The 72089-nt window shown below is 45.9% G+C and overlaps 1 protein-coding gene and 4 non-coding genes across 5 annotated transcripts; 3 read left to right on the top strand and 2 right to left on the bottom strand.

Annotated features, from left to right (window-relative positions):
- The first annotated feature begins 3964 nt into the window (after positions 1–3964).
- trnah-gug (transfer RNA histidin (anticodon GUG)) lies at positions 3965–4036 on the top strand. Its single transcript has one exon. It is a non-coding gene; the product is annotated as a tRNA-His (tRNA).
- Positions 4037–12346: 8310 nt separating this feature from the next.
- On the bottom strand, positions 12347–12419 carry trnav-cac (transfer RNA valine (anticodon CAC)). Its single transcript has one exon. It is a non-coding gene; the product is annotated as a tRNA-Val (tRNA).
- Positions 12420–29791: 17372 nt separating this feature from the next.
- On the bottom strand, positions 29792–36041 carry LOC134337674 (tigger transposable element-derived protein 1-like). Its single transcript, XM_063032869.1, has 2 exons — positions 35888–36041; positions 29792–33309 (listed from the first exon to the last, which is right to left on the bottom strand). The coding sequence occupies exon 2, from the start codon at positions 33169–33171 to the stop codon at positions 31477–31479; it is 1695 nt and encodes a 564-aa protein (XP_062888939.1). The 5' UTR covers positions 33172–33309; positions 35888–36041; the 3' UTR covers positions 29792–31476.
- A 16810-nt stretch (positions 36042–52851) lies between these two features.
- Positions 52852–52924, top strand: trnav-cac (transfer RNA valine (anticodon CAC)). The gene has a single exon. It is a non-coding gene; the product is annotated as a tRNA-Val (tRNA).
- Positions 52925–65813: 12889 nt separating this feature from the next.
- Positions 65814–65904, top strand: trnar-ucu (transfer RNA arginine (anticodon UCU)). Its single transcript is given in 2 exon segments — positions 65814–65850; positions 65869–65904. It is a non-coding gene; the product is annotated as a tRNA-Arg (tRNA).
- The last annotated feature ends 6185 nt before the right edge of the window (positions 65905–72089 follow it).

Raw genomic sequence — 72089 nt, 5'->3', positions numbered from 1 at the left:
AGAAACTAGTGTAGGGAACACGGGTTCAGATTTATGGGTCATTGCGATCCCTTCTGAGGAGGGTACGATCTGTATTATATTTCAATGCGCGCAGTATATGGAATAAGGTAGATGAACTTGTAGCACAGTTACAGATTGGCATGTATGATCTTGTAGGCATCACTGAATCATGACTGAAAGAAGATTATAGCTGGGAGCTTAACGTCCATGCATACACATTGTATCGATGGGACAGGCAGGGGCGATGTTGGAAAAAAAAATCAAACCATTAAAAAGAGCGAAGAAATTCAATGGTAAAATGTCTCTGATTAAAGACCCCAACCAGCAGCAGGGAGGTGATCTACAAATTACAATAGGAGCTAAAAAATGCATGCCAAAAAAATCAATGTTACGATAGTCATGGGGGAATTTAAATATGCCGGTAAATTGAGAAAATTAAGCTGGTGCTGGAATCCAAGTGGGGTTATTTCTATAAGGGTTACATGGGGTTTAGAGAAGTTCGTGGTTGAGTCCACTAGGGGATCGGCTATTCTGAATTGGGTGCTGTGCAATAAAGCAGAATTGATTAGAAAGCTTAAGGTAAAAGAGCCCTTAGGTGCACGTGATCATAACATGATTGAATATTCCCTGAAATTTGAGGAGTAAGGTCTGATTATTAGTATTACAGTAGGGTAACGGAAATTACAGAGGTATGAGAGAGGAGTTAACCAAAATTAACTGAAAAGAACACTGGCAGGACGAAGGCAGAGCAGCAATGGCTGAAATTTCTGGAAGTAATTCGGAAGGCACAAAATATATACACCTCTAAAAGGAAGAAGTATCTAAAGGCAAATTGGCACAACCGTGGCTAACACGAGAAGTTAAAGCCACAGAGAGAGCACATAATACAGCAAAATTTGTGGGAAGTTAGTGGATTGGGAAGCTTTTAAAAATCAAAAGGAAAATTTTAAAAGTTAATAAGAAGGGAAAGATGGAATGCGAAAGTAAGCTAGCTAATCATATTGAAGAGGATACTAAGAGGATATTTGTTACGTTATGATTGCACTGCTCCTGGGAAACGCTGTCTCATTCTGCCCTGCAGAGCTGATGTACGGTTAGAATGACAATAAAGTTTTTTTGAATTGAATTGAAGCAGTTCACCAGATGCATAAAGCGTAGAAGAGTCGAGAGTGGATATCGGATCGCTGGAAAACGATTCTGGAGAAATAGCAATGCGAGACCAGGAAATGGCGGACGAACTGAAGAAGTATTTAGCAACAGTCGTCACTGTGGAAGACACTAGCAGTATGGTGGAAGTTGCAGATGTCAGACATCATGAAATGTTTGACGTTAGCATTACTAGTGGGAAGCTTCTTGGGCAACTGGAAGGTCTGAAAGTAGATACGTCATCTAGACAAGTTGGTATTCGCTCGACAGTTCTGAAAGAGGTGACTTACGGGATTATAGAGGCATTAGAGATAATCGTTCAAGAATCACTCAGTTTCCGGAATGCTTCCGGAAAATTGCAAATAGCACTCCGCTCTTCAAGAATGGAGAGAATCAGAAGGAAGAAAATTATAGGCTGATTAATCTGACCTCAGTTGTTGGGAAAATATGATTGTTGAGGATGTGGTTTCCGGATACTTGGAAGTACATGATAAAATAGGCTGCATTCAGTATGGTTTCCTCAAAGGAAAATCTTCCCTGCAAAGCTGTTGGAATTCTTTAAAGAAATGCCAAGCGGAATAGACAAAGCAGAATCGGTTGATGTTGTGTACTTGGATTTTCAGAATGCCTTTGACCAGTTGTCAGAAATGAAGCTGCTAAAACAGTTACAAGTGCAAAGTATTACAGGAAAAATTCTAGTATGGATAAAGCAGTGGCTGATTGACAGGAGGGAAAAAATGGGAAGAAAGGGAGCCTTTTCTTCTTAGCTGCTAGTAACTATATATATCAGTGACTTGGATGACGGAATTGATGGTTTTGCAAAATTTGCAAACGTGTACGAATATAGGTGGAGAGGCAGGCACGCTTGAGGAAGTAGAGAGGCTACAGAAGGACTTAGACTGTTTGGGACAATGGGCAAACGTGTGGCAAATGGAATACAATGTCAGGAAGTATGTGACCATGCGCTTTGGTAGAAGAAATAGAAGGGTAGTCTGTTTCCTAAATGGAGAGAAAATTCAAAATCTGACGGACAAAGCGACTTGGGAGTCTTTGTACAGGACTTCCAGAAGGATCATTTGCGGGCCGAGTCTGTAGCCAGGAAGAAAAATGCGATGTTTGCATTCAGTTCGGGAGGGCTAAAATATAAAAGTAATCTTGAGGCCTTATAGAGCTTTGGTGAGCCCTCACATAACATCGTGCGCAGTTTTGGGCCCTTTAGCTTGGAAAGGATATACTGAAACTGGAGAATGTTCAAAGTATGTTGATCAAAATGATTCCAGGATTGAACGACTCGTCATAAGAAGAGCGGTCGCTGGCTCAGGGCCTGTATTCACCAGAATTCAGAAGAACGCGGGGTGGTCTAATTGAATCCTATCAAATAGTGAAAAGACTTGATAGAGTGGATTGGATGTTTCCTATGGTGGGAGAGTCAGGACCAGATAACACATCCTCAGAATAAAGAAGAGTCCTTTAAGAACGGAGATGAGGAGGAATTTATTTAGCCAGGGAGTGGAGAATCTCGGGAGCTCGATGGCACTGGCGACTGCGGAGGCCAAGTCTTTATGTATGTTTAAGACATAGATGATAGATTATAGGCTGGTGAGGTCATAAAGGGAGCTGGGGAGAAGGCGGGCGTTTGGGGCTGAGAGGAAAGATAGATCTGGCATGATGAAATGGCGGAGCAGAATCGATGGGCCAAATGGCCTAATTCTGCTTCCAAAACTTATGGTCTTGTGATCTTATAATCTCCTGGTTCATCCACGGCTTTTGTTGCGGCTATGTACAGTATTTTTTGTCATTGGCACGCACTCACGCACACAAGGTTAATGAAGTCATTCAGAACCGAAGATGAACCTCTGAATACATTCCATTCCACCGGCTCAAAGCAGATCTGTAAACGCTCTTGCACTGCCCTTGTCCATAGCTTCTTGGTTCTCGCTGCTGGTGCTGCGGTCTTCAGCCTCTGCCTATACTCAGGGAGTAGAAGTGCAGCTAGGTGCTCAGACTTTCCAAAGTGTGGTCACGGGAAGGCACGGTAAGCTCTCCTGATGGTAGTCTAACAGTGGTCCAATGTGTTGGTTCTGCTAGTAATGTGCTCGTAATAATCATTTAGAGATTTTTTTCAAGATGGCCTTGCTAAAGCCCCCCAGAATGATTTGGAAGGCTGCTTAGTGCATGTTGATTACGTCGTCCAGTTTGTCTAGAGCCTGCTTGACACGGACCTGAGGTGGGATGTACAGTACACCGCTAAAAAGAAGTTGGCGGAAAAAGTTCCGCGGCATATAAAATGGATGACACTTGATCGTGAAATGTTCCAGGTCGGGTGAGCAGAAATGGGACAGCACCGCACGTTTGTACACCACAAAGAGTTGATCCCAAAGCATATTCTACCCGCCTTGAAAATCCTAGCAGCCCTATCTTGGCGGTGAATTGTGAAGCCAGGGAGCTGTATCGCTGCGTCGGCAATGTCGTAGGAGAACAAAGACTCCGTAAAACAAAAAAACACACGACAGGTAGTAATGTTCATCTGATGCAGGAATCTTGCTCTTAGTTCATTGATTTAATTTACCAGAGGCTGCACATTTTCCAGCTGGAGAGTCGGTAGTGCTACCGGAGACCGCCGTCTCTTTAAGCGAACTTTTATAAACCAGCGCGGTATCCATTCTTCCGCTGTCTTAAAGGGGAACCGCACCAGAGACCGCGCGAGTTGTATAGAAGCGTCGCTGGGCAACGCAGACCACGGATGTGCTATTGGTCACCTGAGAGTCAGAGGACAAGGCACAGAGACAACGCGGGCCCCGCATAGCTGAAGTGTTTGGCCGTGATCGTACAGTGGTTAGTACACTGCGTTGTGGCCGCAGTAACCTCGGTTCGAATCCGAGTCACGGCAGGAGACTTTTTATATTCAGTTTTTGACTTTCAGCAGCTCCTGTGGATACAACGCTGTCCTTTTGCTGAACTTTCCGCTTCTCCCGGGAGTGGGGTGGTATGGGCGAGATTCCTCTACCACCGCCAGCGTTATCTTGGAGACCCACAGGCACTACTGTACATGGAACCGGAAGGGTAATTTCCAGCTGATCGTTATTGACAGATCAGAAAATACTAGCATGTTAAGCGGCTCTCTGGATAAATACCATCACTAAAAGAACACGCATCGCCAACCTGTCCCACGGCAGAGCTATCCCGGTGGCCTTTTTAAACTAGAGCGGTCTTCTCTATTCTGCTGTCTTAAAGGGGAACCGCAGCAGAGACCAGAGATGGCGTGAGTTGTATAGAAGCGTCGCCGGGCTTCTATACAAAAGAAGTGCAAAATCCTGCTTCCCGATCCAGCTTCTGCCGTGGGTCAGTGCCGATGCGGCTCTTACATGTTTTTTCAGTTAAACTTTGTTAATGGCTGGTGACAAATTATTTCTGATTATCTTCCCATTATACCTCTTTCTTGTTCCGTTGTCACTTTGAAATTAAACGCTCAATCGTCCTTTAACATCTGCCGGATGATGCTGAGGATGTTCTACGAGTCTGTGGTGGCCAGTGCTATCATGTTTGCTGTTGTGTGCTGGGGCAGCAGGCTGAGGGTAGCAGACACCAACAGAATCAACGAACTCATTTGTAAGGCCAGTGATGTTGTGGGGATGGAACTGGACTCTCTCACGGTGGTGTCTGAAAAGACGATGCTGTGTAAGTTGCATGCCATCTTGGTCAATGTCTGCCATCCACTACATAATGTACTGGGTGGGCACAGGAGTACATTCAGCCAGAGACTCATTCCACCGAGATGCAACACAGAGCGTCATAGGAAGTCATTCCTGCCTGTGGCCATCAAACTTTACAACTCCTCCCTTGGAGGGTCAGACACCCTGAGCCAATAGGCTGGTCCTGGACTTATTTCATAATTTACATATTACTATTTAACTATTTATGGTTCTATTACTATTTATTATTTATGGTGCAACTGTAACGAAAACCAATTTCCCCCGGGATCAATAAAGTATGACTATGAAACTATGAACTATGAAACAATCCTGGGAACTATAAACCAATTCTAAATGGCCTGACAATAATATTTCCCAGCTTGATTTCATTGACGGTGTGCTCAATCAAAGCACGTGGAAGAATCAGAAGTTGTTTTCGATGTGAATAGTGGGTCAATATTAAAGGAAAACAGTCCTCATTTGATTAATGATACAACAAGATTCGCGATATATATCAATGCCTCCCGATGGTCCGAACTACACTCCGTGTTTGGTTCACAATAACGACACGTGAAGGGACGGACTATCTTCTATTCATAAAGTATAAGTACGGACCAGACGTGCCGAATTCCTGGGTTACCGCCATGATACTCTGTACTGGGCCGTCACTATGCCTCGGGCTATGTGCACATCACCAATCTCCATCTTTTGGACGCAGTGCTGGTCAGTGCATTCTCGGAATCTCTATGTTGTTCACTAACAGATAAATGGAGGTATTTCTAATTCCTTTTCCGCCAAAGCCTACATATTCAGCGGCTCCTCCTCTGCACTGCTTTCCAAGTGATTCGAACATTTAGTTAACAATCACGGATGAGGAAGACAATGGCGCGGCAGTTTGCCGTCTTGTTAATGCGGCTTGAGGGAGGGGAGATCTCTGTCGGTGACTATGAGGTGTCTCAGTGAATCACATGATACCGGAACACCCTTGAACTGGCGTTTCTTTTATAAAACACCGAAATCCGCAATCTTATACCCTCTAGGTGCACGCTGGGCGGATCGAGGTTTTTCTCCCTATCGGCGAATTTATTCTCACCGAGTGGTGGCACTGTAGTTCACTTTACCACAGCTGCTGCAAGTTGTGCTGAAACAATCCTGGTGCCATTTGCAGTGTTGTGATGACGGTTACAGGCCGATAAGGAGACAGAACAAAGAGCTACGCCCCCACGACCCGCTGTACTCCTGAAATGCAAACATTATTGTCGTATATTTGAAGCAACTGCAGAGCCTGGGCAAATGCAATGGATTCGAATGACAAGTAAATCAAGATGAAGAACAGCATCCTGAACGAAAAGGCTGAACGGCCTTCTTCCAAGTTAACTGTCTCAGTTTCTCAACCTCAATGTTTCTATCCAACAAAGACATTCCCTCTCCATCTCTTCACTTCAAATTCACACATTTCTCCGATACCCACTATTACTGCCCTTCTCCCCCTTCTCTCTCTCTTTATTCTCACAATCTGTGATGACAAAACAGAATCGTTGGAAACGCAATCCTTCCAGACGGAAGAACCTTCAGGATCGGGTTAATGATCTCTGAATAATGTGAAATTTGTTGTTTTGCGACATAATAGCTATAAATACAACAAGAAATACTTTAAAATTTGAACAAATTCAACTAAGTTTGTTCGCTTACTCACAAATATCCTTATAAATATACACACAGTAAACATACTTATATGGTTATCCTTATAAGGTTATTACTTATCCTTATATGGTTGCTTCTTCATGCTGTTGAATTCAATACTTTCAGTACCATCGTGTGAACCTGAACAGAATGTTGAGACTGCTGAGAGGTGATATTACCTGCAGGATCAGGGGGAGCGTAGGGTGGGGGGGGGGAGAATGTAGTACCTTTTCTGTCCCTCGTCTCCGACACGCGTTAAAGTCTGGAGCGCATAAAATCTCACTATGCCCCTCCACGCTTCAATGTCGGCACATGAATCCCTGCGTGATTAGATACTGTTTTCTACATAACACAGGTGAATCAACACGAACTTCTCACAAGCACGGTTTGTCAAACGTGTAATGGAGCGTGAGCAGTTCGCGCGCAACTGCACTCTTCGAAAGACTTATTGCACGAGCACATTGCAGCAAAATAGGTGCAAACGTATGAGACTTCAACGACAAGGAAATTCCGCCCACATCATTGTACTGTCTTATATCCGAGCTTGATTACGGTGTTGTTTGCAGGGTCAACATATAAATAAGGAATGGGGTTTGAACAGGCAAAATGAATGGGGCTCCGCTCGCAAGTTTCCGCAGCTAATTGAGTCAATACAAGCTCGTCTCTCTTAATCATTAAACAGGAGTCAATCAGCTGAATTGAACCACAAAAACCGCATTAAATTTGGGGCTGCAGTACATCGCAAAACATAATGACAAACTACCTATAGATTACAGTAAGAAATATGCATGAAAAATAAATTTATTAAGTTGTGCAAAAAGAAAGCAAAAGCTAAAAAAACAATGAGGTATTGTTCATGGGTTCATTGCCCATCAGAAATCTATGGCGGAAAAGAAGAAGTCGCCGTTCCCAATACTTTGGGTGTGTATCATCGGGCGTTATTATCAAGGTCTTGTACATCCTTCTTGATGGTAGCAATCCTGGGTGATGGGGTCATTAATAATGTCCGCCTCCTTTTTAAGGCATCACCTTTCGAAAATGTGAAGGCTAGTGCCCACAATAGAGCTTTAGACAATAGACAATAGATAATAGGTGCAGGAGTAGGCCATTCGGCCCTTCGAGCCAGCACCACCATTCACTGTAATCATGGCTGATCATCCACAATCAGTCAGCACCTCTTCCTAGAGATGCTGCCTGGTCTGCTGCGTTCACCAGCAACTTTTATGTGTGTTGCTTGAATTTCCAGCATCTGCAGAATTCCTGTTGTTTATCCACAATCAGTACCCCTTTCCTGCCTTCTCCCCATATCCCTTGACTCCGCTATCATTAAGAGCTCTATCTAACTCTTTCTTGAAAGCATCCAGAGAATTTGCCTCCACTGCCTTCTGAGGCAGAGCATTCCACAGATCCACAACCCTCTGGGTGAAAAAGTTTTTCCTCAACTCCGTTCTAAATGGCCTACCCCTTATTCTCAATTTGTGGCCTCTGGTTCTGGACTCCCCCAACAACTGGAACATGTTTCCTGCCTCTAGCGTGTCCAATCCTTTAATAATCTTATATGTTTCAATCAGATCCCCTCTCATCCTTCTAAATTCCAGTGTATACAAGCCCAGTCGCTCCAATCTTTCAACATATGACAGTCCCGCCATCCCGGGAATTAACGTCGTGAACCTACGCTGCACTCCCTCAATAGCAAGAATGTCCTTCCTCGAATTTGGAGAGCAAAACTGTACAAAATACTCCAGGTGTGGTCTCACCAGGGCCTTGTACAACTGCAGAATGACCTCTTTGCTCCTATACTCAACTCGCCTTGTTATGAAGGCCAAGCTTCCATTAGCTTTCTGCACTGCCTGCTGTACCTGCATGCTTACTTTCAGTGACTGATGAACAAGGACACAAAGATCTCGTCGTACTTCCCCTTTTCCTAACTTGACACCATTCAAATAGTAATCTGCCTTCCTGTTCTTGCCACCAAAGTGGATAACCTCACATTTATCCACATTAAACTGCATCTGCCATGCATCTGCCCACTCACCCAACCTGTCCAAGTCATCCTGCATTATCTCAACATCCTCCGCACATTTCACACTGCCACCCAGCTTTGTGTCATCTGCACATTTACTAATGTTACTTTTAATCCCTTCATCTAAATCATTAAAGTATATTGTAAATAGCTGCGGTCCCAGCGCCAAGCCTTGCGGCACCCCCACTAGTCACCGCCTGCCATTCTGAAAGGGACCCGTTAATCCCTACTCTTTGTTTCCTGTCTGCCAACCAATTTTCGATCCATGTTAGTACGCTACCCCTAATACCAATTTTACAACTTTCTGCAGCCTTTTCCGATTCCTTGGAGAGACCCCTCTATACCCGACGGTAATGCAACCAGTTAGATGCAAGACACGCAAGGTGAACCGAATCCGGTCCATTGCGAGGACATGGCAAAAGTGCATGCGGCCGATCCACCGCGCAGTAAATCAATAGTGACTCCCACACGTCGGAACTCTCTCTTCTGAGCGCGGGCCTTGGACTGCGCATGTGCTTTTTCGTCTTAGCAGGGTCTGTTTGCCGAGCGTGTACTGTGACTATCATGGCTCAGTAAAACAAAAAGTTTAATTCTTGTTCGTTGAGTTTTTGCTCGATAAACGTATACGTAACAAGATACTAGAGATTGTGGAATCTGGAGCAAAAGCCCTCAGTGGATCAGACAGAATTTGTGGAAGGCAATGAACCTGAAGTTTCGGATCCAGACCCTGCATGAGCGTTGAGAACGCAGACACATGGATGCTGTTAGACAGGGGAGAGGCAAGTGCTGACGTAGAGGTGATTGCGAACCAAGACGGATTCAGGGATGGGTAGAAGGAAGCAGAAGAGGAAGGGTGATGGGCGGATTTGGGAGAAAAGACCTAGGGAAAATACGGTGGAAAGCGGCAATGAAGAGTAATAAAAGGGAACAGGAGCAGTATAGAAGTGCGAACAGACAGGGCGGCGACGCTGATGTCACTGGAGAGTCAGTGGGTTAGTCACAGTGCCATCAGAGGCTTTGACAGGCAGGAAGCGCAGTGCAGAAGTGTGTGGCTGTGATGACATAGTGCCGGGGTTCCTAACCTTTTTATGCTTTCCTGCCTCACCCCTACCATCAACCAAGGTCTCCGTGGACCCAAGGCTGGGAACTCCTAATGTCGTGGTTAGTACCTTGCGTTGGTGGGGACAGCAACTTCGGTTGAATCCGAGTCACGGCAGGCGACTTTTATATATTTGAACTTCAACGGGTTCTGTAGTACGAAATTCACTTTTTGCTGAATTTCCCGCTTCTCCCGGAAGGGTGAGATTCCACAGTCACCAATAGCTTTCCCCTGGAAGCACGACCATCTCACTGATGGAAGCGCCGTGGGGAGGGGTGCATTTCCAGCTGAAAGTTATCGACAGATCAGAAAACTCGAGCATGTAAAGGGATCCCTGGGAATTTATCATCAGCAATATAACACGGATCGCTACCCGGTCCCGCAGAGTACAAGAGGCAGAACCGGCCAGCAAGAGTGTAGAATCCTGCTCTCAGGAAGGTGGCGTCCGTCATTAAGGATGCCACAACCCAGATCACGTCCTCTTCACACTGTTACCGCTGGGAGGAGGTACAAAAGCCTGAAGGCACACACTCAGCGATTCAGAAACAGCTTCTTCCCCTCTGACATCCGATTCCTAAATGGCCATTGAACCCATGAACGTTATCTCACTACTTTTCTTAAAATGTCTGTTACTTTTCAATACTTATTTTAACTTAACTATTGAATAGACATGCACATCGATACATTTCTCTTTAATTTATCACGTATTTCATTGCACTGCTGCCGTAAAGTTAGCAACTTTCGCGACATAAGCCCCTGATATTAAACCTGATTCTGATTCTGAGCCTTTGTTCACACAGATGTTACTCCTTGGGAAGATCCCACCCTTCTCTATAAATTAGAAATCGATGTAAAGGCATCAACACCTGGTGCCGTCCAATAACTGAAAAAGCGCAAAATTGAAAACAGTAATAAGTTTATTAATTTGTGTCTCTGCATCGTTACGTTATTTATGCTGCTGCAGTTTAACTTTGCAGGTGGACGAGCATCGGCATCATCTGTATCTCTGCCGCAAGTCAGCCAATGCTTCGTCTGTTTACCGAAAGATCGGAGGTTCGAAACCAACCTGAGCCACGAGTTAAGGTTTTCTATTCGATTTTCCATATCTGCGGATCGTAAAGAAACATTGAAAATCACTATTTCCTTCGAGGTACAGACTTTGTCAACTACACAAATGCTGCATAATTTTTTAAAGTTCAATTTCGATGGTTTTACATAATCCAAAGAATGAAAGGAAATCGGGTAACAAGCTGTTGTTTCTTTACACGAAATAAATCAATGAATGCGACGATGTCTATGTTTCTATGTTTCTATGTTTCTATGTCAAAGAAAGGGATTTCTCACATGACCATGACCTCTGGTAATACTGTAACGCTAATTATCTACCCCTCTGCTGATCGCATTCCCTTTCATTTTTGTAATCAACTTCACATTTCATCAGGAGTATATCGCCGAAGCGTATCGTCCACCTACCGCACCCCCCACCACCCACCCTCAATCCCACTCTTATGCTGTAACCACGAAATTGAACGTCCAACAACCAAACACGAGGTCGATCACCCGATGCTCTGTCAGCAAGGGAACGTACAGTGATATGGAAGTAAAAGGAGAAAATACAAATATCTCCGCCACATTTGATCCCCTCAATTTCTTACGGACGAACAAGCGAAAAACTGTAGATGCTGGAAATCCAAGGCTGAGACCCTCCATCAGTCTTGAAACGTCGACTGTACTCTTTTCCATTGATGCCGCCTGGCTTTCTCCGCCATTGTGTGAGTTTCTTGAGGATGTCCCCCCACAGCTCCCTGCTGATGCGGAGATCAACTTCCACAGATCACCGTGTCGACTGTTTCCAACATTCTCCTATTTTCTGTTCCTTCCGGTAATGACGACAGTGGGAGAGCAGTCAGGAACAACGAACAATGAATATAGAGACGTTGACTACGTGATATACAGAAGTTTAGAAACGTCCGCAGAGGGCAATCAGAAAGTGAGTGGGGACAGAACCCTGCTCTGTAGAGACGGCCCCGAGGCCGTTACATGAAAGAAGACGCTATGGTGAAAGGAGGACGTCCCGATCGGCAACTTGTTGCAATCTCAGAGCGACAGCAGCATCTCTGCAGAGATCCTTCCTTCGATAATGACCTACGAAAAGCAAGGCAGACAGGCGAAGGACGGCGAACTCGTGAAAGCTACTCACTCCGACACTGAGATCGGAACTGGAGCAGTTTCTAACACGGGTCCAAACCATGCTGAATGATCGCGGATCATTTGCGTTCACAGGGATTAATAAGGGCAGCAGAACGAACGCAAAGGCGTCCCACTCAGAAGCAGAAGAGCTCGGCGAGTCAGACAGCATCTATAAACTGTTGGCATTTCGGGTGGTAGATTAACAGTCTCAATCCGAAACGTAAACTGTTTGCTCCCTACCATAGATACTGCTTCACTTCCATAGTTCCTCCGGCATTTTTATTATGTGTTGTTCAAAATTTCTAGCATTAGTGGAATCTCTCGTGTTTACGCAAGGGTATTATCATATTCACAAGAATATGAGATTCGGTAATGTTTAACGAGTGTTTAATGAAACGATGGGAGGGAGATAAGGAAATGCAGTACGTTATGGAAGGATCAGCAGATGCATTAAATTGAACAAACATCTCGATGTGCCTCTTTGCCGTTAACTGATTTTAAAAAAAACAAATTTGTTTCTGCCTGGTTTCGAACCAGGGACCTTTCGCGTGTGAGGCGAACGTGATAACCACTACACTACAGAAACATCACATAGTAGATGGACTATACCACAGGGATAGAACAGAATAGTTCTATGTACAATGCACATTGTTGGATTATTATTCAGCTGTTCCACACGAGACTGATGGTTCAAACATCTCTAAAAATCATTCTCGGTACAGTATCAATAAAAAAAATCTATCCAGCAGGCTATTACCGCTGACAACAACTTTAACGGCAAACTCGCCGCAATTCAAAGCGGCTTCTGCTGAGTCAAGGCCGGGCGTTTGAACTGCAGCCCACGTTTTACAATCCGCGTGCGGTCCTGGTACTTCGTTTCTGTGTGTTCGAGACGGAGTTTTCAATCCGCCTCAAATAATAAAAAAAGAACGAAAACAGAAATCAACAATGGCGGCTTGTACTTAGTAAACGGGGAGAAAGAAGTGTCTGGGGGGAAGAGAAAGAGAAAGAGGGAGAGAGAGTTGGTGGGGGGAAGAAGGCAGCTTGTTCAAAGTAGGTGGGACTAGAGATCAGCCACTGCGAGAACACGTTTGGGGTAATTGTCTTCATGCCAGATGAGCGGCAATGAACTGGTCCTGTCCTTCGTCCATTTTGAGGTGGGCATAGAAGATTAATCTGGCATACTCCCATGTTTCTGCAGCAAGATCTTCGGGGAGTTGTTGTCAAGATGAATGGGAACAGCCAGTACAGGCACTTCCATGGAAATTTGGAGAGCCAGTCAAATATTATTCTTGGCCAGAATCGAATTAGGGTCCTTACGAGTGTGTTGGAAATGCTACAAAGACAACTCTACAAAACCGGATAGGAGAAAAATACAGACCGGTCTATGTGGATGATGTTGAAGAGCGAATGGAAAGACGTCATTTCAGTTAGATGGAGGAAACGGAAGCTGTTGAAAGGTTTCAACGCGTTTCTCACGATTTCAGTGAGATTCTGTCTGACGTGTCCACATCTCTGCACCACTTGGTGCTGACGACGCCAACGGTTTGAGAAATAATACACTCAAGGCGCAATTCTCAGTGCGGATTAGGAGTCTTTTTAAACACAGTAGATCGGCAACCGAATTTTGCAAGCCGAGTCGGAGAAATATAAACAGCCTCCTCCTATTTCACCCGATCCGGAGGAACTTCAAAGTTCGTTGTACGATGTAAAGCCTGCTGCCTGACTTCGTGGCGCAATCGTAGCGCCGTCTGCGTGTTGAATCATGTTGTGCTCGCAAACACCGTATCGGATTTTCTTACCGTCGTCCTTGCGGCGTGTCGACTCAGTGATTCCTTTCTCAATTCAGCGCACTTTCCCCTTCGGTAGATATGCAGCTCTTTCTCCTTTGGCCAAGGTCAGCAATTAAATGCGGATATCTAGTGCTGTGTCGAAAACAAAGTCATCTTTCGTTTAGTGAAAAACCTGCGAATGCTGGAAATTTGAAATAAAAAAAATAAAATTCAGAGGCTCATTCAGCACTTGAATGAATTCAGGGACTACATTTCCACCACATTCTGCATTCCCTCCATCTCTAGGTTTTTAAAATCTTCCTTCGAAAGGCCGATGAAGCCGCCGCCTGGCTATTGGCAGATTTTCCTATATAAAAGAACAGCGTAGTAAAGGCCCTTCAGACTAAATAGTTGTGTTCGTCTTTTTCCCTACGCTAAGCTCAGTCAAAGTCGTACCTCCCATATAGCCCTCCAATGGTCACATTTGCACCAGAAGGACGAAGGGTTTAAGGGACAGATTCTGAGAAGATGAGAAGATTGTTGTGAGCGAATGAAAAGGGAGACATTTCAGCTCCTTGGACTAAATGTACGTTTGTACAATATTTCTCTTCAGTGCAGGAAGAGATGTCCTCGCCATCAGATCGTGGGTTTCGTTCATAAACCAACAGGTCACACTGGCTTCAAGGAAGTGAACGCCTTTTAATATATAGCGAGAGGAGACGGGAAGTTGATGCAGAGGGTTATAGGGAATCAAACGATTCAAGGTTTCACATGAGATTGGTTTATTGTCGTGTGCACTAGGGTACAATGAAACTCACAGATTGAACAATGTGCATTGTAATAATAAATACAACAACAAATGTAATGAAGGCAAAAGAGCAAAATTGTCCAAATATTATGGTGCATTCTGAAGTAGTGCAAAACAAAACAAATGCTAAAGTGCCGATAATTGACCAATCGAGAGAGGTGGAGTCCAAAAGCCGGGCAGCACCACCGGGAAAGATGTGTGAAATAGGTGATTAGTTCAGAAGCCTGGCAACAGTGTAGAAGAAGTTGTTCCTAACTCTCCGCGTCCTACATCTTCTCCCAAAATGCAGAAGAAAGTAAAGGGACTGGCCAGGATTGCATGCATCCAAACAACGGATGAGGGAACCCCAGTAGAGAGAACTTCGAGAGATTTTCCAGTTCGTTAGTTAAACCCATCAACCTTTCTGGAGCATAAGTTGCAGACGGTAGCTTGCCTGAACCCTCGGTCCTGGGCCAGTGTTTTAGGTTGTCCCCAAGAGTAACCGATCTTGTAAAGTCCTTCCTCTCCTAGGGAGCGGCATTTGGCGTTTCTGTAGCTCTGGATTTTTACAGGATGGGTTTGTTAGCCACATGTCAAACCCTCCTCCTTTCGCAGCCCGGCTTGAGGAGTTCCATGGCGGAGTTATTTCACACTTAGGATGATCCTTATTGACAACAGGTTGAGTTGTGGCTGAGTGGAGGGTGAAGGAGGTTAGGGGAGTGAGTTTGGCTCTGAATTAGCTTGTGATTTGGCTACGATATCGCAGATTGCTTCGCTCTCTCTATCACATGAATGAGACACTATCGGCACGGAAATTGCAATCTAAATCCTGTGAGTTTTTTGTGGAAGAGGTTGTAACAAGGTATATATTAGCAACAGATATAAAGAAAACATTCTAAATTGTCTTAAATATCTGACACTGGAACTGTTTATAAACAAAAGTTTATTTTATTGACAGCAAAGTATTAGCTTCTCTAAAAAGATTCGCGTTCATGATTACGCAAGTACACTAAGTTGCCATAAGTTCACCTGTACAACTACTCGTTAATGCACTTATCTAATCATCCAAACACATGGCAGTAACACAATAAAAGCATGCAGATATGGTCATGAAGTTCAGTTGTTGTTCAGACCAAACATCAAAATGTGATCTAAGTGACTTTGACTGTGAACTGTTGGTGCCAGACAAGGCGGTTTGAGCATCTCAGAAACTGCTGATCTGGGATCTTCACGTACAAATTTCTGGAGTTTACGGCGAATTGTGCGAAAAACAAAACAAAACCATCCAGTGAGTGGCAGGTGAGGGGAAAACGCTTTGTTAATGAGAGAGGTCAGAGGGGAATGGTTCAAGCTAACAGGGACACTACAGTAGCTTAAATAACCACGCGTTACAGCAGTGGCGTGCAGAAAAACATCTCTGAATGCACAACAGGTCGAACCTTGAAATGGATGGGCTACAGCAGCAGAACACTAAGAATATACATTCAGTGGCCACTTTATTAGGTACAGGAGTTACCGAATAAAGTGATCATTGAGAGTATTTCTTTTTACCTTGAAATGAGAATTTTATATCAATCCCATCATTTTATGAGATCAATAAGGAGGCAATATCAGACGTTCTGTAGTAAGGCAGCATTTACTGTCAGAATGTCCGTCCTGTGGAAATGTCTCAGCATCCGGTGTGGGGTGTGGAAATTTGTAATAAGGGAGTATTGCATTGTCAGGGAGATGGTGTTGGGGATGATACTGCACTGGCAGAAGGGAGGGACTGAGAGTGTAATGTACGTCGGAGAGACAGCACTGGGACATCACTGAGTATTCCTTCTGCAGAGTGAGACTGGTCTGTGGGAATGTTGAAGCCGGAATCTCATCTTTATGAATCTCATCTACGTTCGCCTCGCCAGCGCCGACAGAATAATAATCTGAGCCATTGTCGCAAGTTTTTCTTTTGTTTTTTATTTGACTTCCACATTGTTTATAGTGGCTATCGTCTATTTGTCATGGACTGTGATGAGGTTTGGGATCTGTAAGCTACTGCGGCCTCAGTATGTGACATTCCTGTCTCCAACTCCAAGGATCTCCTTCTTGCAAGCCAACATCCACTTGACTACAATTCCCATAATGCGTCTGCGCAAATAGTGGTCAAAGGCGTGGGGTCTTGCCGAGCTCCTTGCGCAACCTCGACTCCTGAAACTGGAGAATGATGAAGTATATCCCATTTGCCTCTGAACTCACACGCTCCTTCTTTATCCCCAATCTGCCGTCACTGTGCCCAGTGGCTGCGTTCCCTGAGAGCGGCGGTGTGTTGGACAATGGTGTGGTTGAGCTCTAAATTGTCTGTCGAAAGGGCCATATCACCTAGGCAAAAGGAAGGATACAACTTAACAGGAGCAGGGAGCTTTTTAGCAGGTAATGGCACCGGGCATTAGGAGGCACGCAGATACAAATACAGCGCCAGACACATAGGGAGACAAATGAACGCGAAATCAGAGACGTACCGAGCCTCACAGAAGTCAGTGCCTACTTCTGTGTCTTTTTCTGACTCTGCCTCATGTGGGTGTCCCGGCCTTTGTGTCTGACAGTGGTTTTCGCTCTGTGGGCTGTACCTCGGTTCGAGTCCCTGAAGGCCAACACATAAAGAGAAATTGAAAGACATGGAGAAGAAGAGAAGGACAGTGAGAGCCAGAGGACAGTGAGAGCCAGAGGCAGAAACGCTCACAGAGGGAGAGGCAGGAACTCCGTGAGAGTGGTGAGAGAGTCAAAGACAGAGAAGAGAGAGAAAATAAACCGGGAAAGAGGAATAATGAGATACAGATGCAGGCACACATACAGAACGAGGCAGGAGCTCCCTGGGAATAGTGAAAGGCGCAAACAGAGCATGCAGGCAGCACACTGTGAGGAACGGAGGTCGCCAAAAATACGGGTCACGTTCTGGAAATCCGAAACCACAAGCATAAAATGCAGGAAATAATGTGATGTGCTGCCTGTGGAGAGCAGGACATTGCCACAGATTCCAGAACTTTCAGTCAGTTTTGAGAAGATGCACAGAAGCAGGCATGTGAAAATAGATGTTAACATTGTGGAGCCAGCGATATTCATACAGAGACACGCTCTTAAACCGGAATACTTGATGACACACTAATCAAATAGCCCCAGAACTAGGCAGTCTCAGAAAGACACAGACACTGATCGAAGGAGGGGCAAGCTCTTAAACACAGGGAAGGGAGAGAACACACATTCATTGACTGGCTGATAGACCCGGAATCGGAAACAGGTTTCATGTCACTGACATATGGCGTGAAATTTGTTCTTTTGCGGCAATATTAGAGTGTAATATATAACAAATTGCAACAATCAGTATATAAGATATAAATTAAATAGGTAGTGTAAAAAGCGAGCAAACATTGTGAGGCGGTGTTCATGGGCTGGGATTCATTGTCCGTTCAGGAATCTGATGGCGGAGGGGTTCCGGAGTGTGTGCCTCGGTCTCCTGTGCCTCCTTCCTGATGTTAGTAAGAGGAGTGTACGCACGGGGCGATGGGGATATTAAAATGATGGATGCCGCCTCTTGAGAAAGTCCTCGATGGTGGGAAGCTAGTGTCCACGATAGAGCTGGTTTTGCATGCAACTCTCTGCAGATTTTTCCAGCCCTGTGCAATGGTCGCTCCACACCAGACGGTGATGCAACCAGGTAAAATGCTCTCTGCGGTGTATCTGTAAATATTTGCTGGAGTCTTTGGTGACATATCAAGTTTTCTCAGACTCAGAATGAAATATTGCTGGTGGCTTGCCTTCCATGTAATTGACCACTCTGTCGGGCACGGGATAGGTCTTCGGAGATGCTGATCTGGGACACCCCTGTAAACCAGTGCTCCGAGTAATATGTCAGGAAACTGTGTGACGAATGTTTTAAGGGGTTTGGCTCAATAAAAAGAAAGTGTCTCCCGGGCCCTGTTCAGTCGAAACTAGTAGCTGTACGACGGCAGCTCCTCGGAGGGAAGATGAGAAGTTGACGCTGAGGTTTATTCAGAAGAGGGCGACACCGCAGAATGGTTCTTTCTCTCTGGCCCCCGGACGGAACATCTTCGTTCCAGAAGTTCCAGTCCAAGGGAGTGATGCTGTATAAACGTGAGTGGGTAAGGTGTGTATAATAGCGGATTTGATGGAACTTTCTAAATGATCTCTTTCGGAGGACCTTAAAACCGGTTATACAAACGTGTGTGTATGTATGTATGTGTGTGTGTGTGTATATATATATATATATTCTAATCTTTTCAAATATTCGAGTTAAGGATTACACGGATATTTCCTGTTTTTTCCTGAATATGAGCATGTTCAAATTAACACCATTCTTATTAGACTGGTATAGGAATGAATTCCTGTGGGTCTGTATTAGTCATAGTCATACTTTATTGATCCCGGGGGAAATTGGTTAAGGCACCTCTCGCTGTGGGAATTCCAAATCGTCAGCCATCAACATCTCCAGAGGTTAACCCATATCACCTACCGTCACTTATGTACGTACAATGATTGTATGTATTTAACACTTAATTGCATATCGTGTGTTATAGGATTGTTTTGATACTTATATCTTCTGTTTTGTTTTGTTTTGATGGTGTTCTTTATTGTGCTTTTTGCTGTTGCATCGAATCAGAAGTAACAACCATTTTCGTTCTCCTTTGCATTCGTGTACTGAAAACCTACAACCTACAATCCCGATTATTGAGTTATTAGCACAAGGTTGTCAGTGGTAACTGTTGTGTATTACTTCAAAGTTGCAAAGATTTGAAATAAATTTATTATCAAAGTACGTATATACCATTTTTATGTGTGTTGCTACGTATATACCACTTCTGCTTTGAGTAAGTGAGCACTTAAAACTGCTGCCTCCATGCCAAACGTTCTTTTCTACAAGGTCTCTGAATCCTCCCACCAAAGCTGCAAAGTCTTGACTACAATACCCAGAGTACCACAGATGGAAATTACTGTGTACGCCGGCAAAGGGACACTACGCACGCGCAATTCCGTGCGTAGCTGCCTTTCCCTGGAGCTGGAGAATTGACAGGAATGCCTCCTCTTCCTCTCTCCGCCTGCCATTATCAAGCAGTATTTCCGGAAGGAGGGCTGACAATGACCTGGTACGTCACCGGGCAAGGTGCCATTCTCCGACCGGGAGTAGGAACACCTTTTTCAGTGTGTTCCTAGTTGTCTGTAGGAGGGAGCTCATCAAGTGAGGCATCGGGAGGGAAACAACTTAACATGGACAAAGGAACGTCCCCAGGTGAGTTCACCGTGCAGGCAGATACAAACTCAGAACTAGTTACAGAGAGACTAATTAAGTCAGACTCACAGAGTCTGGAAAATAACGCACAATGGTAGGGATGTACAGAAGAGATGGGGTTGGGGTGAGAGAAAGAGAGACGTGGTAGTTGGCAGTTAAAGACAGAAGCAGGCACCCGCGCAGAGAGAGAGATCAGAATGAGGTTTAATATCACAGGCATATGTCGTGAAATGTATTGTTACGCGTTAGCAGTACGTAATAATTAAAACAAATAGTTATATAGTAAATAGTTATATTAAATAAATAATGCGAAAGGAGAAAACTAAAAGCAGTGAGGTAGTGTTGATGGGTTCAATGTCCATTCAGAAATCTGATGGCAGAAGGGAAGAAGCTATTCCTGAATCGTTGAGTGTGTGCCTCCAGGCTCCTGTACTTCCTCCCTGGACATGTCCTGTATGATGGGGGTCCTTACTGATGGATGTCGTCTTTTAGAGCCGTCACGCTTTGAAGATGCCTGGATTCTGGGGAGACTAGTGCCCGTGATGGAGCTGACTGAGTTCACAACTTTCTGCAGTTTATTTTGATGCTGTGCAGTGTCCGCCCCCTCCTAATCACACAGTAACGCAGCCAGATAGAATGCATTCTATGGCACATCTGTAGGGGCTCCCTGAAAGTGGTGTGAGGCCTAATAACGGAAAGGGAGGGCAGCAAACAGTAAGGGAAAAATGGAAGAAAAATACACATTCTGGGAATCAAAAGTACAGGTAGAGATGGCTGAATATGCCGAGAATATACTCTGTAGAGAGAGAGACATTGTCCATTGTTACAGTGAGACGCTGAGACAGAAAAACTCACAGAAGCAGGTTTGTAGTGACACAGCAAGGACAACAGAAAGAGAGACTGGCGTGTTGAGAAACAGCAGATTGAAGCTTGGGACATAGACAGCAAATACACACACACACACACACACACACACACACACACACACACACACAAATGGATGCACATTCAAAAATAGGGGATGGTACTCAGAGAGACAACGTTTCTCAAAAGCATAAGCTAGAGCCTGTGAAGACACAATCATGCAAATAGCTACAGAGCCAGGTAGATTCACAGGAAAAGGTAGGTGCAGTGTCAAGGAGAGGCAAGTACTTTGACACTGAGACAGGAAAGCACAAATGCACAGCCAGTTCTGCAACATAGGGGAGGAGGACTGGTTGTGTGGAAAGCGTCAGTCAAGACAGGTATACACTGTTTGAGAGGCAAGAACAGCCACAGAGAGAAGTGGAACACTCACCTGCAGAGGCACAGGCACACACAGAGAGGCAGCACTTTCACAGCCAAAGGCCAGCAACCTAACGCCAGAGGATGAGGCAGTCAATCCAGAACATGCACATTCATTACTCAAGAAATCAATATGTATGGATAAGGGAAGTACTCCTCCTGTTGCAGTCGCCGAGGAATATGGAGACAGGTACAGAGAGAGGCAAGTACATTCACAAGCAGCATTGAAAGGCAGATGCAGGCAAACCAACGTGGATGTCATTGACAGTGAGAAAAGGAGACAATCAGAAGGAGGTATCAGATATGGAGATGGTGAGAGAAACTCATGTAGTGTCAAAGAGACTTAGAAACACACACAATCAAAGACAGAGCAGAAATCCCTGACCAAAAGAAGAGAAAAGCGGAGAAAGGCAAACAATCTGAAGGGGATAGTTGCACACATGGGGAGAGCAAGGCACACTCGCATGTTGCAGCTGGATCACAGAGACAGATATTTCTCAGGAAGAGGAAGGCAGTCACATAAAACAGGGCCAGACACTCACGGCAGAGGCAGAAACACACACAATTAGAAGCAAATTACTGTACTCATGGAACACTGATAGGATTCAGGAACACCTAGTAACGGAGGCAGGGTCACGCAGAGCCAGAGTCAGTAACTTCCATCCACAAAGACGCCAACAGGACCACAGCACGGGCCATGCACTGACACAGAGAGACAAAGCAAATACGTTAAGAAAAAAAGGCACATTCCTTTCAAGAACACTAAGTTAAGAGATGGCAAGCATAAGAAGGTGCATTTGTAGTCCAGCAAGGCAGGTACATTCCAGTGTATGGTTAAAACAGATGTGGAAAATGCACGTTCATTGCTCAATAAACTGATGCAGACAGAGGAACGCCCCATCGAGATGGAGGCAGGTACAAATATAAACAATTACAGGGAAAGAGTGAGAGAGGGAGAGACAGACAGAGAGATGGAGACAGAGGGAGAGACTGAAAGACAGGTGCAGTACACCATATGGATGTCATGCAGAATTAGAGAGGGAGACAGAAACAGACTCACACACAAACACACACCCTGCTCAAAAAGAGGAAGAGAAAAGAAGTAGGTAAAAAGTTGAAGAGGAAGGTTGCACACACAGTGGAGCAGAAGCACACTTGGACATTGAGGCTGGAGAACAAATAGAGGTATTTCACCAAGACAAACAAGGAGATTCTGCAAATCCGGAGCAACCCTTACAAATGCTGGAGGAACTCAGCAGGTCAGGCTGGCAGTGCCTATGGACCTAATGAAGGGTTTCAGCCTGAAATGTTGAGTCTTCATTTGTTTTCATGAATGCTGCCTCACCTGCTGAGTTCATTCAGCACTTTGTGAAGGTATTGCACAGAATGAAGAAGGAAGCCTCAGAGGTAGAAAAAAGGCTGACAGAGAGGCAGGGATGGTCAAGAAGTGTCAGATGTTCACATGGGTAGCACCACAATTCTGTTTTGTCCAATTTCCTTGGTTGGATTATATTGCAGGTACAAACCACAGAGACGGAACAGTGAGATGTCTTCTATTTCCAGAACATGGTGATTCCCCTCCCCCTATTGATGGGGCCATCACCTGTATCTCCTATGATTTCCACATTTCTGCTCTTACCACAGCTTCTCCAGACAGAACAAGGATTGTGTCCCATTGCCGGTACTTTTCAACCCACCAGTCTTCATATCTATCGCATTATGTTTCAACATTTACAATGTTAACATGAAATGCCATTATTGGTCACATCTTCCCCTCCCTTCCCTTTCTACTTTCCCCAAGGTTCACTCTCTCCACAACTTTCTGGTCCACTCTTCCCTCCCTTGCCTTTAGCTACCTGTCTGTACACCTCGTCCTTCACCATCATCCAGAGACCTGAACAGCCCTTCCAGGCACCTCCTCTCACTCTGTTTATTGTATGTGTTGCTGTTGATGTGGCCTCCTCCCCATTCTCACGCTAAATACCTGTCCTTGGCTGCCTCCATTGCCAGATGAAAGTCAAGGCAAACAAGGGGTAAAGCACCTCATATTCTGCCCAGGCAGTCTACTTTAACCTGGTAATATGACCAGTGAATTCTCTGATTTCTATGTTTTCATCTGTCCCTTATCCATTTTCTCTCTTCTAATCTACCAGTCCTCTGACACCCATAGAATCCAAAAGCCAGAGCAATTTGTTTGTTTCCCCCATCCACTCCTCCCCTTCCTCCTACTACTCTACCACACATCTCACCTCTCATCCCCTATCAACCTTTTTATTTTGCCTCTCTACTTATCTGTTCATCACCCACAAATGCCTCACACTTGGTTCCCACACACCACTATTCACATTTACCCATCTGCTTCCCTTATTTAAGTATATATAGTGCTTTTTCTCCAACTGGAATGCATCATCTGCAGCCATTTCTCGCCTACCATGCTCTGCAGTATTACTGTACTTCTCTCCCACATCGGTCTGATATCATGACTCACCTTCACCCACCTATCACACACCATCCCTTGCTCCACCCCTTCCTGTCAACACATTATATTGTACTTCCAGTGACCACTTTATTAGGTAATTTATGAAGTTGCCACTGAGCGTATTTCAATAGACAATAGGTGCAGGAGTAGGCCATTCGGCCCTTCAAGCCAGCACCGCCATTCACAGTGATCATGGCTGATCATCCACAATCAGTATCCAGTTCCTACCTTATCCCCATAACCTTTGATTCTGCTATCTTCAAGAGCTCTATCCATCTCTTTCTTGAAAGCATCCAGAGATTTGGCCTCCACAGACTTCTGGGGCAGAGCATTCCATATATCCACCACTCTCTGGGTGAAAAAGTTTTTCCTCAACTCCGTTCTAAATGTCCTGCCCCTTATTCTTAAACTGTGGCCTTTGGTTCTGGACTCACCCATCAGCGGGAACATGCTTCCTGCCTCCAGCGTGTCCAATCCCTTAATAATCTTATATGTTTCAATAAGATCCCCTCTCAGCCTTCTAAATTCCAGAGTATACAAGCCCAGTCGCTCCAATCTTTCAACATATGACAGTCCCGCCATCCCGGGAATTAACCTTGTGAACCTACGCTGCACTCCCTCAATAGCAAGAATGTCCTTCCTCAATTTGGTATGTCCATGATCTTCTCCGCTATAGGCCATTCACTTCAAGGTTTGATGTGTTGTGCATTCAGAGCTGCTCTTCGGCACACCACTGTTGTAATATGTGGTTATCTGAGTTATTGTCACCTTTTTATCAGCTTGCACCAGTCTGGGCATTCTCCTTTGATCTCTTTCATTAACAAGGCATTTTTTATCCACGGAACTGCCGCCCACTGGATCTCTTTTGTTTCCTACACCATTCGTTGTAAACTCTCGAGGCTGTTGTGCATGAAAATCCCAAGAGATTAGAAGTTTCGCAATTCTGACGACTGGTCAAAATAGCAAATGAACTTCTTGACCATGTCTGCATGCTTTTATGTATTGAGTTTCTGCCACATGCTTTGTATTAATGAGCAAGTTGCCAATAAGTGTGCACTGCTGTTTTTAATCTCATACAGGTGATCATTCTGAACATATATCCTCCTTTCCATGTGCATTCAGTTTACTGAAGAAAGTTTCCACCAGTGAGGTGGAAGATGACTTGCAAATACAATTCAACTGCTGTGTGGGATTCTGCTGGTGAGTTGCCGGTGCCTGGAACAGCGCGGAATGGTAAGAAACCACAGCCAGCAGATTGTAAGGGTGCTCTCCTAATTCTCCATACAGAGTGTCATATGTGTTGACAAAGGAGGTTTGCGTTCAAAACCTCCTCTTCACCAAACATGTAATGGGCTGACTCTGCACCATTTTGAGCAGAGACCTCCGTCACAATGGATGGCTCAGGGGCAGGAATGGTGACTGAGTGCTAGGTTTTAGATGTTTCAAAAAGGACAGGGAGGGAGGCAAAAGGGGTGGAGACGTGGCACTGTTCATCAGAGATAGTGTCATGGCTGCAGAAAAGGAGGAATTGTCTACAGAGTCCCTGTGGGTGGAAGCTGGGAACAGGAAGGGGTCAATAACTCTACTGGGTGTTTTTTACAGACCACCCAACAGTAACAGGGACATCGAAGAGCAGATAGGGAGACAGATTCTGGAAAGGTGTAATAATAACAGGGTTGTCATGGTGGGAGATTTTAATTTTCCAAATATCGATTGGGGCATGTCCCTAGAGCAAGGGGTTTAGATGAGGTGGAGTTTGTCAGGTGTGTTCAGGAAGGTTTCTTGACAGAATATGCAGATAAGCTTACAAGTGGAGAGGCTGTACTTGATCTAGTATTGGGAAATGAACCTGGTCAGATGTCAGATCTCTCAGAGATCGAGCATTTTGGAGATAGTGATCACAATTCTATCTGCTTTACCATAGCATTGGCGAGGGATAGGAACAGATAAGTTCGGAAAGTTTTTAATTCGAGTAAGGGAAAATATGAGGCTATCAGGCAGGAACTTGGAAGCATAAATTGGGAACAGATGTTCTCAGGGAAATGTACAGAAGATATGTGGCAAATGTTCAGGGGATATTTGCCTGGAATTCTGCATAGGTACATTCCAATGAGACAGGGAAAGGATGGTGGGGTACAGGAGCGGTGGTGTACAAAGGCTGTTGTAACTCGAGTCAAGAAGAAAATAAGAGCTTATGAAAGGTTCAAGAAACTAGGTAATGATAGAGATCCAGAAGATTTTAAGGCTAGCAGGAAGGACCTTAAGAAAGAAATTAGGAGAGCCAGAAGGGGCCATGAGAAGGCCTTGGCAGGCAGGATTAAGGAAAACCCCAAGGCATTTTACAAGTATGTGAAGAGCAAAAGGATAAGACATGAGAGAATAGGACCAATCGAGTGTGACAGTGGAAAAGTGTGTATGGAACCGGAGGAGATAGCAGAGGTACTTAATGAATATTTGCTTCAACATTCGCTATGGACAAGGATCTTGGCGATTGTAGGCATGACTTACAGTGGACTCAAAAGCTTGAGCATGTAGATACTGAGAAAGAGGATGTGCTGGAGCTTTTGGAGCATCAAGTTGGATAAGTCACCGGGACCGGACGGGATGGACCCCAGGCTACTGTGGGAGGCAAGGGAGGAGATTGCTGAGCCTCTGGCGATGATCTTTTCATCATCAATGGAGACAGGAGACGTTCTGAAAGATTGGAGGGTTGAGGATGTTGTTCCATTATTCAACAAAGGGAGTAGGGATTGCCCAGGAAATTATAGACCTGTGAGTCTTACTTCAGTGGTTGGTAAGTTGATGGAGAAGATCCTGAGAGGCAGGATTTATGAACATTTGGACAGGCATAATACGATTAAGAATAGTCAGCATGGCTTTGTGAAAGACAGGCTATGCCTTACATACCTGATTGAATTTTTTGAGGATGTGACTAAACACATTGATGAAGGTAGAGCAGTAGATGTAGTGTATATGGATTTCAGCAAGGCATTTGACAAGGTACTCCATGCAAGGCTTATTGAGAAAGTAAGGAGGCATGGGATCCAAGGGGACATTGCTTTGTGGATCCAGAACTGGCTTGCCCACAGAAGGCAAAGAGTGGTTACAGGCGGGTCATATTCTGCATGGAGATCGGTGACCAGTGGTGTGCCTCAGGGATCTGCTCTGGGACCCCTAGTCTTCATGATTTTTATAAATGACCTGGATGAAGAAGTGGAGGGATGGGTTAGTAAATTTACTGATGACATAATGGTTGGAGGTGTTGTGGATAGTGTGGAGGGCATTCCGAGGTTACAGTGGGACATTGATAGGATGCAAAACTGGGCTGAGAAGTGGCAGATGAAGTCAAAACCAGATAAATGTGAGGTGGTTCATTTTGGTAGCTGAAATGGCAGTATATAGCATTAATGGTAAGACTCTTGGCAGTGTGGAGGATCAGAGGTATCTTGGGGTTGAGTCCATAGGACACTCAAAGCTGCTGCGCAGGTTGACTCTGTGATTAAGAAAGCATACGGTGCATTGGCCTTCATCAATCGTAGGATTGAGTTTAGGTGCCGAGAGGTAATGTTGCAGATATATTGGTCAGACCCCACTTGGAGTATTGTGCTCAGTTCTGGTCACCTCACTATAGGCAGGATGTGGAAACCATAGAAAGGGTGCAGAGGAGATTTACAAGGATGTTGCTTGGATTAGGGAGCATGCCTTATGAAAACAGGTTGAGTGAACTCAGCCTTTTCTCCTTGGAGCGATGGAGGATGAGAGGTGACCTAATAGAGGTGTATAATATGATGAATGGCATTGATCATGTGGATAGTCGGAGGCTTTTTCCCAGGGCTGGAATGGCTAGCACGAGAGGGCACAGTTTTAGGGTGTTTGGAAGTAGGTACAGAGATGTCAGGGGTAAGTTTTTTTAAAACGCAGGGAGTGGTGAGTGCTTGGAATAGGCTGCCAGCAACAGTGGTGGAGGCAGATGCGATAGGGTCTTTTAAGAGACTCCTAGACAGGTACATGGAGCTCAGAAAAATAGAGGGCTATGGGTAAAAACCAGATTTCTAAGGTAAGGACATGTTCGGCACAGCCTTGTGGGCCGAACGGCCTGTATTGTGCTGTAGGTTTTCTATGTTTCCACTTTGCATTAAAGACCCTACCTTCCCCAGCCCCTGCACAGTTCAAACGTGGGTTTAAGAATCAGGACACCCAGTGCTGACAGACTCACTGCTTTAAACCTCTTGATCCATCTCCATTGCCATTCTATTCTGTTGTCCAGTAATCTATAGAACCAGTAATCACAAGAGATTCGGCAGGTGCTGGAAATCTGAAGCAGCACATACAAAATGCTGCAGGAACTTGCCAGATGAGGTAGCATCTGTGGAGAAAAAGAAACGTTTGACCTTTCGAGTTGAGACCCTTCAACAGGACTTGAAAGGAAGGAGGAAGAAGCCAGAATAAGAAGGCGAGGAGAGGAGAAGTAGTGAAAGGTGGCAAGTGATAGGTGAAGGGAAAGTTACTGGATGGTGGGGCTAAGTATCAAAGGAGAAGCTTGGACATGATCAGTCGAAGAGGTAAGGGCTGAAAAAGGTTAAATCTGATAGCGGAATAAAGGAGACCCATGGCGAAAGAGAAGAATGGGCAACACTGGGAGGTGGTCAGCAGGTGAGGAGAAAAAGTGGATAAGAGGGGAGCCAAAAGGGGAATGGCAAAACAGAGAAGGGAAGTGGGGAGAAATTATTAGATGTTAGAGAAATTGATATTCATGCCCTGAGATTGGAGGCTGAATAGATGGAATATGAGGTGTTGCTCCTCCAACTTGAGGGTGTCATCATCATGACCGCAGTGCAGAGGAGTCCACAGACCAACATGTCTGAATGGGAATCCCATCCCTTGCAGCAGATGGAGCATAGCTCCTCCACGAAATGGTCCTGTAATCTAAGATGGGTCTCACCAATGTAGATGAAGTGCAGTAGGAGCACCAGATACAGTAGATGGCCCCAACGACTCACAATTGTAGTGTACCTCACGTCGAAGGACTATTCGGGACCCTGAATGCTGGTGAGGAAGGTGCAGCACTAGTCCCGCCAGCAGGGATAAGTGCCAGGGGGTATTCAGTGGGGAGGGATGATTGGACAAGTTGGTGATGTGGACAGTGATCAATATTGAATGCACAGAATGAGGGGGGAAGGAAAATGTACTTATTGGAGTATCCAATTGCAGATTAGGGAAGTTATGGAGAATGATGTGCTGGATGAAGCGACTCATGGCATGGCAGGTAAAGACAAAGGAACTCTTTCCTTGTTACGGCGGCAGGAAGGTAGGGTGATGGTGGATGTCTGGAAATGGAGGAGATGTGGAAGAGGGCATCATCAGTGGTAGAGGAAAGGAAATCCTGTTCTTTGAAAACAGAGGACATCTCAGATGCTCTGGAATGAAAAGTCTCATCCTAAGAACAGATGCAGTGTTGATCGGGTAACTGAAAAAAGACTAGCTTTTTAAAAAGTGACAGGGTGGGAAGAGACACTATGTGAGAGTCAGTACAATTATAAAGTTTATGAATGGACTTTAAGGGGAGAGAGATGGGCAAGGGGAGAGACAAAACGGGGAGAGAGGTGTGCAAGTGGACCACGTAAATCTGAGGACAGGGTGGGAGTTGCAGGCTAAGTTGATGAAATTGACAAGTTCAGCATAGGTGCAGGAAACAGCACCAATGCAGTTGTTGACATACCATTGAAAGACTTGGGGATTATTACCAGTATAGGCTTCGATCATTGACTGTTTCATCGAGCCAATGAAAAGGCAGATGTAACTGGGGGCTATATGGGTACTCACGGTTACAACTTTGTTTTGGAGAAAGAGGGAGGAGCTAAAAGAGAAATTGTTGAGGATGAGCACCAGTTCTGGCAGATGGAGTAGAGTGGTGGATGAGTGGAACTGGTTATGCCTTTTCTCTGGAAAGTGGCCTTCCTGATGGAGATAGAAATGTGTAGGGCTCAGACATCCATAGTGAAAATGAGGCAATCAGATTCAGAGAAATTAAAGTGATTGAAGAGATCAAGCGTTTGGGAACTGTCATGGATGTCGGAGTGAAGGAACTGAACTGGGGCGGGGGGTGGTGGGACAGAATGGAGTGGACATGAGTTCAATAGGGCAGGAGCAGCCAGAAAAAAATGGGCCTTCCCTGATAGTCAGACTTGCGGACCTTGAGGAGACGGTAGGAACAAGCACTTTCAAGGTAAAGGAACAAAGAGGTTATGTAAACTGCTACCTGGGCCACAGCAGCATAGTGGTGAGTACAACCAGCACATTTCTCAGAATGTGGTGGCCGTCGACACAAATGACACAACTCAGTCTGTTTCAATATACAAATGACAAAACCAATGTTTAATCGCCTTTTAATCTTCAACGCCGTTTTACAGAATGCCTGCTATTTGTGTATTTATCTCCAACTGCCACTCACTTTTGATAACTGAACTGAAAGCCACTTTGCTCTCTAAACTCCGCTGGTGGGAGACATCCAGTCAGTTCACAGAATTAAAACTGAAAGGGTCTCACGGTGGAATCTCAGCTGAGCAGTACAAGTTCAGGTTTACTGCTAATTGCTGGAGCATCAGTGGTTCAGTCACATTGGTAAGAAATTTTAACAGTGCAGGACATGCACAGCTGATGTATGAGGCTATTATTGGATTTAGGTTAATATTCTGCATTGTGGCTGCAGCAATCTCAGTCAAATCCAAGTCATGACACATCTGCAAATTCTGCGCTACTTTTTTTCTGAACTTCCAGCCAATACATCTACCGGGGTGTTCAGTATTTGGCTTTCAGCAGCCCCCTGAAATTCAACACGCCTTTTTACTCAATTTCCCGCCACAGTTTATCCATCATCACCAGCTCTCCCCTGGATAACACTTACACTTGCACTAATATACATAGAACTTGGACCATTTTGAGCTGAATCTTCTTGATTAGTGGGTGCAAGAATGTAAATGGGATCTCTAGGTACTTAACATCAGTAAATTAACATGGATCATGGCCTCAACCTGCGGAGTTCAAGAGAGAGAGGTAGAAAGATTTGCCTCAGCAACAACTTAGTCTCTGCTCTGAACCAGCCATTGCTGGCGGAGATTTACCATTCCCCAGAACATACTTGTCTGGAGCTGCCTGCCTCATACTCTCTTTATCGAATGGGACAATACTGGTGAAACACACTAATTCAGGACCCGTCTCTTCACAGACTCACTGGTCAATGACTTCCCATGTTATTGCACTAGTTGTATACCTCACTGTTGATTGATATGAAACCTTCAGTCCCGCGGACTGTGAACCACTCGGAATAGACGGCAACAATTATGAGTGAGGTTGCCTGAGATCAAAGAACAGGGATCAAAGGCAGCACTGGTTTTTTTTATTTGTTAGTAGAGACCAGACTAAGAGGAAAAGCAGAATGCCTTTTTCTTTGATGGGTGACAGCTCAAATTTACATTCAATGGAAGCATGCTCTGCTTTATCCTTCCGAATGAGCTTCTGTCTCAATCTCTCACTCTCTGCTGGTGAGTGTAGGCATCCAGACACACGATCACTGAGCAATGACAGGGGGACTTCTGAGGTCTGGTTAATTACCAAAATCACTACAATTCTGAGTTTGAACCCTGAAGCTGAGACACTGGCTATCACTGTGTCCTGGGTTGCTTACACATGCCTATTCTCCACACTACTCGTGTGAGCACTAGATCTAGAGCTGGCTGCTCTGTCGATTGACTGAGACATGACGGTATAATACAACCATGCTGTTTGGAGTGGTTTCAAGCATGTAAATGACATTTTCCCCAAGCACAAAACTTTTGCATATTATAAGGAAGATGGGTTCCAAATGATCTCAACAATAATAACAAATATATCAATAGATACAAACACTTTGAAATGCATGTTAATCCTTAATAAGATAGGTAATAATATCACTGAACAAAGGAGAACTGATGCACAAAAGTACCGAAATGTTGACCAGAGACGTGGTGGAGCGATGCGTGATGTAGTGGTGGCGGAGTGGATTTACATGTGGGGAGAGGAAGGCTCTGATTTGCAGATGAGAAAAGCATCAAAATCTGTTTGTTGTTCACGGCGCATTTTCTCCTTGTACATTTCCCTGTAACAGCTCATAGCGTCGTTTAGCAAACGCACGACCCTAAGACTACGCTCTCGGCTTGGATCGTTGGCACTGAGGATGTCCACGACCTGGTCAATGTACGATAAGGTAACAGACAGGTGGCTTGTTGTTAGTTGACGTGGACTGGCTGGAGGTTCTGCAACATTGATATCTTCTGACGCTCGCTCTTGCTCCAATAACATAAGGTCTTCATCTGACAAATCTTCTTCCTGTGAATCTAGCAGCTGAATTACATCCTCCTTGACGATATCCTCAAACCCGGCCTGGTTTGCCAGTGTTACAATGTCTCCAGTAACTTTCTCTGCAGGTTCTGCCGCTGGGTCGCCAGTGAAGTTATTGATACACCCCGGCCAAATGTTTTGCCAAACACCATTCATTGTAGATACTTTTACTTCATCCCACGATTCAGCAATGTTGTCAATGGCATTCATAATGTTGAAGCATCTCCAAAACTCTCGGACTGTTGTCTTCCCTTCGCCATCAGTTGCATCAACCACTTGCTTCAACGTTCTTCGCAAATAATACCGCTTGAAATTTGTAATTACACCTTGATGCATTGGCTGAATTAAGGTTGATGTTTCCTTCGGCAAGTACTCAACCCTCACATTATTGGAAAGGTCATTTAAGTTAAGAGGGTGGCTTGGTGAATTATCGAGAATAAGCAGGGCTTTGTTTGAAATGTTATGTTTGGCACAGTACCTCTCCACATCTGGACAGAAGTAGTTGGTGAACCAGTCATGAACGATAGTTGTGGTCATCCAGGCTTTCCTGTTTGAATGCCATATCACAGGCAAATGAGGTTTTGCGTAACCATCGAGAGCTCTGGGGTTCTCAGAGCTATAGACTAAAAGAGGCTTTAACTTAAAATCACCGGCAGCATTGCCTCCCAGCAGTAGTGTCAGACGGTCTTTAGAAGCTTTAAAACCCGGTGCAGAATTCTCTTCTTTTGAAATAAATGTCCTGTCAGGCATGCGTTTCCAAAAAAGACCAGTTTCAGCCACATTAAATACTTGTTCTGGTAGGTATCCTTCTTCATATATGATCTTGCTCAAAGCACTAGGAGAATTTATCACAGCTTCCTCATCAGCCCCAGCAGCGTCGCTGATTACTTTGATGTAATGCAGGTTAAATCGCTTGCAAAACCTGTCAAACCAACCTTTACTTGCCACGAAACGTTTTTCTCCTGCACCACTACCTTTTTCTTTCAGTAAATCATCATATAAGCTCCTGGCCTTAGCTCGAATAATCATTGGATTTAATGGCACGTTACATTGTGTCTGCTCTTCTATCCAAACACTCAGTAGTCTTTCCATTGTCAGCATCACTTCACTACGATGAAGATAAAGCGTTCGAGCACTTAACGGTGCTGCAACTTGGGCAATTGCCTTAATCTTATCTCTGTTCTCTTTTATTGTTCCCACCGTTGACTTAGCAAGTACCAGCGTTTTAGCAATTGCACTAAGCTTCTCTCCAGCGTCAAACCTTCGTAAAATATCGAGTTTCATGTCCAGTGAAATTCCCTTGCGAGGTCGTTTAGGTTTGCCCCTTAGACTTGAATTTGCCGTCCTCTTTTTGGACATGATGTTGGTAAGCAAGTGGAGAGTTACTGGGAAGAAACTCCTGTATGGGAGAATCAAATCGAACCTATCACTGTACCTGAATTCAAATATAGGTCACCTTACTGTCTGTGTATGCTTCAGGAAATCCGAGTGGCATTTCTGAAAAGAAAAGAACAAGATATGCATTGGTGTACAGTTATGTCCGAGGCAGTACATACTGAGGCAGACATTGTCACAGGCAAATGTTACAACGTTGCAATACATGTTTTTACGCAGGTGTTCAGAAGGGTGGATAGGAAGGCTAATGAAGGTTGGCCTTCATTAATTGGCGGGTTTAGTTCAAGAGTCATGAAATGATGTTTTGGCTCTATAAAACCCTGGTTATACCACACTTAGAATATTGTAATTAATTTTGGTCACCTCTTTACAGGAAGGGTGTGAAAACTGCAGAGGATACCTGCCTGGATTAGGGAGCATGTCTTATGAGGATAGTTCAAGTGAGCTCGAGCTTTTCCTCTTTTGGAGCGAATGAGGTTGAGAGGGATTTGATAGAGGTGTATAAGAAATGAAGAGGTAAAGGTTGAGTGGATATCTCGAGGCCTTTTCCCATTGCTGATTATGGTGGGGCCTAATTTTAAGGTGATTAGACTGAAGTGAGATGAGGAAATCCGAAGTAAGTTTTGTACACAGAGAGTGGTGGGGGTGGATAAAGACAGATACATTGGGGACATTCAATAATCTCAGTTAGACACAGAGATGATTAAAGAAAGGAGGCCTATGTACGAGGGATGAGATAGATTGATATAGAGCAGGTTAAAAGGTTCGCACAACATTGTTGGCTGACGGGCCTGTGCTGTGCTGCATTGTCCTACGTTCTAGATATAGGCAGAGGTAGGGATGCCGAGAGACAGAGGCACAAACGCTGACAGACGGGGGCACGAACGCTGACAGACGGGGGCCAAGAGCACTAGAGCACTAACAGAAGCATGCAGGACCACTGGCAGAAGCCAAGAACACTGGCATACAGAGGCAGGAACACTGACAGACAGATGCAGAACGACTGCAGATGGAGGCCAAGAACACTGACGGAGGCCAAGAACACTGATGGATAGATACAGGAACACTGACAGACAGAGATCAAGAGCACTAACAGACATTGACCAAGGCATGAAAGCTCACAGGCAGAGGCCAGGAACACTAACACTGGCATTCACAGGGAGGAACAGGAAACAAATACCAAGAGTCAGAGGGAAGTACACTGACATATGGGGGCCATGAACACTGGCCATGCAGACAGAGGCCAGGAATGCTCATCTCCCTTTGAGACAGATCTTCTGAGAGAAGGAGAGAGATTAATACAGAGCTGAAAGCAAAGTTGTGGCACTCACAGAAAGAGAAAGGGACAATAGATAAAATCAGCCATTGTAACAGGTACACTGAATTATTCAATGATAAAAGCAGTTACACAGAGATGAGTAGACACAGATCATGAGCGTTCCTGCTCCAACACAATCAAGAGTTTGGGCAAGGTTACTCATAACCTGGTACATACATAGACCAAGAATGGGACTTGTACACTAACAGAGAGACACATGCATACTCACGAACAGAAGCAGGCATCAACGTTCACACAGAGGCAGATGAAAAGAAATGAAAACATAATCATGCACAGTCATAGCGAGTGTAAATCAAACACAAGTTCAAAGAGAGCTGTACACTGTCAGACACTGGCTTGCTGAAAGTCACGGTCTGGGAACAGAAATGCCTGCAGCATACTGAGACAGAGGCCGGGACATTCAAGAGACAGTGCGAGTATGCTCACGGACAGCCGCAGGACCACATACAAATCACACCAACACACACAGGGCGAGGTATGCTGAAAGACTTTGGTAGGAACAGTGGATGGACATGCACTCAAACAGAAAAGCGGGTTCATACACAGAGACAGGGACAAATCCATACACGGTGGGGGAGAGGGGGAGAGGGGGAGAGAGGGGAGGGGGGAGGGAGGAGGGGGAGGGGGAGGGAGAGGGGGGACGGGGAGGGGGAGGGGAGGGGAGAGGAGGGGGAGAGGAGGGGGAGGGGGAGAGGAGGGGGGGGGGAGGGGGAGGGGGAGGGGGAGGGGGAGGGGGGAGGGGGAGGGGGAGGGGAGGGGGAGGGGGGAGGGGGGGGGGGAGGGGGAGGGGGAGGGGGGGAGGGGGAGGGGGAGGGGGAGGGGGAGGGGGAGGGGAGGGGGAGGGGAGGGGGAGGGAGAGAGGGAGAGAAGAGAGAGAGAGTAAGAAAGAAAAGTAGATACTCTCACGGAAAGTGCTGACATATTCGGATACAGAGGCAGATAAACAAAAAAGTCCAGGCACACTCAGAGACAGGAATGTCAGAAATGGAAGTCAGAAACACACGGAGACCGTGGCCTTCCGGGCGCCGCAGGGCTGGAAACCGACGGCAAAGATTCACATTGAAGATTACGTAAACATTACGTTCAGACAGGTGCGAAAATGTAGATAAATAGATGTACAATGAAACGCGCCTCAGCAGATTCAAACAAACAAAGGTTGCAACAACAGTCAGCAGTCTGTTCATTCCCAGCCAGAGAAAGGAACTCTGACGGACTGAGGTAGGCCCAGGGAGAGACAGGGCCGTCTCGCACACAGATAGAGACGGTCGCACTCACAGACAGACTGTCTCACGCACATTCATACACAGACAGACCAGCAGAGGCAGTTAAACTGATACTCACTGTAGAGCAGCATAGGAAATGTATGTTGAAGGTCCACTCATTTCACAATCGCCATCTTCGCATGCAGTTCTGAATACGCACTGGTGCGATGCACACTGGGAAATGTAGTCCAAGAAGGGCTGGAGCGGGCAGACAGATGCTGAGAGACAGAAACAGGAATGGGTCAGTTTACACCGGCTCACACATCTCAGAGACTTAAGCAAGGTAGGATTTTTGCCAGTATCCGAGAGAGAAACAATAGAGAGAGAGAGAGAGAGAGAGAGAGAGAGAGAGAGAGAGAGAGAGAGACAGACAGACAGACAGACAGAGACAGAGGGACGGAGTGATTTGATATACAGAGAGAGAGAGAGCGCTGTGTGGACAGTGTGAAACTCAATCAGCGATGCAGGAACATCAGCGGATTGGTCACACCAGTATCACAGATTTTGACAGTATAAGAAGCACACAGCTGAAGTGTGAGGCCGTAATCGTATAGTGGTTAGTACTCTGCGTTATGGCCGCAGTAATGATGCCTCGACCCTGACTCACGAATGGCTTTTGGCACCGTTTTCAAATTCCACGCCCTGTTTTTGCTCAATTTCCGGCCGGCCCTTTTCCATCGCCGCCAGTCGGTTACCTTACAAACCACGGACTCCAGAACCAGCGTGCAGATTTCCTCGTGTTTGATAATTTCACTTGCCTCATCTCTGGACTAATTCTACAGCCTATGGATTCACCTTCAAGGACTGTATAACTCAAGTTCTCAGTATTATTCATTTATCTGGTTATTTACTTATTACTATAATTACTTTTTTGTATTTGCAAATTTGTCTTCTTTTGCACATTAGGGTATTTGCACATCCCAAACCTCCACATATCTCCTGATAGAGCTGGTCAATATGTCCTCAGAACAGCTTGTGCCGTTTACTGGGCAGTAAATGTAGGAAATCCCCCTGCACCCGCCCCCCCCCCACCCCACCGTCATACTCCACCTTCATTCTCACACCGCCACTTCAAAAGGAAACTCAGATATAGTTACTGATTCTGATTTGAATCCATCCGGATTTGTGTGTGTGTGTGTGTGTGTGGGGGGGGGGGGGTGGACAGCGCCACAACATTTATTCTGGCTTGCTGCTTGTGAGAAATGGAGCAAAAGAGTAGGAGGTATCCGAGCGACAAGAAGTTTTCAGTAAGTCAGGGAGATTAACAAAAACGGAAGGAGGAAGGAGAGAGTGAGAGGAATTGGGGAGGAATGCAATGATGGACGGAAGAGGAAAACGTAAAGAACAAACGATATCGTTAGAGAGAGAGAGGGGGGAGATGGAAGTGATTTCCGGTTGCACACAAAGACAGGTAAATGCATTAACAAAGATGGCGATGGCACTCATGGAGGAGCTGGGGAGGACAACCCGAGGCCAAAAAAACAGAAACAGGAATGGCTCAGTTTTCACCAGCTCACATATCTTTAAGCGACACACACCCAATGAAAGAATCGTTACCTGTAACCGAAATATGACGAGTGAGTAAAAGACAGAGAGAGAGAGAGAGAGAGAGAGAGAGAGAGAGAGAGAAAGATATGCAGAAACAGAGGAGAGAGTGCGCGCGCGTGCGCACTACTTCGAAAGTGATGAATCCCACTAAACGAACAATGCAGCCCGAATGTGGGAACATCAGTAGGTGGGTCACACGAGGAATTCTGCAGATGCTGGAAATTCAAGCAACACACATCAAAGTTGCTGGTGAACGCAGCAGGCCAGGCAGCATCTCTAGGAAGAGGTACAGTCGACGTTTCGGGCCGAGACCCTTCGTCAGGACTAACTGAAGGAAGAGCTAGTAAGAGATTTGAAAGTGGGAGGGGGAGGGGGAGATCCAAAATGATAGGAGAAGACAGGAGGGGGAGGGATGGAGCCAAGAGCTGGACAGGTGATTGGCAAAAGGGATATGAGAGGATCATGGGACAGGAGGCCCAGGGAGAAAGAAAAGGGGGAGGGGGAAGCCCAGAGGATGGGCAAGGGGCATAGTCAGAGGGACAGAGGGAGAAAAAGGAGAGAGTGAGAGAAAGAATGTGTGTATATAAATAGAGGATGGGGTACGCGGGGGAGGTGGGGCATTAGCGGAAGTTAGAAAAGTCAATGTTTATGCCATCAGGTTGGAGGCTACCCAGACGAGATATAAGGTGTTGTTCCTCCAACCTGAGTGTGGCTTCATCTTTACAGTAGAGGAGGCCGTGGTTAGACATGTCAGAATGGGAATGGGATGTGGAATTAAAATGTGTCGCCAGAGAAAGCAGGATCTCCCATCTCCCAAATCTCCCGTTTTTGTAGTGTATTTGTTATCACGTTCTCCACACACGCGAAAAATCCTCAATTCAATATTGGGCGGGAAAATACTTTTGCCTCGTGTTGCAGTTACTCCGGAGAGTGCGCGTTCACAGCGATTCCATTTACCGTCGCAACAGCTGCTGAAGGTCATGCTGCAAAAACATGAGTCCTCTTGCAACAAACACACACACACACACACACACACACACACACACACTACAACGCTGGGGAAAATTAGCAGTCCTGGGAATATCTAAGGAAAAGTGTACAGTCGACTTTCCGGGTCTAGGCCCTTCACAGTACCACCAAAAATAAAGATGAGAAGTCGGGGGTGGGGGAGGTGAGGAAGAAACACAAGGTGGTAGATGAAACCGGAGGGTGGGGAGGGGTGAAGTCAAGAGTTGGGAAATTGATTAGTGAAACTGATACGTGGACCCATTACTCTTGCAGTTTGAAAGCACCTGATCCATCTTCTATGCCCACCTTCGGCTAGACGCGCACCGTCATGAACACAATTATTCCGAAAGTATTTCCGCTGTTACCTGAATTTCTCGTTCGTCTGCTTCCAACCCATCCACTCCTGGCGCATCTGTCTCTTTCCGTTTCTTTTTCCCAATTTCCTCAACAGGTGTCGTTATTGTTAAATTCTGTTTTTCTATGTTGTTTTATTTGCCTTTCGGATTGAAAACTCCGTATCATACACGCAGAAAGGAACAGAGGACCACACACTTATTCAGTAACTACGTTCAAGATTATTGTCAGTTAACCCTATACATGTATACCGCCAAATGAATTAAGGTGGTTGCAGGGAGAATTTGTTTCTAGATACAAGTCAGTCACTTATACCAGAAACAAACTATCATCTGGAAGGGTGCATAGCGCTTTTTACATCTACGGCCGAGGTACATGCTAACCAACGTTAAGGTCTCTGTAATCACCTTTACTTCAAACGCGTAAGGGCTCTGGTTCGGAATCAGGGAGCAACATTTCGAGTTTCCGCAGAGGCACCGTGCTCAAACCTCGTAGCGGACAGGCTGCAGGACGGGGCACAAGCAGATGTTTGACTCTATTTCAGCGAATAAAGCTCGCATTGTTCGCCGATTAAAGCGATGAGGGAGACTGAGGCATGGAAGGGATGGCAGGGGGTGAGCGGCGGCTGCTCCGGAGAGAAGAGAGCCCGCCGCTGAGGAGAGTGTTGTTCAGGTTTTGTTTCTGCGTTTTGAACTTTGGCCTGTAGACTCCTTTTTCCTGCATATAGTTTTTATATTCCGAGTTTTTTCGCAGATTTTGTCGGATTTTTTTTGTACGGTGAGAGGGATTTAGGAGTCGGGTGTCGATTTGACGAATCGGTTTGTTCGAATATATTTTTTTTTGGTGCGGGAAGAGGGATTTGGGGTCGGTGTGCTGTTCCGTTTTGTTCGGGTTTTTTTTTGGCTGGAAGTGCGATTTAGGGGGTCGATAAGCCTCGTCCGTTTTGTTATTCCTTTCTGCGGGAGGAGGGATTTGGGGGTCGGTGTCCCTGATCCGATTTGTTTTTTTTTCTGTGCTGTTAGTGGCATTTGTGGGGGGGGGGGGGGGTCGAAGCGCCTGATGCGTTTTGCTGGATTTTTCTGCAGGAGAAAGGATTTGGAGGTCAATGTGACTGTTCCGTTGGTGTTTATTTTATTTTGCGGGCTGGGGGGACTCTGGGGTTGGTGATCGTACTGCCTTCTTTTCTCTGGCTCCCGCGTTATCCGGAGTACGGAAACGTCTTCGCGTTGTCTCCACAGCCCATTCTTTCTCGTCCATGTACCTTATTCACAACGGTTCACATTGGCAGTTGGACTCTGTATAAGGAACCGTTCCAATTCTGATCACAAATTAGAGAGAATTCCTTTTCTAGTCTTCCATGTTATTCCATAAATCTCTAAGAGATAGGAGCAGAACTGGGCCATTTGGCCCATCCGGCCTGCTCCGCCGATCAAGCATGGCTGATCCTTTTTCCCTTCCTCAGCCCCACTCCCCAGCCTTCTCCCTGGAACCTTTGATGCCATGTCCAATCAAGAACCAATCAAGCTCTGCCTTAAATACACCCAGCTGTGGTAATGCTGAACAACGAAAAGGTGAACAAAAGGTGAGGGATTATTCAAAACTGTTGACACCAGGAGCAGTCAAGAACTACCGATTATTTTTTTATGCAGGAGTAAGGGAAGCAAAATGAGGGAAGAGCGAATCAAACAATAACACAAAATAAATATTATTATCGCTTTGTTCTCTATCCCAAGATAATCGAGAAATGTAAACTGCAGCGGTATTAAAGATCTTCACGCTCCCTCTCTCTTCTCACACATGTAAGGGGGTTTCGTCTTTTATGTTACTGCGTAGGCTAATAAAAATGGCTTCTTTGTTATGTTATACTTGGGAATGCTTCTTTGTCATGTTAAACGCCAAGAAAGTTCTTGCGCTAGCAGCTTGTTTTGGGTTAGGCTGTGATAAGAAAATGTTATGAACCAATTGGGATAGTTGTTATGCTTCTGGTGTATCTGGAAGATTTGTATGAGCGGGGTTTTGGAGGCAGAAGGCGGGAGAGAGAGACAGAGGATGGACCAGGTACTGTGATGTCTGCTAACGGGGTCGGACCCCGAGCAGGGAGTTCGACGAGGAGAGGAGACGGAGAAGGGCTGGCGTGGAGCGTCCGGTCGACCACCGTTGTTGGTCAGAGGCGGCCGGTCGAGGTGGTCCGAGGGGTCGCGGGGTGAAGAAGAAGGGTCCTGAGCTCCAACTGTTGGTGAACGAAGAGATTGAACTTTGATAAGTGTGGCGCCTTTTATTTTCCTTTTATATTTTATTCTCTATTAATTATATAGTTCCAGTAATATCTATAAACTGTAAATCATTTAATCGTATCTGGTGTATTGTCTGTTATTTGGGCGGGGTGGGGTACATCACCCAGCATCTACACAAACTAATTACCCAGTTTGCCGAGCCCGAGGCCTGTTTCCCTAGACGACAGCCAGCCGAGCGACCCTGAGGCGGGCCAGGAGGGCTACACACAGAAGGTGAACAACTACTTCAATGGTGTTGAAATATTTGGCACTTGCATATGCTGAGGCGGCAGATTCCGGGTAAAGTGATACATATTATTTCTGAATACGAACTTGTAGGTTTTTGTTCAGAACGTGGTTGAGTTGCAATGAATAGGATGCAAATATCTTGTCCCTATTACGTCATTAAAGGAATGGAAGTTAGGTAAAGTGGAGGCAAATAACAGCATCTGTGTATTTGATAAGACCGACGAGAGAGTCTGTCATTTGAGGAGGTTACGGATAATCAGACTGCCTCCCTCAAACCCATACGATATCAGCGCCCCTTTTGTCAAGAATTCCTCTCTCCATCTTTGAAACAAAGACTCGTTGCCACCATCATTTATTTTCCTGGAAGACTTCTCCGGCTTTTAGAGAATCTTCTTTTTTTCTGTGTTAGGTGAACTAGTTGATTATTTCAAACCATGTGACATTCCCGATTCTCCGCCATCAAGCGGCGTCATCGGCCGTTTTTCTGACCTTGTTTACCATTGAATAAACGCAACCGGACAAAAACTCTGACCCTATTGGGACTCGAACACAGAACCTTTGAATTATTTCATGACACAACATTAGAAGTGCAACACACTCTCCAATGCACTACAGAGGTCACGACCATCTGCCTTTGGTGCATGCAGATAAACGTCTCTGTACAGGAAATTGATATTGATCAAATTCAAAACGTCGTCCACTCTCAATTTTCTTTAACTGAAGAACCGACAAAACCAACTAAGAGACCGCCCCCCCACCCCCCGAATTAAGTGAGTCAGCATATTCGTATTTCAAGGCTTAGAGTACGAGGACCTGTCATCGGCGGTCCAGAGTCCCGACATGGCAACGTCCTGGGGTCCGATACGTAGACCGAAGCTCAAAGTGGATCGGAAACCCGAAATCAAAACCAGATGGCCAAAGGCCTGTATCTGCTATTCTGCAAGCCCACTGGGGATGTCGGACGTCTGGTGTCTTTGAGTCCGTAAATCCACTGGAGATTGGAGGCGCCTGAATACGAGACGGCACTTGAGGGCAATCCTCATCACGCCCTGGTTGTTTTCTTTGCGAGCGCAAATGACGAATTTCACAGCATGTTGCGATATATGTGTGATAAGTAAATGAAACCGAATTTGAAGGCTACTTAAAGCGCCAACGAACCCAGGTTCAATTCTGTCCCGCTCTGTCTGGAGACTGTACGTTCTCCCTGTGAATGTGTGGGGTTCCAATGGGTCCTCCGATTTCTTCCCACATTCCAAAGACGCACTGGGGGTGGGGAATAGTAGGTGCATTGGTGAGGCAATGTTACCTCTACTTGTTTTTACAGCTGCACGGCCCAGTGGTTGGGGGGGGGGGGGGAGTCCGGGATCGTTGGCCAAAGTTATCTGATACCGCGCTGTACGTCTACAGAACACATTTGATTCTGCTTAGAGAAACTCGCAAGCGGAGCAGAGGGATCTGGGGGTACATGTCCACAGATCCCTGAAAGTTGCCACACAGGTAGATAGGGTAGTTCTTATGGGGTGATAGCTTTCATAAGTCGAGGGATAGAGTTTAAGAGACGCGATGTAATGATGCAGCTCTCGAAAACTCTGGTTAGGCCACACTTGGAGTAGTGTGTCCAGTTCTGGTCGCCTCACTATAGGAAGGATGTGGAAGCATTGGAAAGGGTACAGAAGAGATTTACCAGGATGCTGCCTGGTTTAGAAAGTATGCATTATGATCAGAGATTAAGGGAGCTAGGGCTTTACTCTTTGGAGAGAAGGAGGACGAGAGGAGACATGATAAAGGTGTGCAAGATAATAAGAGGAAAAGATAGAGTGGATAGCCAGTGCCTCTTCCCCAGGGCACCACTGCTCAATACAAGAGGACATGGCTTTAAGGTAAGGGGTGGGAAGTTCAAGGGGGATATTAGAGGAAGGTTTGTTACTCAGAGAGTGGTTGGTGCGTGGAATGCACTGCCTGAGTCAGTGGTGGAGGCAGATACACTAGTGAAGTTTAAGAGACTGCTAGACAGGTATACGCAGGAATTTAAGGTGGGAGGTTATGTGGGAGGCAGGGTTTGAGGGTCGGCACAACATTGTGGGTCGAAGGGCCTGTACTGTGCTGTGTTCTATGTTCTATGTTTCGCATCCTGAAAAAGATAGCGGGCTGAAAATCTTCTCCAGAAGTAGCGAGGATCCGAGGAAGAAGCGCTGCGGCTATCCGATTGACAATGACGTGAGCACACTGTCCTTTGATTACTTACCCCTTCCACCAGCATCCAATCCCTCTACCATCGACGGACAGCTGCAGCGGCGTGTACTATTTACAAGATGCACTGCAACATCACACCAAAGTTCTTAAGGTAGCACTATCCAGACCCACGACCTCTACCATCTAGAAGGACGACAACAGCAGATGCCCGAGAAAGCCACTACTTGGAAATCCCCCTCCTCGTCATTCACCATCCTGATCTGGAAACATATCGCCGATTCTTCATTGTCGCTGAGTCAAACTCATGGAATTCCTTCCCTAGCAATACTGTGGGTGTACAGTACCTGCACCTCAGGTATTGCAGCGGTTCAAGAAGGCAGTTCATCACCACCTTCTCAAGGGCAACTGGCAATAAGCTATAAATGTTGGCTTCGTTGGTGACGCTGACATCCCGTAAATGAAAAAACCCCTGCCGCCTCCTGCACTTTGACGGCAGAATTCGGGAATTATTTCGGATTCCGCGGGATAAAATCCAGAACAGTATCATGGTCCCTTCTGGCAATCCCCCATCATGCCATTTACCTCAGGAATTGGGCCTCAATCCCCTCATTTAAATTCCAATCATTCCCAGGTTCCACTAACTACACACCTGCTTCCCATCAGATGCTGCAGGATAAAGACCCTGTGATCACAACAAGAAGTTGCCAGTTCGTTGGTCGACTCTTGTATGAGTAGCCTCGTTCTATGGTTCTTAGGACTATCAGTTCTAATTCTAGCATCGTTCCTGAATTCTCTACTGAAACCAAAACTTCGGCTAAAGACTCTCTCCAGACACCAATTCCACGCCCGCTACAACCATAACGCCTCCCAACTCGGCCTCCGGGCCTGTGTTCAGCACTTGGGTTCGTACCACCGCCACGTCCTTGCAACAAACAGAATTTCATTTTCTGGAGAAACTTCAGTCAAGGTCTCTGCATTGAGGTAGGTCAGGGAATTGTTCATATCAAATGACATCCCAACGTAACAATCGTCAGTGAAAAGACAGTAAGTACAGAAAACTTCAAGAGGCGTGGAACAGCGGTCGACTTTCCGTAAGACTGAGCCAATGTTCCCTCTACTTGGTTTTACAGCTGCGCGGACCAACCATTGCTCCGAGGAGGGCAAACACGAGGAATTCTGCAGATGCTGGAAATTCAAGCAACACACAGTTGCTAGTGAATGCAGCAGACCAGGCAACATCTGTAGGAAGAGGTACAGTCGACGTTTCGGGCCGAGACCCTTCGTCAGGACTAACTGAAGGAAGAGCTAGAAAGAGATTTGAACGTGGGAGGGGGAGATCCAAAATGATAGGAGAAGACAGGAGGGGGAGGGATGGAGCCAAGAGCTGGACAGGTGATTGGCAAAAGGGATATGAGAGGATCATGGGACAGGAGGCCGAGGGAGAAAGAAAAGGGGTGGGGGGGAGCCCAGAGGATGAGCAAGGTGTATAGTCAGAGAGACTATACCCCTTTTTCTCCTTTTTCTCCCTCTGTCCCTCTGAAAGGAAACATTAACTGTTTAATCCCCTGCATATTTCAGACCAGAAGAACGAGGAGCGAATTAGGCCATTCGGCTACCAAGCCTGCTCCGCTATTCCATTATGGCTGATTTTTTATCCCTCTCAACTCCATTCACCTGCCTTCACCCCATAAATTTTGACGGCCCGACAAAGCAAAAACCTATGAAATTCTGCTTTAAATATACTCAATGACCTGGAATCCACAGCCGTTTGTGGCAACGAATTGCACAGAATCACAAACCTTTGCCTAAAGAAATTTATCACAATCTCTACAATAAATGGACGACTCTCTAATGTTGCTGTGCCCTCTGGCCCGAGACTCGGCCACTAAAGGAAAAATAGAACATAGAATAGTACAGCACAGTACAGGCCCTTCGGCCCACAATGTTGTGCCAACCCTCAAACCCTGCCTCCCATATAAGCCCCCACCTTAAATTCCTCCATATAACCTGTCTAGTAGTCTCTTAAACTTCACTAGTGTAACTGCCTCCACCACTGACTCAGGCAGTGCGTTCCACGCACCAACCACTCTCTGAGTGAAAAACCTTCCTCTAATATCCCCCTTGAACTTCCCACCCCTTACCTTAAAGCCATGTCCTCTTGTATTGAGCAGTGGTGCCTGGGGAAGAGGCGCTGGCTATCCACTCTATCTATTCCTCTTAATATCTTGCACAACTCTATCATGTCTCCTCTCATCCTCCTTCTCCCCAAAGAGTAAAGCCCTAGCTCCCTTAATCTCTGATCATAATCCATATTCTCTAAACCAGGCAGCATCCTGGTAAATCTCCTCTGTACCCTTTCCAATGTTTCCACATAGTTCCTATAGTGAGGTGACCAGAACTGGACACAGTACTCCAACTGTGGCCTAACCAGAGTTTTCTAGAGCTGCATCATTACCTCGCGACTCTTAAACTCTATCCCTCGACTTATGCAAGTTAACATCAAATATGCTTTCCTAACTACCCTATCTACCTGTGAAGCAACTTTCGGGGATCTGTGGACATGTACCCCCAGATCCCTCTGCTCCTCCACACTACCAAGTATCCTGCCATTTATTTTGTACTCTGCCTTGGAGCTTGTCCTTCCAAAGTGTACCACCTCACACTTCTCCGGGTTGAACTCCATCTGCCACTTCTCAGCCCACTTCTGCATCCTATCAATGTCTCTTGGCAATCTTCGACAATCCGCTACACTATCTACAACACCACCAACCTTTGTGTCGTCTGCAAACCTGCCAACCCACCCTTCTACCCCCACATCCAGGTCGTTAATAAAAATCACGAAAAGTAGAGGTCCCAGAACAGATCCTTGTAGGACACCACTAGTCTCAATCCTCCAATCTGAATGTACAACCCCCACCACCACCCTCTGCAAGCAAGCCAATTCTGAATCCACCTGGCCAAATTTCCCTGGATCCCATGCCTTTTGACTTTCTGAATAAGCCTACCGTGTGGAACCTTGTCAAATGCCTTACTAAAATCCATGTAGATCACATCCACTGCACTACCCTCATTTATATGCCTGGTCACCTTCTCAAAGAACTCTATCAGGCTTGTTAGACACGATCTGCCCTTCACAAAGCCATGCTGACTGTCCTTTATCAGACCATGATTCTCCAAATGCCCATAGATCCTATCTCTAAGAATCTTTTCCAATAGCTTTCCCACCACAGACGTAAGGCTCACTGGTCTATAATTACCCGGACTATCCCTACTAACCTTTTTGAACAAGGGGACAACATTCGCTTCCCTCCAATCCTCCGGTAGCATTCCTGTGGACAACGAGGACATAAAGATCCTAGCCAGAGGCTCAGCAATCTCCTCCCTCGCCTCGTGGAGCAGCCTGGGGAATATTCCGTCAGGTCCCGGGGACTTATCCGTCCAAAGGTATTTTAACAACTCCAACACCTCCTCTCCCTTAACATGATCCAGAACATCAGCCTCACTCATTGTCCTCACCGTCATCAAGTTCCCCTTCATTGGTGAATACCGAAGAGAAGTATTTATTGAGGACCTCGCTCACTTCCACAGCCTCCAGGCACATCTTCCCACCTTTATCTCTAATCGGTCCTCCCTTCACTCCTGTCATCCATTAGTTCTTCACATAATTGAAGAATGCCTTGGGGTTTTCTTTTACCCTACTCGCCAAGGCCTTCTCATGTCCCCTTCTTCCTCTTCTCAGCCCCTTCTTAAACTCCTTTCTTGCTTCCCTATATTCCTAAATAAACCCATCTAATCCTAGCTTCCTAAACCTCATATATGCTGCCTTCTTCCACCTGACTAGATTTTCCACCTCACTTGTCACCCATGTTTCCTTCACCCTACCATTCCTCATCTTCCTCACCGGGACAAATTTATCCCTAACATCCTGCAAATGATCCCTAAATCGACCACATGTCCATAGTACATTTCCCTGCAAAAACATCATCCCAATTCACACCCGCAAGTTCTAGCCTTGTAGCCTCATAATTTGCTCTTCCCCAATTAAAAATTTTCCTGTCCTTTCTGATTCTATCCTTTTCCATGATAATGCTAAAGGCCAGGGAGACGTGGTCACTGTCCCCCAGATGCTCACCCACTGAGATATCTGTGACCTGACCCGGTTCGTTACCTAATACTAGATCTAGTATGGCGTTCCCCCTAGTCGGCCTGTCCACATACTGTGACAGGAATCCGTCCTGGACACACTTAAACGCTGCCCCATCTAAATCCTTGGAACTAATCAAGTGCCAATCAATATTGGGGAAGTTCAAGTCACCCATGATAACAACCCTGTTATTTTTGCACCTTTCCAAAAGCTGCCAACCAATCTGCTCATCGGTATCTTTGCTGCTACCAGGAGGCCTATAGAATACTCCCAATAGAGTAACTGCTCCCTTCCTGTTCCTGACTTCCACACATACTGACTCAAAAGAGGATCCTGCTACATTACCCACCCTTCCTGTAGCTATAATAGTATCCCTGACCAGTAATGTCACCCCTCCTCCCCTCCCCCCCCCCCCATCTATCCCTTTTAAAGCACTGAAATCCAGGAATATTGAGAATCCATTCCTGCCCTGGTGCCAGCCAAGTCTCTGTAATGGCCACTACATCGTAATTCCATGTATGTATCCAAGCTCTCAGTTCATCACCTTTGTTCCTGATGCTTCTTGCATTGAAGTACACGCACTTTAGCCCTTCTACCTTATTACCTTTACACCCTTTATTCTGCTTCTTTCCTCAAACCCCCTCTATATGTTAGATCTGGATTTACTCCATGCACTTCTTTCACAGCTCTATCGCTCCGGGTCCCATCCCTCTTGCAAATTAGTTTAAACCCTCCCGAACCATGCTAGCAAACCTCCCTGCAAGGATATTTCTCCCCCTCGAGTTCAGGTGCAACCCATCCAATCTGTACAGGTCCCACCTTCCCCAGGAAAGATCCCAATGATCCAAAAATTTAAAACCCTGCTCCCTGCACCAACTCCTCACCCACGCATTCAACTTCCATCTCCTCCAATTCTTACCATCACTGTCACGTAGCACTGGCAGCAATCCTGAGAACGCCACCCTTGAGGTCCTGTTCTTCAGCCTTCTGCCTAGTTCCCGAAACTCACACTTCAGGCCCTCATCCTTCTTCCTGCCTATGTCGTTTGTATCAACATGTATCACGACTTCTGGTTGCTTTCCCTCTCGTACCAGGATGTCGTGCACCCGGTCAGAGACATCCCGGACCCTGGCACCTGGGAGGCAACAAACCATGCAGGTGTCCTTCTCACGTCCACAAAATCTCCTGTCTGCTCCCCTGGCTATAGAGTCTCCAATGAAGGCAGCTCTCCTCTTCTCCATCCCACCTTTCTGCACCACAGGGTCAGACTCAGTGCCAGAGGCCCTGCCACCGTGGCTCACACCTGGTCGGTCGTCCCCGCCAACAGTATCCAGGACGGTAAACTTATTATTCAGGGGAATGGCTACAGGGGTGCTCTGCACTACCTGTCTACTCACCTTCCCTTTCCCCCCTCTAACTGTCACCCAACGATCTTCTTCCTGCAGCCCAGGTGTGACTACCTCCCTGTAGCTGTCATCTATGACTGCCTCATTCTCCCTTATGAGTCGAAGGTCATCCAGCTGCTGCTTCAGATTCCTTACACGGTCTTCCAGATCGCCCAGCCGTATGCACTTCTGACAGATGTGACTCTGCGGGAGAGGGGAGTTCCCCCACAGCTGCCACATCTCACATGAGAGGCAAATCACCGTCTCAGGAGGCATTGTAAAGCCGAACTGGGAGCAAGCTTGTCCTCTGCCTCTTCTCATCGAAGCCTCTTTAGCCAAAGCCTCAAAGCTCCACTCCTTCACCGGCCCGCTCACTCACTGGCCGCTCTACTTGAGCTATCCCTCTATTTATTTGTTCGAGCTGTTCAAACTGTTTGGTCACCTGACCTTGATTGCCCAATCAGCTGCTTTCTGCTGAGTCTGAGCTATTCAAATCTTGATTGTCTAATCAACTGCTTTCTGCTGAGCTATTCAATCCTGATCGACTTGATTGCACAGTCCAACTGCCAGAATCTCTGGAGTCAAAGCCTCAAAGCTCCATTCCTTCACTGGCCGCTTTCCACACCTACATCAAAATGAATATTTCAATATTCGATAGGTTTAAATGAGATCCCCCGCCCTCCGCCATTCTGCTAAACTCCAGCGACTACAGGCTCAAACCATCAATAGTTCCTCTTCCCTTAACCCTATCACTCCCTCGTGTGTGTGAATAACCTCGTGAACCTCCGCAGACTTTCTCCAGTGTCACCACATCCTTTAACATAAGGGTCTCATAACTGCTCACAAATGCCCTCTAACTAATGTATTAGAAAGCCTCAATATTACACCCTTGTCCGAACATTGCATTTGCCATCCTTACCACCGATTCAACCCGCAGGTTAACCTTCAGGGAATCGTGCACGTGGACTCCCTAGTTTTCTTTCTTTTGCCTCCAATATTTCTTAGAGTGAAGTATCATGTACAATTTTACAGTCCTCCAGAAGCATTCCAGAATCTAGTGATTCTTGAAAGATCTTTACCAACACCGCCACAATCTCTTCAGCTACATTCTTCACAACCCCGGGGTCTAGGTGATCCGATCCAGGTGAGTTACCACCTTCAGACCTTTTAGCTACCCAGGCGCCTTCTGGTTCACCTTCCACACTCACTTCTGCTCCCCACACTCACGAATTTCTGGCATACTGCTCGTGTCTTCCACTGTGAAGACTGACGCAATATATTTACTAAGCTCTGCCGCTATTTCTTTGTCCCCCATTATTAGCACTCCGTTGCCATATCCCGGCTGTCTGATGTACACTGTCGCCTCTCTTTTACTCCTTACATATCTGAATTTTAAAAAATAAAACTTTTGGTATCCTCTTTTATATTGTTGGCTAGTTTATCTTCATGTTTCATCCTTTCTCGCGTTATGGCTATTTTCAGTTGTATTCTGTTGGTTTTAAATTTCCCACTCCTCTAATTTCCCACTAACTTTTGCTGTTACATGCTGACTCTTTTCCGTTTATACTCTTTGATTTCGCTTGGGTGGAGGGGTGGAGATAAGTCTCCACCAAAATGAGGCGTAAGGCGCTTCTTCCCTCGGCTAGCCTGCAGGTTACCGTTAGGCAATGTGTGGCACCCACTTCGTCACCCCCACCCCACCACCAGGGTCACGTGAAATCATGGGTGCAGTTTGTGCATATTACAAAATTACAAGTCCGGGTTATGGGACCACTGATCCCAGGCAGACAATCTCTGAAGAGTGTTAATAATGGTTGGGGTCACCCTTCTTGTAATGACACTGCCCAGAAGGAAATGGCAAAACACTTCTGTACAAAAATTTGCCATGAACAATCGTGGTCATGGGACCATAATCGCCTACACCATTCGACTTGACCATAATGCTGATGATGATGTCAACTACGGTTGCCTGAAAACCAAAATCATCATTGCCAGCGTTTTCAATTCTGATATTTTCACTAGAACAACGCAGCACTTGAAGATCAACAGAAAGTAAATATTCGGCAAGGGAAATGTCGCAGTCAGTTAATGCAAAGGGTCACCATCAACCAGAGCTCCATGGCCCAAATACATCAAAACACGATGGACTCTACAGCATTTGCAGTTAGGTTTGGTGAGAGATTCTGGGCAGGGAATTTGCCTTCGGCAGCCAGGCTTCGTGTTTTGTTCAACTCCAACACGTCAGCTTGGCTCCAAGGAAGTGAGCGTCCTTCACGATGTACCGAGAGAGGACGGGAAGTTGATGCGAAGGCTTGCGGCAAATCGTCCGAATGAGGCAATACCGCAAGCTATTTCCTTCTCTCTGTTACGTGGACGAGAATATAGTTGACCTGGAAAATCCAAACCAACCTCTTACTGAGATCCTCCGGCATTTTGTGTGCGTTACGACAGAAATTCACTGCCGAAAACCTCGAGAAACGCGTTGTAACATTGCACCACCTTCTGATTTCTGCCGTAACCGACCGGCTGACTGAAATCTCATCTTTCTATCTCCTCTTAAACGTTCAGCTAGTTCCAGGTTAAACATACAGTAGCCTCTTTTTAATATTAGTGTTCTTTTTCCGCGTAGCGTTTATCGCGCTCGCCTCACACGAAGATCGCCCCGGTTCTACTCGTACTCCAGTTTTTCATGGAATTGCTAATATTTGCCGTTTCCGTTTACCTTGAGAACGGTCGAAGGTCTTGCTGCAGAAACGCGAGGTTTACTCTTGCAGTTTGAAAGCATCCGATCCATATTCAATGCTCACCTCCGGCTGGACGAAGGACAGGACCAATTCAATGCTGCGCGCCTGGCATGAACACAATTGACCCCACTGTACTCTTTCTCAGAATCAGAATCCGAATCCGAGTGATTTTTAATATCTCTGGCATATGTCGGGAAATGTTTTCCTTCGCGACAGCATGATTAGATAGATAGGTAGTATAAACTAAATACGTAAACGAGTGTAGTGAAGTGGTGTTCATGTGTTGATTCCTTGTCCGATGACGGAGCGGTAGGTACCGTTCCCGAAACAGCTGAGCGTGTGTCCTCAGCTCCTGTTCCTCCTCACTGATGATAGAGTAAGACGAAAGCACGTCCTGGGGGTTGGTATCCTCGATGCTGGGTAACCTGCCGCCATGATGCAGCTGGCTGAGATGCTAACACTCTGAGGCCGTTTCGGATTCTGTGCACCGGCCCTTCCAGCCGACGATGCAACCAGTTAGAATGTTCTCTGTAGAAAATTGCTAGAGTTGTTGGTGACATACGGAATCTCCCCAAACCTCGAATGAAATATAGCCGCTGGCGTGCGCGGTTCGCTCATCTGCTTACAATCTTCCACATCCAATGTTCCAATCTTTCTGATCCGCAACGGTTGACATTGGGGGTTGGGCGAAGTGCCTGAATCTCTTGTTTTGTCCATTCCCAACCCTTCTCTTCCTGGTAGGTTTATCTTTTCCCCACTTTCCTCAGTAGGTGTTGTTATTGCTCATGTCTGTTTTCGTTAATTATTAAAATCTATGCCCAGCCGATTCAAAACAGCGTCACTGTCTCGCAGATGCAGAAAGGAACTCACGGGAGTACAGGCGGATTGTGAAATATTTGATTAAATTCAAACACCGGGCCTTGATTCAGCGGGAATCACATTGAGTTACGGCGGGGTTGCCCTGAATGTTGTTGGACGCGTAACTGATACACTTGATTCAAACTCTTATGAATACTGAGCTTGATTATTTTCAGATACTTTAGCCATCAGTCTCTTGAACGGGGACCGAACAATTATCTGCAAGTGTGCATTGTACAGATATCTATACTGATCTGTTGCTGCGGGACATGCAAAAGTAATGCTGTGTTTCTGTAGTGTAGTGGTTATCACGTTCGCCTCACACGCGAAAGGTCCCTGGTTCGAAACCAGGCAGAAACAACCCGAAGCCCTTTTGTTGAAATCAATTTACTGGTGTTACGTACCCCGTAACTGGGTTGCCAAACCAGCAGAAATGGACCACTTAGTTGGAGTCTGGATCACCAGAACTAAGAAAGTTTTATTAAAGAAATAAGTAACACAGTACTCTAATCGTAAGGATATAAATGCAACAAGTTAGCAATGATAAAACACACATGTACAAAGAACTAGGATAATAGGAATCAATCAAGCTCTATCTCAGTCTAGGGGTAAAGTGATCAGTCTCAAGTGACGCAGAGTTCAGTTCAGCTTAGTACAGTTCGCAGTAATCGCTGTTGTGCCGTTGGAGAGAGAGAAAGCGAATGCAAATTTCGAATCAAACAGACCTTTGATGTTCCTCGCAGTTAGCTTTCGGGCGAGCCCTTTTACTGTCTTCTGAGGTAACCGACTGTGACCTCTCCATTCCGCATACGATCGTTCTTCCGCGGTGAACCCGGTACCCAGGCAAGGGCGGACACACACACCAGGTTCCCGCCGATCGTATCTTTTCACCCTGTGCGTTTATGGTCGGTCCTGCGACCAGACCTCCACACTCCACCAGCTTGTGGGGGCACACCGCACTTCCAGGGTCTCGTTATCTCGTGATCTCGTGGTGTCTGTCGTGCCTTAGCGAACCTGTTCCTTCTATCACCCTGCTGGGGTATCGCCTGTTCATCAAACTTCAAACAGTTCAGGTTCAAAGCAACCGGTCTGTCAATACTCGGAACTGTGCCTCTTTTCCTTAATCTCTCTTCTCTCTCATTAACATTTTGAACGCTTCTCTCTTTGTCTCTCTTATCTCTCTCATCAGCATCAATCTTCTGATAACTTGGTTCTTCGTCACACTGGAAAGGCTCTCAACCATTCATTTATTCTCCTTCCGTAATCGACAACATTCACTCATCTCATTCTCGCCCTTTTACAGCACAAATTGTAACATATCACCGTATCCCACATTATCCTGAATATGATAATGCATTTCTGTTCGCTCAACCGCTTCTAATCTTCACGGTGTATGTCCCTGATCCACAACGGCTCACATTGCGGGTTAGACCCTGTACTAGGAACCGTTCCACTTCCAATTGCGAGTAAGAGTGAATTACCTTTCAGGTGATCCACGTCTTTCGCCAGACTGATTTGCTTCTAGTGGGATACAGTATTGTCAGAGCAAGGTTTCTGCGCAGATGCTGCTTTCGTTTTGAGATTGCAACAAGTTTCTGATCAGGACGATCTCCTTTCGTCACGGCGGTTTCCTGATGCAACGGTCGCAGGACAGTTTTTACAGCACAGCATCCCATGGCCCACTCACTTTCTGATTCGCTCTTACACGGATACACTTTGAAGAGAGAATGCCTCCTGCGCTGCGGCCGTCGCACCACCCACTGGGAATCGCATGATTTATAACTATCTTCACTTGTTCATGATTGTCCGACCTCTGACGTCGCGGCCTAAACGAAGTGAGGTGTTGCAATTAGTCCACAAGGTGAATTGTGGGACAGTGTTCTCACGGTCACGGCCACGCTGTCCGAGAGGTGTGGAGAATCACCCTAAAGACTCAAGCTATCCTTATAAGACTTGCTTTCTAATGCATCTTGGTAAATCTTCTCTGCATCTTCTCAAAATCGTCTTTTTTAAAAAAGATGATGAGTAAGCTGCTAGAGTTTCTCTCTTTGGAGCGAAGGAAGATTGAGAAATATAAGATGCTAAGAAGCATAGCCAAAGTGGACATCAAGCGACTAGGTCTCAGGGCGGCAGTAGCTAATACAACGGAACCGCAACGCATAATTTTAAGATGAATAGAGGAAAGTATAGAAGTCAAAAGGGTGGGTCAGAAGTAGGTTTCAAGTTCGTGGAACGCAATACCAGCGATTATGGTAGAGGCAGATATATTAGGGACATTAAGAAAATTCTTCGTTCGGCGCATGTTTGAAAGAATATCCCCAGGACCTGACAGGGTATTCCCTCGGACCTTGAAGGACACTAGTGTTGAAATTGCAGGGGCCCTGGCAGAAATATTTAAAATGTCGGTGTCTACAGGTGAGGTGCCGGAGGATTGGAGAGTGGCTCATGTTGTTCCGTTGTTCAAAAAAGGATCGAAAAGTAATCCGGGAAATTATAGGCCGGTAAATTTGACGTCGGTAGTGGGTAAGTTATTGGAGGGAGTACTAAGAGACAGAATCAACAAGCATTTGGATAGACAGGGACTTATTAGGGAGAATCAACATGGCTTTTTGAGTGGTAAGTCATGTTTGACCAATCTATTGGAGTTTTTCGAGGAGGTTACCAGGAAAGTGGATGAAGGGAAGACAGTAGATGTTGTCTTTCATCGACTTCAGTAAGGCCTTTGACAAGGTCCCGCATGGGAGGTTAGTTAGGAAAATTCAGTCGCTAGGTATATATGGAGAGGTGGTAAATTGGATTACACGTTGGCTGACATTTCGTCTCAACGCTCTTTCCCTGTCCACCCCAATCCTTTCCAAATTTCGTCGTCAGGTGCAAATCCAATCAGGGACTGAGAAAGAGAGACTTCGGTACAGAGTTTCTTTATGAGTCGGCTTACGGTAAAACAGCAGTGAGTTACAAAGACAGGAACGGACAGGGAGATGTGAACGGGAAGTCAAAGTGTGAAAGAGTTAGACAGAGAAATGGCGAAAATCCACCGGCATAGCAACAGAATGGCGGGACTATCGGGTGAAATGCCAGCCGGAACGGAACCGTTGTGCCCCACCCTTGCGACCACCGCATGGAATAGCATAGCATCAGCAGTTTACACGCTGCAGTGTTATTGCTGATGCTTGCAGCAGGAATATTGTAGAGTTTCACGGGAGCGACCGGAATCGAACTCCGTTCATATCCCGAAGCCAAAGCTGAAATATTATTCCTGCGCAAGACCGAAGCACAACTCATTTATATCTGAAAGCCCGACCTCGCAGATACCGCGGGAAATGGAACTGGAACTGGATGATATCGGCCATGATTCCGCAGCGTTAGGGGGCTTCTGCATATCAATGACCTACCACGTCCGCAGACCAAGCAGTAAGCAAAATATCTGGCCGTTAACTGGCCCTCTTTCAGAAGGGGAATATGGAAATAAAGCAGGAAAATGAAAGAAAAACACATCAGTCTGTGCCCACGCATCACGTCACCATATCGACTGTTGATCACGCTCTTCTCAATTGTTTTCATTAAGACCACGAAGTCAATGGGCTACGGAAAACATTGAAGATGGAATGCTAGGTCACATCATTCTCAGCAGCTGTAGGAACAGCCTCAGACAGAAGAAGCATCTTACTCTTCAAATTGCGAACGTATGAGAGCACAGAGCGAGTCAGAGAGAGAGTGAGGGTGGAGAACATCACGTTATTGTGTACAGGCCGCCCTATATCAGGCACCCGCTGTGGCGACAGGAGAACGCTTCCTAATCGGGAATTTTTTGCAAACTCAGCACGACACCAGCATCTCGAAAGAGATCCTTCATATGATGATGAAATCCCACTAAAATCAATCCAGACGTGCGATATACATAGAACACGTGAAAACTATTTCACTCCAACTTGCGTTCGGAAGTGAAGCGGTTCCGAATACAGTGTCGAACCGCCAATTCGAGCGGTTGCGGGTCAGGTATGTACACCGGGAAGAATGGTAGCGACAGAGCGAACACAAAGGGGCCCGATGCACATTGTAAACGCCAAATGATTATTCGGGTCTGGCCAGCGAGTCTGTTGGTAAAATACCTTTAAATACGTATCATTCTCAGTATCAATAAAACATCGAATCCGTGGGCCGTGTCCGCTGACGATAATTTTGACAGTAAACTTGTGCAATTGAAAGATACTCCCGCTGACACAGGCGTTTGAATTGCACCACCATTGTTCCGTCTTGGTTCCAGTGACACTTCGGACAGATTCCACGTGTCAGTGAACCTGGATAGGAAAAATATTACTTCTCCATTTTCAGTAACCTCTAACTGAAATACAACATCTCCTTCAATTATGAATGTAAGCAAAAAACAAACCACAGTGATATTAGCAGTACATATTTTGTCACCAAGTAAAATCACAGATGTTTTCATATCATAATACAGTCGTGCAAATATCTCACCATGTAGTTTACTACTTTATCACCGCTTCAAAATTACAGTAGTTATTAGATCCGCCGCTATATCAGACATGATCGACGTCCCGCTGTCAGCAGACGCTCGTACAACGTAGCTGGTCAACTATCAGGCAGCTCTGCGCCCAGTATACGTTAAGACACCAAACGGTGAAATAGCGTGTTCTGACATTTGTGACCCATATATCCGTGTTACTGTCCATATCCCCGTACTGCAATTTCTTGTCGATCAATGTGTAGAAGGAAGTGCGTCATTTTATTTTTTTTTCCTTAAAATTTTGCAAAACTGGGCAGATCAAATGAGGATTCTTAACTGTCGGAAGAAGAGAAAATCTGCAGATGCGGGAAATCTGAGCAATACACACAAAATACTGGAGGAGCTCGGCAGCCCAGGCAGCATCTATGCAAAAAGCACAGTCGACGTTTCGGGTCGAAACCCTTCAGCAGGACACTGGAAGATCCCGCTTATTCTGGCAGACGGAGCGTAATTGCACGGGAATCGGTCTCCCAATCTACGTCGGGTCTCACCGATATAGAGGAGGCCACACCGGGAGCACCGAATTCAGTACATAACCTTAATAGACTCGCAGGTGAAGTGTCGTCTCCCGGTGGCCACCCATTTTAATTTCAACTCCTAATCCCATTCCGATGTGTCTATCCAAGGCCTCCTCTTCTATTAACGTGAGAAGGCCACACTTAGGTTGCAGGAACAACACCTTACAATCCGTTTGGGTAGCCTCCAACCTGATGACGTGAATATCAATTTCTCAAACTTCAAGTAATGCCTCCCCACCCTCCCCCCCCTTCATCATTTCCCACCCCCCGTTTCGTCTCTCATGTAATCTTGTTGCCCGCCCATCCCATCCCTCTGGAGTTCCTGGTCTTCCTCCTCCCCCTTTTTTTCTTCCATGGCCTGATGTCTCTTCCACCAATCATCTTCCTATCTCTTGGCTTCATCCCTCTCCCTATCGCCTGGTGTTTCTATTTACCCGCCCCGCACCTTTCAAATCTACTCCTCAGTGTTTTCTTTTCTCCAATCCTGCAGAAGGCTTTCGGACCGAAACATCGACGGTGCTTTTGATTTCCATAGATGCATCCTGGCCTGCGAAGATCGCGGCTATGTTTCATTAGGAGTATGAAAATATTCGGCTGTAAACTGGAGAGCATCCTGACAGGTTGCATATGTCTAGTATGTGTCTGTTGGGGGTGAGGGATAGTGGGGCTGCTGCAGTACAGGACCGAAAGCTACAGAAAGTTGCAAAATTATTCAGCTCCATCTTGGCTATTAGTCTCAGTAGTATCCAAGACAAGGCTTTGTCCATTATTAAGGAATCCCACGACACAGGGCATGCCCTCTTCTCATTGTAGCCGTCAAGAAGGAGAAACAGAAGCCTGAGGCGCACACACAGCGCTAACTTTTACCAAGGTCTCAGACCTTAATTAGCTTGTTAGGGCTATGGCTTGTTCATAGTCATCGTTGGGAAAGGCCAGGTGATGAAAATTTCAAAGCTTTATAAATACTCTGACTCCTTAAACCTTGTCCCTACAATCATGGGCTCCTCTAAGCAGCTGCCTAGCACTCTGAAAATTAAAATAAATTATGCCCACAAAGCAGAAGGCTATAAGAAGATAGCAAAGCGTTTTCAGGTAGCCGTTTCCTCAGTTCATAATGTAATTAAGAGATGGCAGTTAACAGCAACGGTGGAAGTCAAGTTGAGGTCTGGAAGACCAAGAAAACTTTCCGAGAGAGCTGTTCATAGGATTGCTAGAAAGGCAAATCAAAACCCCCGTTTGACTTCAAAAGACTTTCAGGAAGATTTAGCAGACTCTGGAGTGGTGGTGCACTGTTCTATTGTGCAGCGACACCTGCACAAATATGACCTTCATGGAAGAGTCATCAGAAGAAAACCTTTCCTGCATTCACGACAAAATTCAGCATCAGAAGTTTGCAAAGGAACATCTAAACAAGCCTGGTGCATTTTGGAAACAAGTCCCGTGGACTGATGAAGTTAAAATAGAACTTTTTGGCTGTAATGAGCAAAACTATGTTTGGAGAAAAAAGGGTGCAGAATTTCATGAGAAGTACATTTCTTCAGCTGTTAAGCACGGGGGTGGATCGATCATGCTTTGGGCTCGTGTTGCAGCCAGTGGCACGGGGAACATTTCACTGGTAGAGGGAAGAATGAATTCAATTAAATACCAGCAAATACTGGAAGCAAACATCACACCGTCTGTAAAAAAACTGAAAGTGAAAAGAGAATAGCTTCTACAACAGGATAATGATCCTAAACACACTTCAAAATCCACAATGGACTACCTCAAGAGGCGCAAGCTGAAGGTTTTGTCATGGCTCTCACAGTTCCCCGACCTAAAGATCATCGAAGATCTGTGGATAGACCTCAAAAGAGAATTGCATGCAAGATGACCCAAGAATATTACAGAACTAGAAGCCTTTTGCAAGGAAGAATGTGCGAAAATCCCCCAAACAAGAATTGAAAGGCTCTTAGCTGGCTACAGAGAGCGTTTACAAGCTGTGATACTTGCCAAAGGGGGTGTTACTAAGTACTGACCATGCAGGGTGCCCAAAGTCTTGCCTGACAAATCTGTTGGGCTTATTTGAAGAAGTAACAAGCAAGATATAAAAGGGAGAATCAGTTGATGTGTACTTGGATTTTCACGAAGGTGCCACACACGAGGCTGCTTAACAGGCCACGGGCTCACGGTATTACAGGAATGATTCTGGAACCGATACGGCAGTGTCTGGTTGGCAGGAGCAAGGCTGGACTTCAGGCAGGGCTAGGTTGGGCTGCAGCCCAGGGGCCCTAAACAGGTAGCTATCATCATGGCGGACAAAAAAAAAATACGAAAGTGGAGCACAGAAAAGAAAAAAAAAAGAAACAAGAAGAAGGGGACCCTGAGAAAGAAGCATTAAAAAAGGACATTAAAATTGACAGAATGTTTTAAACTTGTTCTCGATGATGCAGCAGTATCGTCGCTCTTGTCACAGTCTCAGACAGGTGGACAAATGGAGACTTGTTCAACAGCTAGCGCTAGCATCAGCGTTCGCACAGGACCACCTTGTCGCAGTCAGCAGCTAAAGTTGAAGAGGCAGAGGGCATGACTTTGGGATTCCCGACCACAGAGGCCTGCGAACAACCAAGTCGGGCCGCCATTGATGTTAACGTTTCCGCTACTGAGGATCCTTACAGCACTGATCCTGCTCGCTGGGGAAAGGAAACGTTAGATGATTCACTCCGAGCGTACTGGGCTAAGAAAGGGCCGGAGTCCTGCCAGAATAAGGTATTGGTGTGGGTGGAGAATTGGTTAGCAGACAGGAAGCAAAGAGTGGGAATAAACGGGACCTTTTCAGAATGGCAGGCGGTGACTAGTGGGGTACCACAAGGCTCAGTGCTGGGACCCCAGTTGTTTACAATATATATTAATGACTTGGATGAGGGAATTAAATGCAGCATCTCCAAGTTTGCGGATGACACAAAGCTGGGTGGCAGTGTTAGCAGTGAGGAGGATGCTAAGAGGATGCAGGGTGACTTGGATAGGTTGGGTGAGTGGGCAAACTCATGGCAGATGCAATTTAATGTGGATAAATGTGAAGTTATCCACTTTGGTGGCAAAAATAGGAAAACAGATTATTATCTGAATGGTGGCCGATTAGGAAAAGGGGAGGTGCAACGAGACCTGGGTGTCATTATACACCAGTCATTGAAAGTGGGCATGCAGGTACAGCAGGCGGTGAAAAAGGCGAACGGTATGCTGGCATTTATAGCGAGAGGATTCGAGTACAGGAGCAGGGAGGTACTACTGCAGTTGTACAAGGCCTTGGTGAGACCACACCTGGAGTATTGTGTGCAGTTTTGGTCCCCTAATCTGAGGAAAGACATCTTTGCCATAGAGGGAGTACAAAGAAGGTTCACCAGATTGATTCCTGGGATGGCAGGTCTTTCATATGAAGAAAGACTGGATGAACTGGGCTTGTACTCGTTGGAATTTAGAAGATTGAGGGGGGATCTGATTGAAACGTATAAGATCCTAAAGGGATTGGACAGGCTAGATGCGGGAAGATTGTTCCCGATGTTGGGGAGGTCTAGAACGAGGGGTCACAGTTTGAGGATAGAGGGGAAGCCTTTTAGGACCGAGGTTAGGAAAAACTTCTTCACACAGAGAGTGGTGAATCTGTGGAATTCTCTGCCACAGCAAACTGTTGAGGCCAGTTCATTAGCTATGTTTAAAAGGAAGTTAGATATGGCCCTTGTGGCTACAGGGGTCAGGGGGTATGGAGGGAAGGCTGGGTTCTGAGTTGGATGATCAGCCATGATCATAATAAATGGCGGTGCAGGCTCGAAGGGCCGAATGGCCTACTCCTGCACCTATTTTCTATGTTTCTATGTTTCTATGTTTCTAATAAGGATGCGGATATCAAAGCTTCGGAACGAGTATACAAACAGCAGAGACGCTTTTTCTCCAAATTTCACTTCAAACGCAAGCTCGTAAATGGTAAGTACATATCAAGGCACCGGCTCTTATATTCCTCTTCCACCGGCTGTTTGTTTTTTTTTGTGTGGAGGAGATTGTCCATTTCAGAGAATTTGTAAGTGGCAAAGATATTTCACCGCAACAGAGCTTTTATGCTTCCTCAGAGAAAAAAAAACTTGCAGGTCATCTTCCCAAATGTAAGCATTGCTTTGAGGCTTTACCTGATTCTCCCTGTCACAAGTGCAAGTGGTGAGCGATCTTTCTCCAACCTCAAGCTAGTGAAGAATAGGCTCAGATCCACAATGGCACAGGACAGGCTGAGTCATCTTACTCTGATGTCACCTGAAAGTGATCTTGTTCGGAAACTGGATTTTAGTGATCTGATCAAGGACTTTGATGTGAAGAAATCCAGAAGAACTAGGCTTTAATTTTGAAAAACAAGGTTCTGACTTTGTAAATATCTAGGCTTGTGTGTCAGTGCTGTTCCTGTTTTTGTGGCAATAGGCTAATAGTTGACTGTTTACAAACCTAGTAAGTAATAAGTGGTCTTTACTCTGCAAGTCACACAGCACAGTAATAGGTTAGTATGTGCTAGATCTCATTTTTCAAAAAGATTGTTGGAGTATTGTCAGGTTTCCTAGTTTGCCATAGTGCCATCTCTCTTGGCCTTTTTGTCTCTTATTTCTATTTCATTTTCTCAGAACACACGGTTGAGAAAAATACCGAGATAAAAATGCTTTGGTATTGGTTGAGAAATGAGGCCTATGGTATGTGCAGCAATAGCTAAACAAAGATTTAAGATTGGGTACATCTTACTTCATCTCCCTCATAACTTTACCAAGCTAAATAAGCCGAGGTCAATTTTTGAGATGCTGTCCTTCAAACTAAGAATCTGCATTACTTTCTGTCCTCCCTTTGAAGGCCTGTAAGTTTATAGCCTAAACCAATGCCTTGGTCCACAGCTTTGATATTTAGACCAGTACAACCTTTGCCTTTTTTTTTTTTGCTTGGCACAGCAGCATTTTACGGTGTTGGCAGGGGCCCATCACGGCCTCCAGCCCAGGGGCCCCGGCCACACTAAATCCAGCCCTGGGCAGTATACAAGGAATAGAATAAAGAGAGCCTTTTCTGGTTGTTGCCGGTAACTAGTGGTTTTCCACAGGTGACTATGTTGGGGCCGAATTATTTTACGTTATATGTGAATGATTTGGATGATGAAACTGATGGTTTGCTGCAACGTTTTCAGACGATATGAATATAGGTGGAGGGGTAGGTAGCTTTGAGGAAGTAGGAAGACTACAGAATGACTTGGACAGATTAGGAGAATGGCAAATAAATGGCAGATGGAATACAGTATCGGGAAGTGTATCATCATACACGTTGGTAGAAGACATGAACGAGTTGATTTTTTTCTAAGTGGGAGAAAAAACTAAAATCCAAGGCGCAAAGGGATTTAGGAGCCCTTGTGCATGATTCCCTAAAGTTAATTTGCAGGTTGAGCCTGTGGTGAGCAAGGCAAATGCAATGTTAGCATTCATTTCAAGAGGACTGAAATATAAAAAAGCATTGTAATGTTGAGTGTTTATAAAGAACCGGCAGGGACTCACTTGGATTATTCTGAGCATTTTGGGCCCTTTATCTTAGAAAAGATGTGCTGAAATTGGAGAGGGTTCAATGAGGTTCAGGAGAATTGTTTCACGATTAAACGGCTTGTCATATGAAAAGTGTTTGATGTCTCTGGGCCTGTATTCACTAGAATTCAGACGAATGAGGGGTGACCTAATTGAAACCTTTCGAATGGTGCAAGGCCTTGATAGTGTGAATGTGGAGAGGAAGTTTCCTCTGGTGGGAGCGTCCTTAGAGGAAACAGCCTCAAATTATAGAGGGGTGTCCTTTTAGAACGGAGGTGAGGAGGTATTTCTTTAGCCAGTGAGTGGTGAATATGTGGAATTCGTTGCTACAAGTAGCTGTGGATGCCAAGTCTTTATGTACATTTAATACAAAGATTCATAGATTCCTGATTGGTCACGGCATGAAGGGATATGAGGAGAAGGCGAAGATTGGAGCTGTGCGGAAAATGGATCAGCCATGATGAAATGGCTAAGCGCACTCAATGGGCCAAATGGCCTAATTCTGTTCCTATGTCTCATGGTCGCATGGTCTTATGGTTATACTGAGGAGGGGTCCATGGGCTTCACCAGGGTGCCAAAGAAATACAAGGCATATAAAAAAGTTGAAAACCATTACTCAAAACTACATGGGTGCGCGTCTGCGCAGCAACTGAGATTCTCTCGCGCTGATAGACTTTGTGATAGTGCAGCTAGAATTTTCTTTTATATGATAATATAGTATTGAAATTACGTTCATATAATTGTGAAATATTTACATGTTAATGAATATAATCCATATTTTTAAAAATCCAGCTCAGAGAGGTGGTTGGTCTGTAAAAACAAATTAGAGAGAACGTTGTTCTCCAGTTTTCACAACAGGCGTTTGGTCAGGTGAGCAAGACGCAGATCAGGCTGCATCTGAGGAAAAAGCAGTCATCCTTTCGGACCAAAATCCCTTATCCGAACCACATCCTGTTGAACGTGTCCAAAACTTACATTGCGTTGGCGCTGACGGTGTTGCAAGGACGAGGCTGAGGACGAACCCAAGTGCAGGACACAGGCGCGGAGGCAGAGTCGTGAGGTGTTAGCACCGCCGCGAACGGGGAACCGGTATCCAGGAGAGTCTTTACACGGGGACAAGGTTTACGTAGAGTATCCAGGAAATGATGCGGAGCTGAGAACTGGCAGTCCCAAGGAATCAGGAAACGAGGTTTACTGATACTAGAGTCGACCAACAAACTGGCAAAGCATGGCTGTGCCGCCCGAGTTTTATCCAATGTTCGCTAATAGGAACCAGGTATGCTGTAATTAGTGGAACTGGGAATGATTGGAAATCAGACGAGGGGATTAAGGCCGAATTAACGAGATAATAGCAAGATGGGGAATTGCCAGACGGGACCATGACAGACGGGGCAATAAGAGAGCGGGTCAGGGCAGCGGCAAGCTTACCGTATGTTCCCAGTGCTGGTTGAGAGTCAGTTTAAGCTCAATAGGCCGGCAGCTGAAGATCAGCAAGCCGACTTAGTGAAATACTAATAGCATCCACCCTGCTCTGCAGAGCCCAGAGTATCAGTGAAGGTATTAATGAAGCGTCTCGTCCCGAAAGGTTGACCGTTTATTCTCCTGCAGAGGTACTGACTGACTTGCTGATTCCTCCAGCGTTTTATATGTGTTGCCGAATAAAGCACTGACCAGGCAGCAAGGAGGGGGAGGAAGGCTACTTTAAGTTCCACTCGGTGAATCTAGCGAATATGAAAATATGACCAGAAATCATGTGAGCACCGTCTCTGTGTCAGTAAAGTGAAAGCAATCTCCAAACAGGGCTCTGGAAAACACACACAGAATGTTGGAGGAACTCAGTCGGGCAGGCAGCAACTTTGAAGATGAATGTGGAGTCGACGGTAGGGATGAGACCCAGTTCTGCGCCGGCGGCGCCTGGGAAGAGAAGAAGAGGAAAAGCTTTTCTATGGATGATGAATTTCTCCGGTCCTTATTTGGCATGTAACCTGCTGCCAGTCATCGTGGAGACACGATATTTGAATCCCGTCGGGATTTTGTCATCGCAATGTCTGCGGAATGTGCTTTCTCGAATTCAGCGCATTTCACCCTTTCGAATCATGGCTTCGGCAAATAACGGGCAAATGCGCAGCTCTCTCTCAGCTCTGGAAAAGTTCAAAAGTTAAATGTTGATGCTTTACGCTCGGTCGGAAAACAAGATCAACCTTTTATGAAATAAAAAGCACCTGCGGACTCTAGAATCTGACATAAACGTAGAAAATAGTGCAAACATTCAGTAGCTCAGGCAGCATCTGGGGACGAAGAAAGTACATTTCCAAAACCTTCTGCGTTCCCTCCATCTTACCATTATCTGTCTTTCTTCTGTAAGCCGCCGAAAACCACAGCCGGGTCCGCTGAACGTTGGCAGCATTTTCAGTGTTGGCATTTCCAATGGAAACACAGGGTTTAAAGATAAACAGAGAGTAAGCTTTCGTAAAGAAGAGCATCTAGGAGACTGGAAAGTTTCTAGTCAGCGAACGAAAGGGGGAATGTCCCAGCTCCTTGGGCCAAATACAACAACACATGAATGCTTATAGTCAATAAATGATAATTTCCTGTTGAATAAGTTTAATTTGCATGCATCCAAGCTGCTGAGTGTGGGCTCTGTGGCGCAATGGATAGCGTGTTGGACTTCTAATGACCAAAAATGAAGTAATTCAAAGGTTATGGGTTCGAGTCCCACCAGAGTCGATGTTTTGTCTGGATTTGCATTTACAACAACAAACAAGGTCAGAACTCCAGTGGCTGAGGAGATCGCCTGACGGAGGAGAACCTGTAATTCCAGACCATGTTTTCAAATAATTAATGAGCTCACTCAGTAAGGAATTTGTAAAAAAAAAACTCTAAAGGCAAACAACAGGAATTCTGCAGATGCTGGAAATTCAAGCAACACACATCAAAGTTGCTGGTGAACGCAGCAGGCCAGGCAGCATCTCTAGGAAGAGGTACAGTCGACGTTTCGGGCCGAGATCCTTCGTCAGGACTAACTGAAGGAAGAGCTAGTAAGAGATTTGAAAGTTGGAGGGGGAGGGGGAGATCCAAAATGATAGGAGAAGACAGGAGGGGGAGGAATGGAGCCAAGAGCTGGACAGGTGATAGGCAAACGATGTTGTTCCTCCAACCTGAGTGTGGCTTCATCTTTACCGTAGAGGAGGCCGTGGATAGACATGTCAGAATGGGAATGGGATGTGGAATTAAAATGTGTGGCCACTGGGAGATCCTGCTTTCTCTGGCGAACAGAGCGTAGGTGTTCAGCAAAGCGGTCTCCCAGTCTGCGTCGGGTCTCGCCAATATATAGAAGGCCATATCGGGAGCACCGGAAGCAATATATCACCCCAGCCGACTCACAGGTGAACTGTCGCCTCACCTGGAAGGACTGTCTGGGGTCCTGAATGGTGGTAAGGGAGGAAGTGTAAGGGCATGTGTAGCACTTGTTCCGCTTACACGGATAAGTGCCAGGAGGGAGATCAGTGGGGAGGGATGGGGGGGCCGAATGGACAAGGGAGTTGCGTAGGGAGCGATCCCTGCGGAATGCAGAGAGGGGGGAGGAGGGAAAGATGTGCTTAGTGGTGGGATCCCGTTGGAGGTGGCGGAAGTTACGGAGAATAATATGTTGGACCCGGAGGCTGGTGGGGTGGTAGGTGAGGACAAGGGGAACCCTATTCCTAGTGGGGTGGCGGGAGGATGGAGTGAGAGCAGATGTGCGTGAAATGGGGGAGATGCGTTTGAGAGCAGAGTTGATAGTGGAGGAAGGGAAGCCTCTTTCTTTAAAAAAGGAGGATATCTCCCTCGTCCTGGAATGAAAAGCCTCATCCTAAGAGCAGATGCGGCGGAGATGGAGGAATTGCGAGAAGGGGATGGCATTTTTGCAAGAGACAGGGTGAGAAGAGGAATAGTCCAGATAGCTGTGAGAGTCAGTAGGCTTATAGTAGACATCAGTGGATAAGCTGTCTCCAGAGACAGAGACAGATGTCCCCCTCCCCCTCCCACTTTCAAATCTCTTACTAACTCTACCTTCAGTTAGTCCTGACGAAGGGTCTCGGCATGAATCGTCGACTGTACCTCTTCCTGGAGATGCTGCCTGGCCTGCTGCGTTCACCAGAAACTTTGATGTGTGTTGCGTAACTCTAAAGGCATGGTAGTTCGTTGAATTTCTGCAGAACAATTATCGACGTACTGAGTTTTCGATTATTTCAGGGACAAGGAGATGTATTCTTGACAATGAAACAAAAGTGCCGCTCTGTCCGCCAGAGAAAGCGGGATCTCCCAGTAGCCACACATTTTAATTCCACGTCCCGTTCCCATTCTGATATGTCTATCCACAGCCTCCTCTCCTGTAAAGATGAAGTCACACTCACGCTGGAGGAACAACACCTTATATTCCGTCTGGGTAGCCTCCAACCTGATGGCATGAACATTGACTTCTCAAACTTCCGCTAATGCCCCACCTCCCCCTCGTACCCCATCCGTTATTTATATACACATTCTTTCTCCATTTTCTCCCTCTGTCCCTCTGACTATACCCCTTGCCCATCCTCTGGGTTTCCCCCCTCCACCTTTTCCTTCTCCCTGGGCCTCCTGTCCCATGATCCTCTCACATCCCCTTTGCCAATCACCTGCCCAGCTCTTGGCTCTATCCTTCCCCCTCCTGTCTTCTTCTATTATTTTGGATCTCTCCCTCCCCCTCCCACTTTCAAATCCCTTACTAGCTCTTCCTTCAGTTAGTCCTGACGAAGGGTCTCGGCCCGAAACGTCGACCGTACCTCTTCCTATAGATGCTGTCTGACTTGCTGCGTTCACCAGCAACTTTGACGTGTGTTGCTGCTAGTTTAACGCGTTTGGCGGGAATATGCAGTTAATTAGGTTGCCTGATTACCCACAGATACATTCAAAGATAAAATGTCTGGCTGCTCGTAGGTTTTTATAAAATTACATTGTCACGGTCCGGTCCGTGCACTCCGTATTCCAGTTCACGGTCCGGTCCATGGATTCCGTATTCCGGTTGTTTCCGTTTTCCTTTGTTCAGTTGGGCGCCTTAATTGAGGGAGCTGATCCGCATTTCGGGCTCGCAACAGAAATAGCTCAGGGGTGCAGCTGTTCCTCTGTTGGACAGTCCCCGTTCGAATCCCCGTCAGAAACCCACACCAGGAAGCTCGGCATCAGAAACCCACACCAAAGAGTTCGTTACCAGAAACGCGTGACCTCAGCCAGTGTGGTAAGTCTGGACCATTATTGGAGCTACTGAGTATCGTGGACTCCAGCTTACCTCTGTGTCCCGTGTCCAAGAAGCGTCCCGACTCTGTGTTCTGTGTCCAAGAAGCGTCCCGGCTCCGTCCTGTGTCCGAGTTCGAGTCCCGGCTCCGTGTCCTGTGTCCGAGTTCGAGTCCCGGCTCCGTGTCATGTGTCCGAGTTCGAGTCCCGGCTCTGTGTCCTGTGTCCGAGTTCTAACTCAAGATCAAGTTAAGACCCAGGTACCGAGTCCCTGCCAAGACCCGAGTTCCGAGTCGTGACCTGAGTTCCCAGCCAAGTCCAAGTTCTACGTCCGAGCCCAGGTTGTATCCTATGTCTACGTCCATGTTGTCATCTTGTCCTCGCTCCTTGGCTTCCCTAGTATTCCTAATAAGCATCCTTCTCCGTGTATTGTCACCTTGTCGTAGTGGAGAAGCTTGTGTGGTCCTGTGATCCCGAGAGCGATGCTGTCTGGAGCTATGCTCCTGGTTGGGTCACCCATGGCGGTAAGGTCGAGGGTGAGGTCCCTGACAAAGAACAATCCAACCAAGACCTCAACGGTGGAACAGGCGGACGAAGTTACTTCGAACTCAACGGCTGTGAAGGCGGATGAAGGCTGTAACGAATCCATCAGCTCCAATCGTCATGGTTTCCGTGCCATTGGAATCAGTTGGTTGATTTGTGAAGTATCGTGTGGTTCTTGGAGTGCAACATCGGGTACACGTTAAACAAATGCACGCACAGGCGTCTTCACTATGTACGGAACGAAGACCAGCATCCTCGACCTCGAGGGATAGTCACGACGACGACGAATAAGCATCGTCCTGTTCATACTGCTTCAGTGCCTGTGTCTTGCACTTGGGTCCGCTCCCCAACACCTCCTTGTAACATACATAGATGTTTGTGTGTCGGTATATGTTTAATGCTATTGGTTATCTTCAGTTTACTTACCTACTTCTATTCCTATTTGTATATGGTTCCTGTGACAAGCGCCGGTTCACCAAACCGAGCAGAAATCTCAAAGTTTGTCTTCCGTTGTTCAAGAATTAACGGCACCTTTCCACTGCCGGAACTATGGTCTCACAATGTGCGCGCATTATTTGGTACTTTAAAACCGCATAAAACTATTTTTGGAAGTTTTAATGCTTAAGTTCAACGTTCAAAGCAATTTATACAACGCTGATAATATTGAAAGGCCTAGACAGTGTGGATATGGAGAATATGTTTCCAATAGTGAGGAGTCTAGGACCAAATTATAGACCAGTGGGTCTTACTTCTGTGGTTGGTAAATTGATGGAAAAGATCCTGAGAGGCAGGATTTATGAACATTTGAGGCACAGTATGATTAGGAATAGTCAGCATGGCTTTGTCAAAGGCAGGTCGAGCCTGATTGAGATTTTTGAGGATGTGACTTAACACATTGATGAAGGTAGAGCAGTAGACGTCGTGTATATGGATTTCAGCAAGGCATTTAATGAGATACCCCATGCAAGGCTTATTGAGAAAGCAAGGAGGTATGGGATCCGGGGGGCGGGGGGGAGGGGGGTGGCGGATCTCGCTTTGTGGATCCAGAATTGGCTTGCTTACAGAAGGCAAAGAGTTGTCGTAGATGGGTCATATTCTGCATGGAGGTAGTGACCAGTGGTTTGCCTCGGGGATCTGTTCTGCGACCTCTACTCTTCGTGATTTTTATAAATGACCTGGATGAGGAAGTGGAGGGGATGGGTTCCTAAATTTCCTGATGACACAAAGGCTGGGGGTGCTCTGGATAGTGTGGAGGGCTGTCAGAGGTTACAGCGAGATATTGATAGGATGCAAAACTGGGCTGAGAAGTGGCAGATGGAGTTCAACCCAGATAAGTGTGAAGTGGTTCATTTTGGTAGGATAAATATGATGGCAGAATATAGCATTAATCGTAAGACTCTTGGCAGTGTGAAGGATCAGAAGGGATCTTGGGGTCCGAATCTAAAGGACATTCAAAACTGCTGCACAGGTTGACTCAGTGGTTAAGAAGGATGCGGTACATTGACCTTCATCAACCGCGGGATTAAGGTCAGGAACTTAATGGTAATGTTACAGCTATATAGTAATGTTACAGCTGGTAATGTTACAGCTATATAGTAATGTTACAGCTGGTAATGTTACAGCTGGTAAAGTTACAGCTATATAAGACCCTGGTCGGACCCCACTTGGAGTACTGCGCTCAGATCTGGTCGCCTCACTACAGGAAGGATGTGGAAGCCATAGAAAGGGTGCAGAGGAGATTTACAAGCATGTTGCCTGGATTGGGGAGCATGCTTTATGAGAATAGGTTGAGTGAACTCGGCCATTTCTCCTCGGAGTGTCGGAGGATGAGAGGTGATAGAGATGTATAGGATGACGAGAGGCATTGATTGTGTACATAGTCGGGGGTTTTTTGGCCAGGGCTGAAATTGCTAACACGAGAGGGCACAGTTTTAAGGTGCTTGGAAGTAGGTACAGAGGAGATGTCAGGGGTATTTTTTTTACACAGAGAGGGGTGAGTGCGTGGAATGGGCTGCCGGCAACAGTGCTGGAGGCAGATACAAAAGGGTCTTTTAAGAGACTCCTGGACAGATATATGGAGCTTAGTAAAATAGAGGGCTATGGGTAACCCTCGGTAATTTCTAAAGTAAGTACATGTTCGGCACAGCATTGTGGGCCAACGGGCCTGTATTGTGCTGTAGGTTTTCTGTGTTTCTGTCTCTGAAGGGCACAGCCTCAAAATAGAGGAATATCCATTAAGAACAGGGATGCGGAAAAATTTCTTCAAGCAGTTGATGGTAAAATTCTGGAATTCAGTGCCACAGGCGACTGTGCATGCGAAAAATTGGATATATTTAAGGCGGAGGTTGATAAGTTCTTGACATCATCAGGGTGTGAAAGGTTGCGGGAAGAAGGCAGGAGAATGAGGCTCAGAGAGCTCATACATCAGACTCAGTGGAATGGCGGAGCTGACTGAATGGGCTAAATAGCCAAATTCTGTTCGTATGTTTTACTGTATCATGGACTACAGAGATTAATTTTCTTGCAGCCAATCACAATAAATACAAGAAACACAATAGAATCAAAGAGTACCACCCTTTTACTGTGCTCATGGACTTCATCATCAAGTTATGGTGTTGTTGCACTGTTGTAACTATATGTTATAATTATAGGGTGTTAGCTTTCATAAGTCGAGGGATAGAGTTTAAGAGTCGCGATGTAATGATGCAGCTCTGTAAAACTCTGGTTAGGCCACACTTGGAGTACTGTGTCCAGTTCTGGTCGCCTCACTATAGGAAGGATGTGGAAGCATTGGAAAGGGTACAGAGGAGATTAACCAGGATGCTGCCTGGTTTAGAGAGTAAGCATTATGATCAGAGATTGAGGGAGCTAGGGCTTTACTCTTTGGAGAGAAGGAGGATGAGAGGAGACATGATAGAGGTGTACAAGATAATAAGAGGAATAGGTAGAGTGGATGGCCAGCGCCTCTTCCCCAGGGCACCACGGCTCAATACAAGAGGACATGGCTTTAAGATAAGGGATGGGAAGTTCAAGGGGATATCTGAGGAAGGTTTTTTACTCAGAAAGTGGTTGGTGCGTGGAATGCACTGCCTGAGTCAGTGGTGGAGGCAGATAGACTAGTG

Source organism: Mobula hypostoma, chromosome 2 (genome assembly GCF_963921235.1).
Source record: "Mobula hypostoma chromosome 2, sMobHyp1.1, whole genome shotgun sequence".
In the NCBI taxonomy this organism is placed as follows: domain Eukaryota; kingdom Metazoa; phylum Chordata; class Chondrichthyes; order Myliobatiformes; family Myliobatidae; genus Mobula; species Mobula hypostoma.
The sequence above is the reverse complement of the archived record's forward strand: the minus strand, read 5'-3'. Positions and strand labels throughout refer to the sequence as shown.

Bases quoted from the DNA above. Each gene is read 5' to 3' on its own strand.
- LOC134337674 (XM_063032869.1), bottom strand. From the start codon at position 33,171: ATGTCCAAAAAGAGGACGGCAAATTCAAGTCTAAGGGGCAAACCTAAA.